Raw genomic sequence first — 60,948 nt, 5'->3', positions numbered from 1 at the left:
GTCTATGCGTGTGCAGGAAGCACACAGAGATGCTCCTGGACTGGCAGTGGGGTGCCCCCATGGCAGGTCCCTGACCTGCCCACCACCTGGCTTGGCCTTGCCTGCCTTCAATGCGCTCAGAACACTTTTGTGCCTACAGCTGGCCACCATCACGTGACCCAGAGCCTGTTTCTAATAAAGCATTGAATACCCTGTGGATTTTATTGAACCCTGAGAAGGGAACAATAGATGGTGCACAGTTGACCTTCCCACTGGAGGCTGAGGCAGGAGGATCCCAAGTTCAAAGCCAGCCTCAGCAATGGCTAGGTGCTAAGTAACTCAGACCCTGTCTCTAAATAAAACACAAAATAGGGCTGGGGATGGGGCTCAGTGGTCGAGTGAGTTCAATGCCTGGTACCCCCACCCCCAGAAAAAAGAAAAACTAAGTGGGACCATCCTAGGTCACTAATGTTTATACCTAAAACCATTGCCAAAAGCTTGGTGGGTCCTTGTTCCTGATGCCAATCCAGTAATGAGGACACGGTTTTGAGAAACAGGGAAAAGAAGTGTTTTGCTTTGCTGCCAAGTTCTTCTTTCAGATGGGCCGGTTCTTTCTCCCCTCTGTCCAGCTCCTCCCTGGACTCCTGACCCAGGGCTGGGATTCTGCCCCTCAGCAGGAGCAGGGGGCTGCTCAAGAGGTGATTCAAAGGCTCCTTCCATGCCTCTCTGTTGGAGTGTGATTCACTTGTTAATTTGGGAGATACTCCTGTGTGTGTGTGTGTGTGTGTGTGTGTGTGTGTGTGTATGTGTGTGTTGCTGGGGATGGAACCCAGGGCCTTGTGCGTGCGAGGCGAGCACTCTACCAACGGAAATACTCTGGTTTCTCTTCAGATCGTGTGAATCTCTTGCCTTTTACTAAAGATTTCCGTGGAGATGATCATTTCCGAGATCTTCTGTGCCATCCCCAAAGTCTGGATTACTTTGTTCCTATGGAGGGTGTAGGCCGGGGACAGATAACGCTGCCTGGGATGGGGAGGAAAGGTGACCCCATTTCCCCTGAGATTAGGAGGGGGAGATAGGGAGGAGCAGGGAGAGAGGGAGAGAAAGAAACAGGTGCATTTTAAAAATCAGTTGCAGTGGCTGAGCAGCAAGGGCCAAGTCCAAGCCTAAAGTGGACCCTGTTACAGAAGGACGTGCAGCCAGAGATTCTGGGAAGCCCTGGAAGCTGGGAGGGGCAAGGAGAATCCCCGACAAGTCTCTGAGGGCAAGTCTCTGAGGGTGTAGGACCCTGCAGAGCTGGACTTGGGACTTCCTGGGCAGCCCTGTGGGAGAGCGCATTTCCGTTGTTGAGCCAAGGTTTGGGTGCTAAGAAGGCGCGTTAGTGGTCGAGAGCTGTGCCAAGGGGCCAGGACCTTCCCTGTGTCCAAACAAGACTGAGCCAAGGCCTTCACCCCAGACCCTGGTCAAGTCCAGCAATGTTATTCATAGGAGCAAAGGGGGCAACCCCGACCTCCAGGGGCGGTGAGTGGACAAGGAGACCAGGGTGGAGCTGCCCGCTGCAGCGGGCCCGTCAGCTTGCGGGGGCTGTGGGTAACACGTGTGTCACCCGGCTGGGCCACAGGGCGCTTAGTCAAGCACAACACTGGGCGTGTCTTTGACAGTAACACCCAGATCACCAGACTGAGTAAAGTGGTTCCCACGCGGGAGGGGGCAGTGGAAGGCAGAAAGGACGGCGGCCTCCTCCCCAGGTGGCCTCTCCTGGGTCCCGCGGCTGGTCTTCACACTAAACAGCAGCATCCTCTGAGGTCAGACCTCTGTGCCTTTGTCTCCAGGGCTCAGTGCTGACCCCTGCAGCTCCCGGGTCTCCTCCACCTCCTGTGAGTCGGTCTTGAGACAGGGTCCACTTTATGCTCCGACTTGGCCCTTGCTGCTCTGCCACCGCAACTGGTTTTAAAATGGTCCTGTTTCTTTCCCTCTCTCCCTGCTCCTCCCTAATCTCCCTCTCCCTAATCTCAGGGTTAACAGGGTCACCTCCCCATCCCAGGCAGGGTTATCTGTCCCTGAGCCCACACCCTCCATAGGAACAAAGTAATCCAGATTTGGGGGATGGACCAGAAGATCTCAGAAATGACTATCTCCAAATTAACCTGTGAATCACCCTCCAACGGAGAGCACGCACGGAGAGCACGTGGAATGTAGCCTTTGAGTCACCTCTTTAACAGCCCCTGCTCCTGCTGAGGGGCAGATTCATAGCCTCTGGGGTAGGAGTCTCCCTGTTTCTCCTCTGCTAGCAAAACAATAAACCTTCTTCTTCCTTTTCCTCAAAACCGTGTCCTCTTGATTGGGTTGGCACTGGGGACAAGGACCGAACTTGAAGCAACACCTCAGGTAGTTCAGGTGGCCTCTCCCTGAGTTGGGCATCTTCTGCCCTCTGTGTGGGCTGTGCCTGAATCTCCCCTTTGATCAGGGCACCAGCTGCAGTGGATCGGGGCCACGGACTCCAGTGTGGCCTCATCTGAAGTCCATCACCCTGTTTCCAATAAGGGTGACCTGAGGAACTGGGGGTTAGGATTTCAGCTCTTTTGGGGAACACCATTTGACCCATAAGGGGGTCTTGCCAGCTCCCCTTGGCCACCCAGCCCTAAGTTCCCCCAACACTTGGGGACACAGGTGTCTCCCACTTTTTGGCTGCCCACTGAGATGGTCATTGTCCTCTTTCCTCTGATCCCTGCAGAACTGTCTGATGGCTGGATTGTCAAGAACCTGCAAACCCCAGCCAAGACCCACAGCCCCTGCCGCCTCAAGCAGTCCCTTGACAATGTTGATGGTCCCCCAGGCTGTGTGTGAGAGACAGAGGGATCAAGCTCTGCCCTGTGTGAGCACCTTCTCCATGGGCCCCGGAGGGAGCCGAGGCTGAGCCGTCCAGCACTGCCGTGTGCCGACTCTGTGCTCCGGGCCTGGAGGGCTGCGGCTCTGTTCCTCTCTCTCCTCAGTGTGCCTGGATCATCCTCAGAGCTGCTGCGTGCCCTGTCAGGGCCTGGACCACTGTCCCCAGCGGGCACTTAACCTGGTCAGGCCACCTTTCCACATCTACTGGAAATGAACCAGGGGCTGCAGGTCACTTTCTGGTTCCCTGGCCCCTGCGTGGTTGGGCCCTGCGGACCTGCTCTTTGTGTCCAGCAGGGCCTCGGGAACCTCCTGGAGTGGGTGTCCAGCTGCCCATGGGCACTGCTTGGCTGGGTTCCTGGACCCTGCTCTGGGCCTCACCCCTTGGCCACAGAGCATCTGTCCTCACAAGATCAGCTCCCGATTCCGACCCAGAGTGACAGCTTCATCTGGCTTGGGCACAGGGTGGAGGCCCAGCCTGAGGAAGTCCTAGGGTTTCTCTGGACAGATGTGGCCTGGAAGGGAAGCTGGGCCCTTTTCAAGCCTCAGGCGCTGTTCCCTGCCCTCCTCTCCACTCCCTCCCTAAACTCAGAGTCCTTTCCTGCTGGGAGCCCCTGCTCCCCTTCTCCCCAGGGTTCCCTTCTCCCCAGCAGACCTTGGCATCCTAATGCCCGGGTCAGGAAGCCTCAGGTATCCAAGAGATCTCAGGTTTTCCGCCCAGCTCTGCGACATCTTCAAGGACCAGGCCTGGACTTGGCCTGTTTGTCTTCAGAGAGACACGGGCAGGTCACGGTTTGCTAAGTGCCTTGTGGTGCCAAGGGCAGGTGGCATGTGTCTGAGTGCAGCCCGCCTCTGCTGAGAGAAGGTGTCAGGGAGAACCCTTCTCCAGAATGTGTAATGGTCCCCCAGTGGGTATTTTGGGGACTAATTGGCCTGCTATTTGCAAGCTTCTTTGCGAGGAGCAGGGAGGGAGAACATGGGGGTGTTTTAAGTGCATGAAGTATTGACTCAGTTAATTAACTCAGCATGAACTGCGATCACAGCTCCCAGACCTGGCTGTGGTACTTGGTACTCGGTACTCGGTACTCGTGCAGCACCAAGAACTCAGGTGAGGACAGCAGGATCTTTTAAATTTTGGCATGAACCTTGAAGTCTGTCTAAAACCATGTGAACTGCGGGCTTGAGGGAGCTCACACTTTCAACATTAGATTGCACTACATTCCTTTTGATGAGATCATATCTTTGCAAAGTTGGATTTCTGGAGATTGTTGTGATAAAACCCAGTCAGTGAGCCACCAGTGTGGGGTGGGAAGCCAGCACAGAGGCTGCAGAGTGATTCCCACAATGGAGAAAATTGTGCAGTGCCAAACATGTAAACCATCCCATAAGTATTTGAGTGTGATAGTTTTCCTTTAGCTTATGTGTGCCATTTTTTAAAGCTACTAAGTTATGGAGATATAATCTTTTTAATTGAGGGGAGGTTCACTTACTGTAAAATCAACCATTTAAAAATGTACAATTCGGAAAAAAAAATGTACAATTCGGGCTGGGATTGTAGCTCAGCGGTAGAGCGCTTACCTAGCACAGGCGGGACCGGGGTTCGATCCTCAGCACCACATAAAAATAAAGGCATTGTGTTGTGCCCATCTACACCTAAAATATATATATATATCAGATTCTGTTTTTTTAAAAAAATTAAAATGTACAATTCGTTGAGTGTTTTCACTACTCCCCAAACATTGTCTTCAACCTAAAAGGGAACCCCACACCCATTAAGAAGTCACCCCACTCCCTGCCCACTGGCCCCTGGACAGTCCCCAGCAGGCTCTCTGTCTCCGTGACTCACTGTTCTGGAGAGTTCATGTAAAGGGTCACATGATGCGTGCTCTCTGGCACCGACTTCTGTGACTTTCCAGTTTTTTCCAGGTCTGTCCCTTGGCTGTGTCAGAGCTCCACCCTGCTGGAGTGACTGATGGCAGACCCCGGCCTGTGGGGCCACACGTCCATCAGGGAAACCCCAAGGTCCGCTGCCTGCTATGGTGGAAGAGGCTCCTGTGAACTTGGTTATTATTTGAATAGCTGTTTTCTATTACTTTGGTTATACACCTAAGAGCAGAATTGCTGGATCACATCATAATTCTATGTTTAATTTTTTTTTTTTTGAGGAGGAATTGCGAGACTATGCAGACTATTCCCCCACACACACTTTTTTTTTTTTTTTTGCAGTGCTGGGGATGGACCCGGGGGCCTCAGACATGCCAGGAAAGTGCTCTACCACTGAGCCAGACCCCAGCCCTCTCATAAGTCTTTAAAAAATTGTTTGGTGGTAACAACTTGATGACCAGCCTATGCAACGTCCCAGTGGGCACTTCTTTTGGCTGAGGAATGCTATAACAAGATGTTGGGGCCTTAGGGGTGCAGCATACAGGGCAGGTTTGGAGACCTCTGGTTTTTGGAGCATTGGCAGTGTCTCCAGGCACTAGGGGATGCTCTGGAGGTGACCCATGCAGGACTGCCTGCCCTGGAGGGACCAGGTGGAGGAGCCCAGGTGCCAAGGGCTTTAGGGTGGCAGCAAAGAGGTACCGACCCTGAACACTGCGTGGCTCCCAGGAAGAGTGGCATCTGTTTAATGAGGTCACCTGGGAAGGCCTCTGTCATAAAGTGGCCAAAAACAGGAAGAGGAGAAGCCAGAGGGGAGGCAGATCAAAGCTTAGGGACCCAGGAAGAGGCGACCCAGTGCAGAAGGTCTGGGAAGAAGGCGCTAGGTTATTGAAGAACAGAAAGAAGGCCAGGTGGCTGGACCTGGGGGCAGAGAGGCCAGGGGACTAGCAGGGGCCAGGCAGGGGCACAGTGTCCATGTGTTTCTGTTAGTAGGGAGAAGAGGCTGCCCCCACCGCCGAGAACCTCGGTGGAGGAGCCAGGGATTAATCAGTCCATCCTCCAGTAAACGCAGTGACACAGCAAGCCACATGCCTGTGATGTGATAACAGGAGTGTGATGAAGGCTGGGGTTCAGAGACACCAGGGACTGGCTGAGTGGGAGGAAACCAGGCATCACTCCGAGTGAGAAGAGAGGAGAGAGCTCTGAAGCAGACCCGACTGCCTGTGCAAATGTCCTGCTGGGCCTAGTGAGGGAGTGGGAGGGAGCAGTCTGGGAGGCGTGGCTGGAGGACGGAGAGCAGCAGAGACCACTGATCGAAGCCCTTCCCAGTCTAAAAACAGAGGAAAGAGGGTGCAGAGGAGATGCAGAAGGTGGTTAGGTCTGCTTCGAGAACAATTCTATGTCCAAAGAATGGACCAGGCAGAGGCCAGCATGGTCTGTCATGACCACATGGGAGAGACTGTGCTTGCCCAGAATCAGGCACCACCATCCAGAGGCATCAGGAAGGACCAGACCTGCTGACATTAAGGGCCTGGGGAGGGTACAAACTGGGGTCTCTGTGCCACAGCCAGGGGTGGGGGTGGGTCGAGGGCGGCAGAGTGCTGAATCTAGCTACGGAAGCAGCAGGCGAAGTACCTCCCTCCTCCTCCCTTGACAGCTGGTGGGCACATCCTTAGAGCCCAGGGTCTCAAACTCCTCTTGCTGCCTTTTTCTTCCTGCCTCTGCCTCTACCTCTGTCCAAACCAGGGGGCTGCCGGCCCTGCACGGACATCCTTAGGACATATGCTCAGGACATACCTCTGCAAACAGCTTCCCCTTGGCCTTGGCTCAAGGATTCGGGCTCACTCCAGCAGTGTGGTCATCCTCTATTGGCAGAGGCAGGAAATGGGCTCAGGGACTTTGGAGAGGTGTCTGTGGCCCACTCCCTCCTGGCCCTGTGCAGATGGAGGGTGCAAAGGGGACCTCTCATGGAGGGCACAGGCCTTAGCATATGAGCTGGGGGCCACTTGGGTCTGGGTGGAGGTACTGCAGCTGTGGGCTGCATCTTGTGGGTCCTCCACAGGCTGATGGAGTGTGTGGGGGAGGTAGGGGGCAGCTACTGGGTTCGGACCTTCAGACCAAAGGCGGCTCATTCCCAGAGATGGGGACTCTGATTGGAACCAGGTTGGGGTGAAATCAGACTATGTCAATGTGCCCAGGTGCCTCTGAGACATCCTAGAGTGAATGCAGGGTTGGATTTGGAGAGTGATGCTCAGAGAAGTCTGAACTGGCCAGAGACCCCAGAGGTCTTTGTTGAACAGATGAAAGCTTAGGGTGGGGCCTGGACAAGAGGGAGGTGGGGGGGGGTGTTTGCTGGATTGAGGCTTTAAAGAGCACCACAGAGGAAGGAAGGTGCAGAGGAGATGCAGAAGGTGGGCTTGCTACAATTACAGGAACCTCTCAGCCCTGCTCAGTGCCCTCCACAGTCCACTACCATCCCCCATGCTGGGTGCCCGCCCCTCCGTGCGACTCACTCCCGGGCATGGAATGAGTGAATGGGCCTCCAGAAGACCGTGGGAAAGACAGCTGGAGCTGCTGGGCCAAAGGGGAGGTGTCTCGGAAAGGGGAGTGTTTATGTAAACAGAAGTCATTTGCTTGAGAAAGAGCTAGAAGTTGGGAGTCTGTGGGGGAGGGGGCTCCCCTTCTCCCCCCCTGCCCCAGCATGGGGCCTAGGAACCACGTTCTGACGCCTCTCCCAAATCGCACTTCCTTGGAATTAGGCAAAATCTCTGCAGTGAACGAGTTATGTTCTTTAGAAATAACACTCAGAACATGCAGGGGATTCTCAAAAACAGCCGTGCAAGTTGTGGCAGGAATTGCAGGTAAGGGGAGGGAGGCAGACAGGAGGCCGTGGCTCGGAGGTCCCCAGGCCAGCTCGGCGCCACTCCAGGCTCCACCCTCCTGCGGGCAGGGCCAGGCAGGCACCCCGGGGTGCTGCTTCCTGCTGTGGCTGGGAGAATGTAGCCAGCACCTGCGTGCTCCCGGAGTCCTCGACAACGCCTGTGATTGCTCCAGAGAACGTGAGGAGGACAAAGAATAAAATAACTCAGTTTAAAACCACATGGAGCAGTTGGACACCAGTAGGAAATGACCATCACTATTTGTCCGGCAGTTGGTACCACTGCACACATTATCCATCTCACTGGAGCCACGGCCCTCCTGAAGCAGGTGCCACTATCCTGCAATCAGGGATGGGCATGCTCATTGGCAGGCAGGACCCCATCTCAGGCAGGACGACTGTAGAATCCTCTTACTCCTGCACTCTCGACCTGCGAAGTCCCTACAGCTGGATGCTCCCAGCCCTTCCCAGGTGCCGGTCCTTTGCCTGCCTGGCTGCATCCAGGTGTAGAGGTAAATGGGCCCAAGGAGAAGGGTGCATCCAGAAGACCTGGGTGGGTCACCTTCTCAGATGTGCCCTCAGGGGGTCTGTTGCAGGAGGAAACTGACTTTGGAATTCTTAAAGAAAAAGAAAAGGTAAAGGAGAAGCCTCGGGAGGGGGCGGTTGGCAGCCCTGCTCCCTGCTCCCTGGCAGTGTCCGCTCCTCTGGCCAGGGAGCAGCCTCTCCTCTCCTGAAACCTTCACCTCCTGCACACGGGACCACATCTGGGCTGAGTGACTTCTTCCTGACCACACGGAGCAAGTGACCATGCAGTTACTGTTATTCTGAAGTCCCAGATGCCAAACTTGCACTGCTATTACTCCTTATTTTTCTCAAATTGGCCCACTTTTCTTTTGACTTTCAACGTAGTGACACTTTACTTTTGTGCTTAGAAATATCAACTGCATCTGCCAGTGACCACTGCCCATTTATATAAGTAGGAAGTGCCTAGAGAATCCAGAATTTACCTTCGCAATTCCTTTTAGGGATTAAGAACTGCCTCTGGAGAGGGCCAGGCAGAGCGAGGTGTGTGGAGCAGCAGGGGTTGGAGCTAGGTCGGCTGTGATCTTTGCCTGCCTGCTGTGCCGGCCGCTGTTTTGGTCTTCCTAGGCTCAGGTTCCGGGCCCAAGCCCCATGCTGAGCCTGCAGCACGCACTCCATAAATATTTGTCAAGTGAAGCACACAGATGATTAAATAAATGAAATTGGAGTGTTTTATTACTTGACGGCTGTGGGCTGTTAGTCACCTACAGCTAGCTGCTGGGCTGGCGCAGGCGAGACTGGAAGTTTGAGGGAGAAAGGTACCTTGGGCTGAACCCCGGAAACAGGGCACATGACTCATTTTCTAGTCAATTTTTTTTCTCCACCAAAATAATGGCTACGTTTACTTTTCAACTTATATGTATATCGTCAAAGCTCCAATCATTCTTAAAGTGTTAGTTTCAACATTAGCTACATTTGCTGCAAACAGGCTTAAAATTACCCTTTGTCACCCTAGCCTCAGGGAGAACAATTCTCATTTAAAGATTATGTGAAAAAGGACAGAGCTCTGGTCCCCTAGGAGGTCCCCAAGCAAGCACTATCAAGTCAGGATCCTGAATCCCTGAACTCCAAAGTGAAGCCCTGGAGAGGCAGGGGGAAGGCAGTGGGGGATGGAGCTCCTCTGCAGGCATGGGGGTGTGGTGATGGTGTCCCCAGGGGAAAAGGTTCCAGTGCAGTTAATGTCAATAAGATGCTTGCTGCCCATGTCCCCCATCTTGCCCCATTATTCACCTCCTTTGGTGAGGAGTAAACCTGCACTCACTGCACAGGGCCTGAATGAGTGTCCTAGGTGTGGAGGTTGACATGACACTCCGCCTCTCTGATCCAGTTGTCTTTCTAGGGCTGGGAATCCCCCTGCTCTACCCCCCAAGGTGGAAGACACATCTTTTCTTTTCCAGCCATCTGCTCTACCTATAAAAAGCCACTGTTGTATAGGAAAGGATGAGGGAACCCGGGGGTCATACTTGAAATGGACTTTGGCTTTGCTGTTGGGGTAATTAAAATAAAACAAAAGTTACTTCTTCCTAACGGAGCGCTGTGACACAGCCAGATGGTAATCTGCAGGGAATGAGCCGGAGTGAAAGAGCCAATTACAAAAAGGTGACGTGCTGTACAGCTCCTGAATGTAAATATGACAATTGTGAAATAAGATTTTAGGAATAGAGGAAGAATTGGCAATGCCAGGGAAGCACGGGTGGGTTGCAGGAGGGCGCAGGACGGAGGTTTTGTTTCTGGACTGTGCTGGGTGGGGTACACGAACCTCCTTCGCAGGCCTCAGCGCGGTGTAGAAGTTAGCACACGGAAACGCGGGCCAGCAATACCTGGGAATTTGGATAAGATCGGCAATGGTATCGAAGTCAACATCATGGTTGTAATATCGTACTTTTTTCCTTTGCAAAGTTTTGCCAAGTAGCACGAGGGAAACGGGGTAAAGTGAGTTATTTCTTACAATTTCGGGTGACTCGACAGTTACTCAAAATATACAAAGGAAAGCAGGCCAGTTGTCCTCGAGCCGCGCGCACCTGGGGAGCGCCCAGAGTCTGGATGAGTCCACCTGTCTGTCCGCACTGCCCAGGGGCCTGCCCAGGGGCGGGGCCCGCGAAGCCGGCGGGGCGGGGCGTGCTGCGGAAATGACGTATTCGGGGCGGGGCGCGCACCTGGGCACCTGGGCGGCCGCTGCGGCGCCGGGCGGCGGCGAGACGCGCGATGGAGGGCGACGGCGCTGGCCCGTGGGCCCTGGGGCTGCTGCGCACCTTCGACGCGGGCGAGTTCGCCGGCTGGGAGAAGGTCGGCTCGGGCGGTTTCGGGCAGGTGTACAAGGTGCGCCACGTCCACTGGAAGACGTGGCTCGCCATCAAGTGCTCCCCGAGCCTGCACGTCGACGACAGGTCAGCGGCCGGGCGGGGCTCTGGGGCGGGCGGCGGACCGCGCCGTTCGGTGGCGCACGGCGACGGCCAGGGCCGAGGGACTGGAACTCGGGGGGTCTCTCCAGTCTATCGGGGACTCCTCCGGAGCAGCCTCGGGGGGAACCCGAACGCGGGCGAGGCCCAGAGGCGTGGGACGGGAGGACGCGGGGGTGCTTTGTGGAGCTCCGGGTCTGGCTGCGCTCGTCCAGGTGCCGGGCTGCGGCCCCGCGGGGGACCTCGGGGGCCGCGTTTGCCGGAGAAGTACACTGCCTATTCGCTCTGCTTGACCCATCCCGGTTCCTGGCCCGAGCGGCCCCGTAATTTGGGGGTCCCGAGTTCGCCTTGCGCCTTAGATCAGCGCCCCCGGGACGTGCCCCCCCCTCCTGGGATCTATCTGGGCGCTGCGGTCTGCTCCGGGCTTAGAAAAATTGCCGTGTGGGCATCTGGGCTTTGTGAGTGTAGGTAGGCTCCGTTCGACTTACTCAGTAATTTACATAGGAGCACAAATTGGTGTAAGACGGTAATTATTTCGGTCGGAAGCACGGATTTGGCCCGGGCGAAGCGTCCTCAGCGCCCGGCACTTGGGCACTTGGCGTCGTGCCCCGAGGGTCCGGGCTTGGCCAGAGTCGTCGGGGCCGGGGCCTTGTTCTGCCCAGCACTTCCTCGACGCACGCATTAGTTTTCGGGGACTTCACTTCGAAGGCGAGCCTTGGCGGAAGGGCCTTGCATTAACCGGCTCTGCGTCCTTGCCATGGGCCTCTGGCACCCGTGTCCCTGTGTAAAAGCCTGCCTGCCCGCCCCTCCCTGGCAGGACTGCTCGAAGGAATGAGGGCGAATGGAAAGGACAGAGAACCCCACCACTCCGGAGGATCCAGTGGGTCGGACTGTGGTCTGTGGGGGTAGGATGGGGGGAAGATTCTTGAAAACGAACCCCCTCATTCATCCTCTGCAGTTGAGTTTATAAGCTTCACTATAGCATATTTTTCAAGCGTTCCATGTGGAAGCCTTTTCCCGTGTTTCCATCCAGCCTCCTGGGACAGATCCGGCAGGCAGCTTTTTCTAGACTCCACCTGGCTGCCTCAGACCTGGGTTCCCCTGCTGGGACATTGTGATGGGCTCACCTCTCGGCTTTCCTGTAGGTGGTGGTGTGTGTGGTCCCAGCCTCCAGTAGCTATGGCTGGCTGGTGAGAGGCCCTGTCCCCTCCCTGTGCACCCTCATCCTTGGCCAGGGAAATCCACCTAGAGCAAATTTCATAAGTCAACGCAGTTCAAGGGAGATGGCTTGCCGAGGCTGTGCAGAGCTCAGGCCTCCACTCTCCCACCTTGGGAACCTCTCAGGCTGGGAGGGGCGCTGTGGTTATTTTGAGGAAATTCAACCACTCTGAATACCACCCAGCAGCTAGTTCTGGAATATGCCTCTTCATGGGGGCACTTTATACCCTTGGGCATGTTAGTTTGACGGAGTTTTCAAGCCAAAATGGGCTTTATTCACCAGCCAAGATTGAATACCAGTTTCTGTTTTGGGAGGGCAAAGTGAACAAGCACAGGCCCAGGTGATGTCCCAGCCCATGTCCTGGGAGCAACCCCTTGTTCCTAGGGTGGCTTGAAGATGAAGCTGGGTTTCTCCCCTGGAGATGGGTCACTTAGGATCTTGTGGTTGAAAAGTGTTTTGTCCTTTAACTGGAAGCCTTTCCTGCCCTGCCCAAAGCAGGCAGGTGCTGGCATGTTGGCTGCTAGGTGGAGGTCAGAGGCCCCATTGGGAGGCATTTCACCTGCTGCCCTTGGCCTGGGGTGGTGCAGGTTGCAGTGTGCATCTGCCACCGGGCCTCTCTGCTAGAGAGGAGGTGGACAGGCCCTGCAGGGTGTCAGCTTAGTCCTTAGGGTTGTCACCAACTTGGGTGATGGGGATGTATAGCCCTCCTGTGGTGCGGGGGGGCTGATTGTGGTGCAGTCTTGCCAGTTGCTGCTTCTTATTTTTTTTGTACCAGGGATTGAACCCAGGGGTACTTAGCCACTAAGCTGCGTCCCAGCCCTTTTTATTTTGAGACAGTCTCCTAGCTTGCTTACAGCCTCACTACTTGCTAAGGCTGGCTTTGAACCTGTGATCCTCGTGCCTCAGCCTCAGGTTGCCAGTTGCTTCCAAATCTTGAAATAGCTGTTGTGCTGTCTGTCCGGCGATGTCCCCCCCCCCCCCCCCCGTGCTCTTTTGGTGCCCACCCTGCACTGCATTTGCAAGGTGTGACCTGGAGGAAGGGGATTTCCTGGGGTCTATGTGCAGGCCCCATCCATCCCCTCACCTCCCATCTTGTCTGCTTGAGGATGGAACCTCTCACTTCTGCCAGTGGTCTGGGCCTCTTCCAGGGTGACTGGACCGAATGACCAACTCCACTGTTGCTTAGGGTCCCACCACAGGTACAGTTGTGGGCCAGGCTGATTTCCATTGGCCAGGGCTGCTTACCCCTCAAGGCACATGCTGCCCCTGGCTCCAATCTTTATCTACCCTTGGCCTTGGCCAGCCCTGATGGTCACACCTGCAGGCCGCCCCAGGCCTTGTGCCCAGGCATGTCTATGCAGAGAGGGTCAGTGCTTGTTAGATGCACCCCGTACCCATTTCAAGGCTTCCTGGGGGCCAGGATATTTTTGCCAAGGGGTCCCTGTTCCTGAGCTTCTCTTTACCTGGCTTGGTGCTTTGGGAAATCACGCCTGTCAGCTCTGGGTATGTGCCTGGCCTCCTCACCCGACTCTAAATGGGGGGTTCCTGGGTACATGTAGGGTGGAGTGCAGGGCCTGTTCAGAGAGAGCAAGTGACTCCAAGGACCCCATTCCTCCCTGCCCTGCCCCCAGCTCTGGGGAGGCTCACAGTAAGGGAGCACAGGCAGCGGCTGTGCGCTGGGCCTGGCTGGTCGGGCGAGCCTGAGCAAACCCGGGGTTTGTAACTACAGAGCCCACAGTCGGACAAGCCCAATTCCTGTCAGTTTTAAAAATAGCAGTGTGGGAACCCCTCAGAGGCTCCCTGGGAAGGTAATTGGACTGCCCTGCAGCAGCCCTGGCAGAGAGGCTGCTCCCGACTCACAGGAGGGGCCAGGCTGCGCTCTGCCCAGGGGGTTCCCAGGCTGCTGGAGCCCTGTGCGGCTGCGCACCCTCTCTCCCTCCCCCTTCTCCAGCTCTCCCCCCTCCCCCTTCTCTAGCTCTACTGTGACCTCTGTCTCCTTCACCTCCAGCTGGTCTTTTTGTCTTTGGAGTTTCTGACTGAGCTGTGGGAACCCTGTGGCTTTTCTGCCAATGTGTCAGCCAGCTCTGGAGGGCTGGCAGGGGCCTGCTGGAGAAATGACTGGCCCGACACCATTTCTGAGGTTCTTTTAAAGTGTCTTTAAAAGTCTTTAAAAGAAACTTGGTCCTGTCAATGCTGAGATCTTTCCATCTGGAGCCATAGGGTGTCGGGCCGCGGTGGGGTATTTTCTGCTGGGAAGCCCAGAATCGGCAGCCCTTTCCCCAGCAGGGAAGCGGGAGGCAGGACGAGGACCCGCCTCCCTGCTCCTCACAGCTTTGAGGCCCTGTTTTAATTAAACTGATGTCTGTCCACTTTTCTGTGAACCGTGGTGCCCTGAACTGGGCACCTGGACGTCTGGGCTCCACCCCTGCCCCAGCACTGAGGCTTGAGCTCTGGGGACTGGTCTAAAATCCCTCCAATATTTAAAGTGTTAGTAATAATTATAAACCTATGCTTCCTTTTGTGTGGTCGCCAGACACTGGATACACTGCTTAGGGGGAAAATGTCTAATAATAATTGCTATGGACAAAAATGATGGTGGGTCTGCCAGGACCTCAGCTCTCCTGGGGAGTGCCCTCCCGGCCTCCAGCAGGCCCTGCCAGGCCTCCAGAGCTGCAAATGCACCCAAGGAGGGCAGGAGCCGAGGAGCCTGTGGGCTGTGGTGTGCATCCTGGGGCTCTGTAGAGAGGCTGCTGGGTGGGGACCTTGGGACTTTGCCTCAGGGGCCAGTAGATAAGAAATGGTATAAAAAGTTCCAGTGAAGTGCTGACCCTTCTGAGCAGAGCCAGAGCCTCTGCCACCTTGTGCTTGCTCAGCCCTGTCTGCACCTGAGGGTGGTTTTGTCACCGGAGATGGCGGCTTGTTTTGCAGGGTAGCTGATCTCCTCCCTGAAATGCCCTGAACCTCGGCTCCTGAGAGGAGAGGCAGTACGGACGGGCTCCCTCAGGCCAAGCGCCCAAGCTGGTGCTGGCTCCCCTGGGGACCCAGCCTAGGATCAGCTTTCTGGAGTAAACCTACCTTGGGTGCTGTTTTTAGGTTCTACAGAGAGGAGGTGGGTGGGAGGGGTTGGGTGAGTGGGAGGCGTGGTCTGCCCGGGCTGCGTGTGTTAAGCTTGGTGGGCAAACAGATCAAAAGTTTGCAGAGGGCCTCAGAGCTTCCTTTTTATAGGATAGTCTCAACTGAACAACTTGGTTCTCTGTTCGTTATCACCAGGTTGGCGTCTAGGGGCCCTACTTGGAATGTATGTGGCAGGTGGGAAAGTGGCTGACCAGCCTATAAATACCTGAACTGTCCATTCAAGACCTCAGGACAGTTCCTTGCTCAATTTACCCTGGAAGTTCTGCAGAAGGACTTGTGCCAAAGCCATCTGGCACCATGGGACAATAGGGAGACGTACGAAGGGGCCACTTTTTAAGAGAAAATAAGAGCAGTAGGAAAAAGACATATGATAATAACTTTGATACTTGCGAGGCAAGTGCTTTACCACTGAGCCCCAGCCTAATAATTTTGATTCTCAACAAGATGCAAAACTGAAGCAGAGCAAGTAGCAGGTCCCAGTTGGTGATCCTTGGGACCTGGTGACACCAGGACCTGTGGAGTTGGTGACTGGTGAGGGTGGTCCTCATGCTGGGGCCTGCTTCAGTGAGTGATACTTCCCGGGAGAGAAAGGGACCCAGCAGAGGGGACACGTTCTCCCCGCTCAGTGCCTGTGGAGTCTGGGATTAAGGTCAGAAGTGCCACTGGCGGGCTGGGGATGTGGCTCAGGCGGTAGCGCGCTCGCCTGGCATGCGTGCGGCCCGGGTTCGATCCTCAGCACCACATACCAACAAAGATGTTGTGTCCGCTGAGAACTAAAAAATAAATATTAAAAATAAAAAAAAAAAAAAAAAAAAAAAAAGAAGTGCCACTGGCCAGGTCTGGACTGTTGGTCTCCGAGTCAGGTTCAGCCCATGGTGCTCCGGGATCTGCCCCTGTTGGGTCCCTGAGCCTGGCCAGGCCCCGGGGCTGTGAGGACCCTAGTGTGGACAGCGCCTCACCCGCACAGGGGCTCACAGCACAAGGGGCCTGCCCCCTCTCGCTGCTGTAGTCACTTAGCCAGAGTGCTAGGAAAGCCAGCTGCGCTGAGCTCCTTGCTTTGTGGTCACTTGACCGTGCACGTTCAGTATGCTAACCTCTTCTCCAGCTCCCGACACGGCTGGGCTCGCCCCTCTGAGCCCCTCTGGTGCTTTATGGGAGCTGCCTGTGGGTACGTACAAGAGAGCTCAATGCTGGTAAGCATCCAGGGGTTCCTCTTGCCCACCTGCCATCCTTCCCGCATGGGGCGTCTTTACAGCTGTCAGGAAGCCCGGGAGATGGCTGCTGTCTCAACAAGAAGGTCAGATGGTCAAGGAATGGCTCTCTTTTGTTGGCACAATTTGGAATTCTCCATCAGGCTCCAGGTGGGAGCAGGCACAGGAGTGTCCCCACAGCTGCTCTGGGGTTGGACCAGGAGGAGCAGGCTGTGCCAAGCCCCAGGAGAGCCCCAGGGTGGAGCTCTGGTGATGGGCCCTGAGTTATGGGCAGGAGCTTGTGCTGGACCCTGCAGTCCCGAGAGTTACCTCAAGGCTGCTCCAGTCTGCACGGGATGTGGGTAGACACCGAGTGGCCCTGTTCTCAGCTCGGTATTTGAGGGCGCTGCAGGCATGTTCTGGACTTTCCCTGTGGGGAACTTGTTGTGACTGGAAAGTGGCTGTCCCAGCCCCCACCTGTTCTCAAGGGGCGAGGCCTGGGCGCCTGGATCCACCAGCCTCCAGGGTGCCTCCTGGGGTCCATGTTGTAGAGCACTGGCCCAGATCCTGCATGGCCAGGTCATGTCCTTCTGGATCTGGCCTTTTCCCCTCAATGTGTATGCGCCAAGACTTTTGACCCCTGACCCTGGCACGGCCCGCTGCTTTGCACTCTCCTCTGAGTGACCTTTGGCCAGGGGCTGGCAAGCGCCCATCGGGGCTGGAGAACGGAGGTTCCTGGCTTCGCCGGCTGCGGGTCTGTTGCAAGTGCTCATCGCACAGCCGGTGTGTACAGAGGCTGGAGCTGGTGAAAGTCCACGCAGAAGCAGGTGGCAGGCAGGACAGCCACTCAGTGGCTTCTCCACAGGTGGGACACACAGCCAGCGCAGCTCCCAGGGAATGAAAGTGGGTCTCAGGCTCATTGGTACCCCAGCTGTGTTCACAGGTTGGCATCATTCACAAAAGCCAAGAGGTGGGAACCGTCTGGGTCGTACACAGTGTAGGGTGTTCCTACCACGGCGTATTATTCAACCATGAAAATGAGGGACATTTTGATAAGTGGTATAACAAATTAGGCCTTGAAAACCTACTTAGTGAAATAACCAAACCCTGAAGAACAGATACTTTGTGATTCCACGCACATGAGGTGCCTGGGTGCAAAGTCGTAGGGACTGAGAATAGGGTGGGGGCTGGGGAGGCTTTACTGTCTAACAGGTGCAGATTTTGTTGGGGAGATAAGTTCTGGGCGTAGGAGGCAGTGATGGTCATGCAGCTTTAGGAAGTGTGTGGTGCCGCTGGCCGGGGGTTTGAAGCAGTTAGGAGGGCATGTGCCGTGTTGGTGTCTGTATCTCACCACAGCAGTGAGGGCCCGGCCCTGCTTGGATCTGCTGCTCCCTAGTGTGCGGGTGGGTTCGGCCTTCACAGGGCAAGTGGGCCCCTCTGCTAGAGGGTTGGTCTCAACTTTCAGCCCACACTGTCCTCCCTGCCCAAGAGAAGGCAGTGTCCGCTGCCAGGCTCTAACCCGGGGTGCCCAGGTGGCCTGCGGGTATCCAGATAATTGCTGGAGCTCCTCTCCTGTGTACTTGGAGCAGCCCGGGGGCTCCAGTGTTAGGGCTGTGGCACTGGTGGGCTCCGTGAGTGCCCTGACCGTGGCTGGCTGGGCAGGGCCTGCCGCCCCCCTTCACTCCTTTGAACTTTTGCAGGGAGCGCCTGGAGCTTCTGGAGGAAGCCAAGAAGATGGAGATGGCCAAGTTCCGCTACGTCCTGCCTGTGTATGGCATCTGCCGGGAGCCCGTGGGCCTGGTCATGGAGTACATGGAGACGGGCTCTCTGGAGAAGCTGCTGGCCTCGGAGCCGCTGCCCTGGGACCTGCGCTTTCGGATTGTTCATGAGACAGCCGTGGGCATGAACTTCCTGCACTGCATGACCCCGCCACTCCTGCACTTGGACTTGAAGCCTGCAAACATCCTGCTGGATGCCCACTACCACGTCAAGGTGGGCAGCACCGTGCCCTGGGAAGTGGGCGGCTGGTCTGTGGCCAGGGAATTGGGGTGCAGCTGTAGGCTATGGCGAGGTTGGGGAAGGAGGTATTCTGTGGGAAAGAACTTGGTGCCCTGGGAGGCCAGTTTTTACTTTTTTTTCCCCCTTTGATAAGTTTATAAAACCCGGAAGATGTGAGAGCCTCTGACCGGCCTCATGCGGCGGCCTGGACTTGGTTCTAGCATGTCCAGTTTGTGTCAGGCTTTACGTCTTGAATGTTGTTCCTTTGGATGGCCTTTGAGTCCAGGCTGGGTCACCACTGGCCCTGGGTGGCACTGTCCTGGGCTCTTGCCCTGTGGTGGTGGTGTCACTCTCAGGAGGCCTGAGTCACACGTGGGCCCCTCTGTCCTCTTCCATGCAGGAAAACAGATCCATGAGGGAGAGAAGGAGCCGAGAGCCAGGGCCGGAGTGGTCCTGAGGGGCAGGGCACAGCAGGGGCACGGCCGTGGCTTGGTCTCTTTGTTGTTCCTGTCTACACAGCGCTGCTGGCCCTTCCTGTTGACCCGGCCTTTAGGAGACACCTGAACCCAGGGCCCGCCCTGCCCCTGGGCTCTGGGGTGGGCCTGGTGTGCGATGGCCCATGTGGCATTCACAGAGCCCCTCCTGCAGGGGCTCAGTCAGGTGGAGAAGCAGATTTTCATTCTGGACAGTGAATATAAGCTATTCCTTGGGTGGGCCTTACTCCACCGTAGGTTTTAACTAAAAATGCACCTGCCGTGACGTGAAGCAGGGAGTCGGGGCGGTGAAGACTCAGGCACAGGACCAGGTGTGAGGGAATGAGCTCTGTAGGCTCCAGCAGCTGCCGTCCCAGCTCCTGTCCCCTGTGGTTGGCAGGGGAGTGCAGGTCCTGAGGGCCCAGTTCTTTGTTCTCAAACATGCATTCTGCACCAGAAAGAGAAGGACAACAGGCCCCTGCTCCACAGCAGGGCTTATGCAGGACTGACGGCTCCACAGTAGAGGTACAGTGTGGATGGTGACCACTTGCTAAGCTGGGGCCCACAGGGGTTAGATGAGTGACCAGAATGACCAGCCGCAAGGTGTGGAGCATGAGCTGGAACCCGTTCTGTGGGGCTGCAGAGCCTTGATTTCCTGCCTGTCCCGCTGCCGTCTGGCATGACCAGGAAGATGCGTGAGTGGCACGAGGCAATCCCTCAGGATGGAGTGAGGCAGAGGGCAGGGTGTGCAGGTGCCCGGCCAGGCCTCCGTCGGGGGCAGGCTGAACTGTGTCTGAGGTGGGGAGAAGACCCTGGGTGTGGAGGAAACAGCCCCAGCAACCTCAGGAAGGTTCTGGGCCTAATGGCGTGTGGGCAGGGAATCCGCAGGCATCCTTGGGTTAACGTAGAGGGTGCCTGAAGGTGACCTGGTCTTTACGGACTGCTGGGTGGGTTTTCGCAAGCCCCCGGGCTGTCCGTGGCCTAGCTGGGCACCTGTGCCCCTCGCTCCTTTCCACACTCTCCTGCCTCTCTAACAGGGGTGTGGAATGCACACGGGGTGGGGGGTAGGCATTCCTTGGAGGACACAGTGACGTCCCTCTTCTGGGTGTGGGCCTGGGGTGCAGCCCCCGGTCCTGTCAGCTGGGTGGGGAGTGGAGCGGCAAGATCATTCCTTCTCTAGGTGGTCATCAGGGGTCAGTGACTGGTGAGTGCTCAGCTTGATGCCCACCCAGAGTGCTTAGCAGGTTCTGCTGCTGGCTGGTGGCTGGTCACCAGCGGGTCATCGCCTCAGGTCAGGCACAGATGCTCACTCAGGCGTCTTCCCCAGCTGCAGTCGCACCGCAGAGACCCAGCGCTTGCCCAGTGAGCCGAGAGTGGGGTCTAGTCCTTGTGTCCCTGGACACACTGGGCTTGTCTTCCCTGCAGGCCATTTTGGTGTGGACTCTGTGGACTCGAGGGCCTTTGGTTTGTGCCTCCCCTCCCTTTCTTACAGACCTTGGTTTTGAAGGGCTGGACCTGATGGGGTGTTCATTCCTAATGCAGATTTTTTGAAGAAGCTGCTAGAATGAGGGGCAGGTCCTCCGAGAGGACATGACCCCATGCTTCTCTGCTGGCACAGGACAGCTGTCTTCCTTGCCTGAGTGCACCCTGAAAGGCCCCAGGAAAGGTTTGGTGGCCTCTGAGAAGCCCCAAACAGAGTCTTAGAAACAGCTGCCTGGGGCCTGGGGTGCGGCTCCGTGGCAGAGCACTGGCCTAGCACGCACCCGGCCCTGGATTTGATCCCCAGCACCGAAACGGGAGGAAAAAACAAAGCAACAACCAGCAGGTGTGAGGAGGCTCTGGGTCGGGAGTGCTGCTCCGGGGCCTGAGGCAGGCTCTGAGGCTCTGAGGCTGGGGTGCGTTGGCCCCGGGTTTCCAGGCGGTTTTGGTGGGTGGACATCTCTACTGTGGACCGGGATGAGCCGCAGGCTGCCGTCCACCGCTTCCTGTGGCTCAGACGCGTGCTGCCTCTCTGTACCCAGGGGGATTAGAGCCAGATCCTCACGGCAGCCATCTGTTCTGCCGAGTGTGTGAAATACAGTACGTTTTAAGTTGTCGCCTCATTTTGCTCTGTGTTGGGTACAACAGCTCTCCATGTTGAGATGATGCTGGGTAATACGGTGGGGTCACAGGCTGCGCGCTCACCCCTCCGCCCAGGCCAGACTATTCGGAGCGTCATGGCATGGGGGCAGGATCCGCTGTGTTTGAAGTGCCCTTCCTGTTCAGCAGCAACGGGCCACTTTATTACTCGGGTCCAGCTGGGCCTGAGGTTGAAGGGCCACATTCTTGGGGGCCCCTGTGAGCCCTGAGCTCTCGGGACACTGAGTCAGATGCCAATGCGAGAGTGTTCGTGGGCCAGGAGGCCTTTGCTGCTCATGGTCTGTGGGGAGAGCCAGGGTGAGGGGCAGCCCAGGGCCCGGCCAGGCGAAGGTGCCCCTGGGAGTTCCGCATCCCCAGTCTGCGTCTGATGCCAGGCTTTGGGCAGAGAATGTGTGCTGCTCTCTGTCACCAAGTGTACCTCGAAGTGGCTGGTCTGTTGGGTCAGTGGCAGAGAGGAGGAGAAATGTCTGTGTTCAGAGAGAAGCATGGAGCACCAGGCTCCCCAAATCCCAGCCTGTCTTCATTTCTGAATTTAAGGCGTGGCAGGCCACCAGTGGTCATCGAACAGACGTTTTCTCTGTCGCTAAACCTGTTCTGAGAGCTGAAGTGCTTTTCCCTGCCTCCCAGCGCTGGGCTTCTCAGGACGGAACTGCGGGACAGGGTGATGGTTTTGTCTGGGGAAGTGGCAATTTCTTCCTGGACGTCTCAGGATTTCTCTTGAGGCCTGAGGCTGGTTGAGCCCACAAAACCTGGGGGACCCAGAATGGGCGCTTGGGCATGGTGAGCTCCAGCCTGGGCGCCGCTCAGCTGGGCTGCAGGGGTGAGGACTGACCTGGCCCCACCAGTGTCTTCCTACTGTGCAGGGTGAAGACTGGCCTGGCTCCCTGTGGTCATGGTCAGCCTGGGTGATGGGTGTGTCTTAGGAGGAGCCCAAGGTTAATTTAAAAGGCTTAAAAATGCTCCACTTGAAGAAGAGGAGACAGGGAACTTCTCCCTGAGGATTGGGTGTCCATTGAGAGTTATGGCTTGGTTCCAGCAGCGTTTCATGGGGCCTGGAGGAGAGGGGCCACTCCCAGAGGCCTGTGTGGTCCTCAGTGGGTGTAAGCGAGCCATAAGAGTGTCTCTGCCAAGGGAGTCAGGGGTGGGGGTCCCTGAGTGGCGGGGGCTGGGGGCTCACCACTGAGCGTCTGCTGATAACAGACGTTCTGGGCAGAAACGGCATGCCCCGTGGGGTCGAGGCGAGGTGCGTGCTGTGCTTGCTAATTTAAAGGGCCTCTGGAGGTGTGTTGCCTTTTAAAGGACTTGTTGCCACTTGCCAGCCCAGCTGGAGGGTTGCACAACCAGCTGGCCCAGCCCGTCACGTGTGTTCCTTCACCTGTAAACCCTGGGCGCTGCTCTTCCCTTGGTGCCACTGGGGAGTGTCAGCCACAGGGCAGACCTGCTGCCTTGCGATGTGGGGCTGTGGTTCTTGAGTTCCTTGCCCAGGGAATTCTCTCCTTAAACCCTGATCTCTTCCCATCCATCAGGTGGTGGCTCTTCAGCCTGCAGACGCTCTGTCTGAGCTGCCTTGCCTCCCGCCTACCTGGGCTGGGCTACCTGCAGGAGTGAGCTGGGGGCACGGCGTCTGGCTCGGGGGCGCTGCCAGCTCGCTGCCCCGTGGAGGGCTGACCTGCTCCCCACTGCTCTGTTTCAGATTTCCGATTTTGGGCTGGCCAAGTGCAGCGGGCTGTCCCACTCTCACGACCTGAGCATGGATGGCCTGTTCGGCACCATCGCCTACCTCCCTCCAGAGCGCATCCGGGAGAAGAGCCGGCTCTTTGACACCAAGCACGATGTGTACAGGTGCGTGATGCCCTGCCCCATCACTGTGAGCCCCTCTGGGGACCCTGAGCCCGTGTCTTCCTGTCCTGAACAGGGGCTTTCAGAACGACTCTGGGTGCGCATCAGCAGTGGGTTCAGTCCAGGTGAAAGGGGTGTGTATCTTTTGGGCTGGGGATGTTAGCCTGGGGGCAGGTTCCCCGGGGTACAAGAGACCCCTCTTCCCAGTGGGTGCTGCTGGCTGTAGATGAGCCGCTCCTGGCGGCAGGGTGAGGACCGGCCTGGCTCCCTGTGGAGCAGGCAGCCGTGCTGTGCTGGGTCTCCTGTGGCATTTTTATGACACATGCATTTTATTGTCAGAAAAACCTGTTGCTTTAAGTGGTCTCCGTGCCCATGTGCCCGTGGGTTTGGGCTCTTCACAGTTCATTTTTCTCTGAACTTTGAGGAGGGAGCTGCTGACACTTGTGGGGTCACCTGGCTGCGATGGAGGAGCATGGGCAGGACCTGTGAACCTGGTTGCCAGGTTACCAGGTTCCTTTCATTTTCAAGTTGTGAGAGTTAATCTCACGGAGAAAACGGAGGCAGGGAGGGTGCAGCCGCGCACCAGGAACTGCTCGGGCTCTGCCCTCGTGCCACCGCCACTGGGGTCCTGGCTGACTGGTTCGACAGTTGCCCTGGTACGTGAGCTTGCCCTACCTGGAGCTGCGGCTCCTGGCCCTTCGGGGACCATCATGGCTTGCAGAGTCGAGGAGAGTAGGTAGAATGCTCTGTTTAGAGCGGAGTTTTCAGTTAGTGTGAGTTCTTTCTCAGTAACCGTTATCAAACTCCGCGCTTCGTGGGGTGAGTCTTTGGACTCCTTTTTTTAATTTTAATTTTTTAAATGCACTGGATTGGGCCCCTTTTTTGGTGTATCTAGAGTAATTTACATGTGAGTGTGCGTCCCGAGTGGCCAGCAAAGGGCTTCGGGACAGAGGGCCACCTCGGATGTTCTCCGTGCCCTTTCCTTAGCCATCCTCTGACATCTCAGAGACCACTGGGAGTATTTGCCCAGTGCTCCACGACTGTCCTTAGAGTCAGAACCCTAGAGAGCAGGGGCCATGAGGACACCAGCAAACGCCTGGTCACCTGCTCTGTGCCCGGCGGGCGAGAAGGTGGTAACGTCTGCTCCCCCTGAGAGCCCTCCAGGGTCCTGCCTGCCGCCTGAAGACTGCGGCTCAGCCACGAGGTCTTCTGTTCCCACCTGAGCCCATGTGGGGGGTGTTATCCAACATGGCTTCCCCTTTTAGAAATGCAGGAGAAATGTCCCGGGGCCTCCTTGGGAGCCTTGGAGGGGCTTCTCCAGCTCGTGGCAGGGTGACCGCGCCCCAGACCTGAGCTGAGGGTCCTGAGCCCACGCTGACGCTCCTGGCTTCTCTTCCAGCTTTGCCATCGTGATCTGGGGCGTGCTCACACAGAAGAAGCCCTTCGCAGGTGAGTGGCGCTGCCCACGAGGTGCCAAGCAACGTCTCCTGGGACTGTGGGGCATCTTCCTGGTCCCTTCTCAGCCCTGGGGGGGGTGCCTGTGACCCAGCAAGGCCACCCCACTATCGGCTTTTCTATACGCTGACAAAGTGCTTGGGCAGAGTTGTTTGCAGGCAGGAAATGACATATAGGACACACACAGGGAAAGAGATTCAAAGGGGTCTATTTTTAGGGGCCATTTAATTTTTTTGTGTGGAATACGTAACAAAATCTGTCATTTTCACCATTTAAAATGTGTGATTCTGTGACATCGAAGACGTTCACAGTTAGACAGCATCATGGTCTGGTTCCAGATACCCTTGCCACCCCAGCAGGAGCCCGTGCCCATCTGTGGTCACTCCGGCTCATCCCGGCCACCATCCCCTCCCAGCCTCTGGCAACCCCCATCTGCTTTCTGTCGGCGGATTTGCCTTTTTTCAGCGGATTCTCTTTCTTTCTTTTTTAGAGGAAAAAAAGACAGGAATTGTGAATACACATGACAGATTTGCTCTCCGCACTGCCTGTGAACATGTGGTCAGTAGTAGTTAGGGTGTCCACACGCTGGACCATCCTCCTAGACCAGAGAATGCTCCCCCACCTGCCCCAACTAGGCAATCCCTATCGTGACCTCTTTCCTCGGAATTTCAGACCCGGGTTAATTACTGTAAAGTCTGGGTAGCTTTTACTGCATCGGAGAGGAGAGCCTGTTTCTCTGCATTACTCATGATATGTGTGGCGTGACCAAGATGCTAAAAAAAATACACATCTCGCTACCCTGTGCCAGGCTCAGGTCTGGGAAGGAGAAAGGGTCTCTGGATGACCCTCAGGCCTGGGAGTCCGTCGAGGCAGACTCGGGCAGTGTGTGGAAAAGGGGCCAGGCAGGGGCGATCCCGAGTGTGGCAGGACTGAGTCATCCTGGAGCCTTGTGGAAGTCCCAGACCCCTCTCGAGGTCCTGCCTGTCCTCTGGCTACCACTGCACTTTGTTCCCGGCTGCCCTTCCCGAGGCCCACGCTGAATGCACTGTAACACGCAGCCTGCCAGTCGGACATGAAGTTGTCTGTCAGGTTGACACCTGAAGCCAGGTGTGCGGGGCCAGTGGGAGGATCGCGCTCTTGCTGCTTTATAGCCTCCTAGGCGGGCGAGCAAGGTGCAGCACCGCGTGAGGTGCCAGGGCGTTTTCTGTCCTGTTTGGCAGTAGGAAGTCTCCCCGAGGTGGACTTGACTTTCATTTCATTAGAGGGTTTGGAAGTCTGCGTTGTCATGGAAATACCCGCAGACACTGAAGACAGTGGTGTGGGACAGACCGCGTGGAGTCCTGGCAGCTGTCAGTGTGGGCCAGCTCTCTGCCCCTGCTGATGGCACCTGCCTCTGTGGAGGGCTTGTTGGAAACACGGGGGCAGGAACACTGTGGGGAACCAGAAGCCGGGAGGCCAGCCTGAGCAGAACCCGGCCCTAGGGCTGCCTCAGGCCCTCCCCTCAGGGCAGAGGAGAATGGCGGTGGAGCATGGTGGCTTCTGGTGCCCTGACGGCTGCACTTGTCCCCTAGATGAGAAGAACATCCTGCACATCATGGTGAAGGTGGTGAAGGGCCACCGCCCGGAGCTGCCCCCCATCTGTAGGCCCCGGCCGCGCGCCTGCGGGAACCTACTGCGCCTCATGCAGAGGTGCTGGCGCGAGGACCCGCGGGAACGGCCCACCTTCCAGGGTGAGTGTTGGGTCTCCCTGGGGCGAGGCTCTGGATGGCTTTGCTGTTGCCACAGAGGTGATGACCAGGCTCCTGGTGGGAACAAGGTGCACAAGGACGTGGGGCCCAGACGAGTCCTGCAGGGGCAGGTCACCTGGCCCTGCCTCAGACCTGCAGCAGTCAGGGCCAAGGGGGGGCTGCTGGACCCAGTGGCTGCCTTCACCACCCCCACCCCTGCTCCTGGCCAGGACGGGGCTTGCTGCCCAGGGGAGCCCATGATTTCAGTTCAGACACAGCAGGGTGTCTTCAGGAGACTCCCCGACTGGGCCTCTTGGCACCGTTCTCCTGGGGTCCTGCCCTCCTGGCACAGAGAAGTGGGCCTTGGGTAGTCAGCCCTGGTGGATCCAAGGCAGTCCCTGCTCTCACAGCATGCAGGGGGACAACCTGGGGACAACAAGGGCAGGGCTCACCGCTACTGCTGTTGGCAGGGCATCGAGGCGGCCTTGCCCTGTGTCTGGTGAGCCCTCCAGATGGTGTGGCACGAGGCAGGCCAGGCCTGGTGGGTGGGTTGCCCCGTGGGGGTCCTGGGTTCTGCTGACTGATCTCAGTGCTGATGGCATCTGGCTCAGCCTGCTACTTGGAGACTTTAGGGTGTCTGTGTCCCTTCGGAATTGTGTAGAAACTGTTAATCAAATGACATGCTCCTTTTTGTCTTTTTCCCCTCAAAGAAATTACTTCTGAAACCGAGATCCTCTGTGAAAAACCTGACGAGGAGGTGAGAGAGCCAACTCCAGACCCAGCAGGGAAGAGCCCGCCGGGGCCCAAGAGCGAGGTGAGGGGCCTTCCAGCCCACCCCTGCCTCTGCAGACCCTGGCCAGCCACCTCCTCCCTGAGCCGGCCTTGTGCCCGCCTTGTGCCCAGTTCTGTGGCAGTGTAGGTCCCTGGGCATCCCCAAGCTCATCTGCCCTCCTGCTGCCCTTCCTTCCCTGTGTCCTGCCAGGGGCTGTGTGAACAGTGTGGGCGCCCACTTGAACTGCTGGGTCTCACTGGACACCTGAACCACCGGGCTCAGAAGGCCCAGCCTCTGCTAGGCAGGGCAGGCGGGAGGTGCCTGCTCTGGGTCCTGTGACCCCTGCTTCCTCACTGTGCAGAGCTGGTTGTTCTGTGAGTGTGACAGGTTATCTCAGAGGAGAAGGAAGTTCCAAGGCCTGGAGGGCAGTAAGAAGGAAGCACCTTGCAGAGTGAAGCCTGGTACATAGCCTGTGGCACGTCATCAGTGCAGGGCAGTCTCCCAGGGAGATAGGCACACAGAATGGAGAAGGGGCTGTGGACGCGTGAGCGCCTGGGGCAAAGGCACTGGGAGGCTTGGAAAAGAAGTAGGCTGGGTCCCCAATAAGGAGAGAGAGAGGCAGCCAGCAGGTGGATGTGGCTCAGTCTGCCAGGAGACCAAGTCAGAGTGAATCCAAGGGTCAGCGGGCGGGGGAGGGGGGTTTGGAACAAACGGTCATGGTCAGGGGGGAATTGTGAGTCCCTCCAGGAATCTCCCATCTCATGCAGAAAGACCCTTTAAAGGGCCTCTTGCTGTGCGCTGGATTGGATCACCATGTTGTCCCCAAGCCGGACCCACCCTGGCCTACCCACAGACATCTCCAAAGCCTGACTTAGCTCCAAGGGCAGGCTGGACGCGCAGGGCCAGCCCCGCTCTCCCCTCCGCATTCCTGCTGTGCCTCCCCTCAGCCCGGGCCTCTGGAGCACACTGTGCTGGATTTGACATTTTTCTCACAGTGTCCATGCTGGGCACCAGGGGGTCTGTGCAGCTCCGAGTCTCTGGGCTCCCTCGTGCCGTGGTCACGTCACCCACATCACTTCCTGGAACCTGATGGCGTCCTCCTCCTTGCCTTGGTGGAGGACCGGGGCCCTTACCTCCTTCCTCCTCGTTGCAGGCTGTGCCCGGGTCCTCGCATCTCAAGCGCGCCTCTGCCCCAGCCTTCGATAACGACTGCAGCCTCTCCGAGCTGCTCTCGCAGCTGGACTCTGGGATTTCTCAGACCATCGAGGGCCCCGAGGAGCTCAGCCGCAGCTCCTCCGAGTGCAAGCTTCCGTCGTCCAGCAGCGGCAAGAGGCTCTCGGGAGTGTCCTCCGTGGACTCTGCCTTCTCATCCAGAGGATCCCTGTCGCTGTCTTTTGAGCGGGAACCTTCCACAGGCGGTGAGCAGCGGCTCTGTCCTGAGAAGGGACGAGCCTGATGACGGGGCTCTGTGGGCTGGTGTCCATTGCAGTCAGTGGACAACTGCAAAACCAGGTGTCCACTTCCTGGCCCTGATGATGGTCCTGTGTCCTTTCTTGGTTAACTAGGCAGCTTGGGGTGTCGGCATAGCTGGTGCATTGAGCACAGATCCGGAGTCGCACACAGCGGCAGAGCAGCCCCGTCCAGCGTCACTTAGGGCATGAGGGGAACAGGCCACACCACCTGCCCATGCAGTGACGTCTTGCCTGGCCAGCCCTGGGGCAGAGGCTGACTTTTCAGGCCTGCAGGTCGGAAACTTGAATTCCACCCAGTGATCCTAGCGGCCACTTGCATCCCTTTCCATGGGTGCCGGCCCTGCACTGTGTCTCAGTGCTGCAGACCCGTCCCCCTTTCTGATACTTGGGCCTGCTGCTGACCATGCATTTTACTGGGTTGGTTGTCCTTGTGGGCGCCAACACTCTGGTGTTTTGTAGACTGCCTGTTAGGAGGAGTCCTCCTTAGCCACCTGCTGTGTGTGTTGGGCTATGTGTGCTGCTGGGGATCAAACCCCACACATCACACATGCAAGGCATGTGCTCTGCCACTGAGCTACACCTCCAGTACTGTTTATTTAGAGAAGGGGTCTTAAAAAGTTGCTGAGGCTGGCCTCAAACTTGGGATCCTCCTACCCCAGCCTCCTGAGTCGCTAGGATTTCAGGTGTGCACCACTAGGCCTGGCTCTGTTAATTTTAATGGGCCTTGTTTTCAGAAGATGGTTTTTCCCTGTTCCTGCCCCAGATGCTCTCATCCTTTTTGGGGGTGGGATGGTGTTTCGTGGTGGACTGGGGACATCTCCCTGGAGGAGGGGATTCTGGGTCTTACCAGCCTCCTGGGTAGAACGTTGGGGGAGAAAAAAGGCTTTGCAGGTTTGGAAACACCTGGCAGACAGGTGAGGTGGACCCAGTGACTAGAGGCAAGTGATGGTCAGTAGAGCTGAAAAGGGCGGTCAGGGCCAGGTTCAAGGTAGCCAGAAAGAAACATCAGTACCTCCCATGGAGAAGGGTGCTCCCGGGCCTTGGTTCAGATCTGGCATTGCTGACACCTCGCCCTGGTGCCTGAGAGGGTTTCCTCCTGGCTCCTCAGAACGTGTGTCAAAACCCAAGTCCATCTGGGCAGGTCCCCTTCTTGTAGAACTGCCCCACACCCCACCTCTCTTTCTACATCCCTGGAGGATCTTCTTTCATGTGAATCAGAAGAGTCTTAATTTCATGTGAATCTGGATTTCAAACCATGGAGTTGAATTTTTGTGTTAAATAGCAGGCTTTTATCCTAACACTGGGCCAGGAGTCCTGAAATATGAGGCCCAGAAACATCCTGTGATGTCCCCCGTGCAGGAGGTGCCGTTCAGAGGTCAGGCTGGGAGCTGGAGGGTGTCCCGGGAGGCTGGCCAAGTTTCCGAGCTCCTGCCCGGGGTTTTCCTTCTGCCTCTTACTTCCCTTTCTGAATGAGGGAAATGAGCCGTCTTGCCATTCCTAAGCACCAGGCTCCTCCGAGTTTTACTCCCTTCATCCAAACACAAGGCACTGGAATCACTAGTGATTTTAATTTGCAAATTGACAAAGGAGGACCTCAGACGTGGCTTCTGGCTAGATCTCAAAGTGGGATGCTTGCTCAGTCCCTGCAGGTGAAGTGTGACCTGGAGGCTATGCACATCCTGAGGTGCTGGCCCGGAGTCCAGGTTAGGTTCCCTGATCCCCAGCCAGGCCTTGAGGAGCCGGGTCCTGGCTGAACTCGCCTCTCCTCTCCCTGCAGACCTGGGCACCACAGACATCCAGAAGAGAAAGCTGGTGGACGCTATTGTGTCTGGGGATACCAGCAAGCTGATGAAGATCCTGCAGCCCCAGGACGTGAACCTGGTGCTAGACGGCAGTGCCAGCCTGCTGCACCTGGCCGTGGAGGCCGGGCAGGAGGAGTGCGTCAAGTGGCTGCTGCTCAACAACGCGGACCCCAGCCTGACCAACAGCAAGGGCTCCACGCCGCTGCACCTGGCCGTGGAGCGCAGGGCGCGTGGCGTTGTGGAGCTGCTGCTGGCCCGGAAGATCAGCGTCAACGCCAAGGACGAGGACCAGTGGACAGCCCTGCACTTCGCGGCCCAGAACGGGGACGAGGCCAGCACGCGGCTGCTGCTGGAGAAGAATGCCTCCATCAACGAGGTGGACTTTGAGGGCCGGACGCCCATGCACGTGGCCTGCCAGCATGGGCAGGAGAATATCGTGCGCATCCTGCTGCGCCGCGGTGTGGACGTGGGTCTGCAGGGGAAGGACGCCTGGCTGCCCCTGCACTATGCTGCCTGGCAGGGCCACCTGCCCATCGTCAAGCTGCTGGCCAAGCAGCCAGGGGTGAGCGTGAACGCCCAGACGCTGGACGGCAGGACGCCCCTGCACCTGGCCGCTCAGCGCGGGCACTACCGCGTGGCCCGCATCCTCATTGACCTGGGCTCCGATGTCAACGTCCGCAGCCTGCTGGCCCAGACACCCCTGCATGTGGCCGCGGAGACGGGGCACACGAGCACCACCAGGCTGCTCCTGCATCGTGGTGCCGGCAGGGAGGCTGTGACCGCAGAGGGGCTGCACTGCCCTGCACCTGGCGGCTCGGAATGGACACCTGGCCACTGTCAAGCTGCTTGTGGAGGAGAAGGCGGATGTGCTGGCCCGGGGGCCCCTGAAACCAAACTGCACTGCACCTGGCCGCTGCCCACGGGCACTCGGAAGTGGTGGAGGAACTGGTCAGCGCAGATCTCATTGATCTGTCTGATGAGCAGGGACTCAGTGCGCTGCACCTGGCCGCCCAGGGCAGGCATGCACAGACCGTGGAGACGCTGCTCAAGCATGGGGCCCACATCAACCTGCAGAGCCTCAAGTTCCAGGGTGGCCAGGGCCCTGCAGCCACGCTCCTCCGGCGAAGTAAGACCTAGCCTCCTGCCTCAGAACCAGAGGTCTGTGGGCTTCGTGTCCATCTGTGTCCGTGTGGGACAGGAGGATGCTCTGCCGGGACACTCCACTCACCCTGCTGTGGCTGCCAGAACTGACCCGGCAGAGGCCAAGGGATGAGGCCATCCCCGTGGGGGGTGCTTCTCGTGTGTGCTGCCCTCCAAATGGGCTTGGCTGGAAAGACTCTGCAGCCGACCACCACCAGCCTGGGCACCTGGCGTCATAAGGGACAAAGGGTCGGGATCATTTCGTTGTACTCCTAACGGGTCCTTTGGTGACAAGGCCTGGGCAAGGACGGCTGCTTTGTCCCACAGCGAGCCCCTGTCACTGCTTGAGCATGTCCGTCACAGGTGAGTCACAGGAGGATGTGTCCTCTGTCCTCACACCCGTGGTGGCAGAGGTGCCTGCCTGACCAAGTGCAGCGCGTTTTGTGTGGGAAGCACCTTGGCAGATGGTGTTAGGAGCGAAGCCGAGGTGGGACTGTCTGGTCTAAGGACTGGCCATGACAACACAGGGAGGGCTTTAAAAGCCGTCAGTCATACCCACCTTGGTGTCCTGCCCGTTTGTCCCGCGAGCAGTGAGGGCACCCTGCTCAGCCCCCTGCACTGACCCTGGCCGCCCGACATTTCTTGTTGCATAAAATGTTTTCTGAACTCCAGAGGCACGTGTGTAGAGTCCTTGGAAAATCCTCCAGCTTCGCTTTGGACTGAGGAGTGTTACCGTGTGGAGAAGCCGCTTGTCTGGCTGCTTTCTGGGTCTTGTTTTGGTGGCCGTTGGCACCGAGGGGGCACTTGGGATGTGTGGGGTTTTCTGACCTCTCTGCATTGGCACCCTGGGTACTAGGCCTTGGCAGTTGGGGTGTAGCCCCAAGGTGGCTGCAGGAGTTGGTTGTACTCAGACACGTAAAGGATTTGGTCACTGATAGTATCACTGCAACATTGTCACACGAATCCTGCAGTTGCCCTCCAAACACTGTTATTAGAATTAGTTTGTTTCAGACGTGACCTTGATACAAACGTGCTATGGCTGGGGCGGTGATATGGACGGAGATTGATGTTAATGTACCATGTATGTCGATGTGACCTGTGGGCAGGATGCGGACTCTGCGGCAGGAGTGCCCACCTGTGACGTGGGCTGTGCTGTAAGACGCCTCGATGTGCTTGCGTTGCGGGGCTACTTTTGTGTAGGACATGTGGACTGTGTGAGGTCTGTTGACATCAATAAAGTGAAGTACTCTCCTACTCCTTGGAGGTCGAGTGGCTACTTTTACTTAGAAGTAAGCTTTAATTACCTGGTTCCTGAAAACAGAGCCCAGGGCGGTGGTACGCGGTCTGGAGACACACCGAATTCACCTGTGACCGGGGTCGAAGGGAGCAGAAGGGCTTGGGCGTCCCTCCTCCTGGCCCAGTCCTACACATGGAATGCAGCAGGACAGAAGTCCATGTTGTTAAACGAAGCTCCCAGCACCTCAGTTTGTATTCTGTTTTAAGTGCTACTCATTTTAATTTGTTTTATATTTTGAAATAACTTCAAATATAGAAAAGTTAAGAGAATTGTTTATACCAGTGTACCTTTCCCAATTTCTACATTTGATCTCATCCTGATCATTCTTTTCTCTCTCATCCATATACCCAGTCCCCTTCCAATCCACCTGACATCTAAAGGTTCCACCTGCCTATCCATCCATCCATCACCCACCCGTCCACCTACTCACCTGTTCACAGCCACCCACCATCTGCCTCTGCCCAGCACCACCCACCTGAGATGAGGCTGCAGACGGTGTGCGCCATCCTTAAATCTTCATGTGTATGTCCTAAAAACAAGAACTTAGGACTGAAGGGAGAGTAGTAGCTCCGTGGTAGAGGCTTGCCTAGCAGGCACAGGGTCCTAGGTGGGGTCCCCAGCTGCAAAAAACAACAACAAAAAAAACCCTTTCTGATATCTGCAGTCTACCCATCAAAAATCAGGAAATAAACCCTGGGTGCATACCACCACCCAATCTATAAATCCTTTCCAAATTCTACTGACCGTCTCAAAAATGTCCTTTATAGGACAAAAAAGGAATCATGCTGATGGCAAGAGGCAGCTCTTCCTCTCCCTGGTCCTGCGCAGGGACAACTCTTAAGCAACACCTGTGCAGGACCCCAGCCTGCATCCCCTTGCTCACGCTCTGGCCAGCGCTCCAGCCCCTGTCCCCTGGCAGGTAGGTCAGTGTTCCCCACCATCTTAGAACCCTGTCCCCTGGCAGGTAGGTCAGTGTCCCCCCTGTCTTGGAACCGAGAGGGTGTGATTCACAGGTCCCTCCTTGGGAAGGAGGGAGATTTTCTCACTTCACCCTCTGACCCCAGTCCAGGCTCTGGCTCAGCACCAGCTCCCTGGGCTGAAGATTCAAGACCCCTTCACTGGCCCCTGAGAACAGCGCCCCCTCTCCTGGGAGGCAGAGGGTCCCAGAAACCCCAGGCAGCCCTTCCAGGACCCCCACCCCAAGCAGCCAGAGAGGGGTGCCAGCCCACCCTCTGCAGCCCCAAGACACGGGCATGGCAGGTTCTCAACAGGTTGTCCCTGGCTGGAGCAGGACAGGAGCCCTCCTGGAGGCCAGGCCTTTCCTTGTACCCAGTAGGACATTGGCTTGGGGACCACCCAGCAGAGGCCCTGCCCAGCCCCCGACCCAGGTCCTCTAGTCCCACCACATGCTGCTGGGCCCTGGGAGGGCTGGGGACACTCTCTTTCTCCTGGGCCAGCCTGCCAGGGGCCATGGGTCAGGTGCACAGAGACTGCGTCCTCAGCACCCTAGCCAGAGGCCTGAAGCAGTGCCCCCAGGGCGGAGGAGAAACACTGACCCATGTCAGCTGTCCCTTGTGGTTCCAGGTGCCAGGCAGGACTGTCCTGAAGGTATTAGGAGGATGTAGCTCCTGTGTGGGGTCCTTCTGGGGTGAGGCTGGGAAGAGTGTGTCAGCTGGCAGTGACAGTGACACGCGTCCAGCACCTGCTACCTTAGGGACTGCCAGCTCCACTGTCCAGCTGCAGGGCCCACAGTCCTTCCAGGTCATGGCACCTGTCCTCAATGCCAGAGGCATTCTGAGCTCCAGACGCTGGCTCTTTACTTCTAAAATGTGATTGTGCTGGGGCCTCCTGTGGGTGCTGCAGAGCAGAGGAGGAGAGGGAGGAGGGGGAGGAGGAGGAGGAGGGGGAGTGGAAGGAGGAGGAAGAGGGAGGAGGGGGAGGAGGAGGCAGAGGGGGAGGAGGAGGAGGAAGGGGAGGGGAGGAGGAGGGGAGGAGGAGGGGGAGGGGGAGGGGAAGGAGGAGGAAGAGGGGGAGGAGGAGGAAGAGGGCAGGAGGAGGGGGAGAAGGGGGAGGAGGGAGAGGAGGAAGAGGGGGGAGGGGGAGGAAGGGGGAGGGAGGGGGGAGGGGGAGGAGGAGGAGGTAGGGGAGGAAGGAGAATCCCTGTCCTGAGCCAAGGGCTTGAAATCTAGCCTAGTGATTGGGCAAGTTTGTGTTAAACCGGACAAACCTCCCTCCCTCCCTCCCTCCCTTCCTTTGTAATTACCTGTCACTGTGTGGTCAGGAGTTTAGCACTCCGCATGGCCCCGCCCCCTTGCCCTCCTCAGCTGGTGAGGGCCGCAGGCTTCCTTCACATCTGTCCATCCATAAGGTTCATATTCGGAACAGGGAGATGGTGTCTGCTACAGAGAGGCCAGAAGCGCTGGGTGAGCAGCCCACCCACCTCGTGTGCTGCTGACCACTGTTTAGGCCCCATCCATGAGAAAGCCTTATGTCCTGTGCCAGCCCGAGTCGGTGGCTGGGTCCAGGCTCCCAGCACTGCCCTTTCTCCAAGCTGGCATCACTGACGGGGAGAAAATCGTCTCTCTCGATGCTCTCCGAGCTTACATCTCTGCTTGAGGACCCGGTAGAAGGACAGCTCCTTCCTCTCCATGGTCCACCCCCAAGACCCCAGCCATACGCAGCTCACAGGTCCTCAGACACACTTCCCACAGTCGGACAGTATGGAGAGCTGGCGGCCTCCCACCTTTAGGTGGGCAGCATTTCCCCCTTTTTGGAGGGGATTGTGATCAAGGCACATGGAGGGACCCATGGCCTCTCAGAGCTGATGAGGTGTCCTGGCCCCTCTGCCTGCAGTGCAGGGCCCAACCAAAGTCACCGTGGAGGCCAGGGAGGAGGCGCTAACTGGTCAGGTTGAATCAGGCTGGCAGACACCACCCCCAGTGTCCCAAGGACAGTCAGGGACACCTTTCTGGAAAGGTGGCCTGCCAACTGCAGTCACAGTCACAGGGGTCCCCCAAGGGGTTCCCTCTAAGGGACCCTCTATAGAGAGCCACAAACAGCCTTGAACACCCAGAAGTCGTGCATGGAGCGTGTCTGTGCATGTTCTTAGGAAAACAGGTCGTAGGGCCCCACCTTGGAATCCCAGGAGATTCTGGAAGGTGCCAGGAGGACGACCATCCGTCTGCCTGGAGACTGGACAGAGGTGGTGAAGCTGTAGTGGTGGGTCAGAGTGAGACCCTGGGGCCATCGGAGGGGAAGAGCCGGGTCCCATCTTCAGTGGTGGCCCTGTGCTTTTGGATGCTGGGTGGGGAGGGGGGCGTGGGCAGGCAGGACATTGGGGACGCACCCTCCGCTCACCCTCACCAAAGGACCCGCACCCAGTTAGGTAGAAATCCACAGTGACTGGTCAGCAGCCACCCCCAGAGCGAGTGGGCTACTCCAGAGCGGGACTCGGGTGCTGGGAGGACCCCCTCGTACGTCACCCCATCAGGGCCAGATGTGGGCACCTGGAACGGGGCCTGGAGGTTACAGTAAGCCACGTCCTCTGCGGCAACCAAGAAGTACAGGCGTCTCCGAGCCGCCTCTGTCCCCTCCCGTTGCTGCCTGCACCAGCTGTGCTACTGGAAAAACGAGACCCAGGTGAGGTGGCAGCTGGTGGAGGCAGGGTGGGGATGGCGGGGAGGTGGCCTTCACTCAGGAGTGGAGGCCGCTGAGAACTCCCACCCGATCCTTTCCTCATTTTCTTTCCATCTCTCTGGGTGGCCATGGGAGGGACTCAGCAGGACGCCCCCCTTGGCCTTCAGAGAGCAGCTGAAGTGGAAAAGAGGGAGATCCAGAGCTGTCGAGGACAGGTGGCCACGCGCTGGCTGCATGCCACCCACACTGTCTCTGAGAGCTCCGAGGAGCCAGACGGGCCTGCGGGAGGGTCTGCTGAGGGGTCTCTTCAGAATGGAAGGAAGGCGGATGGAAGTGTAGGGAGAGTCGGGGAGGGAGGGGGAGGGCCAGCAGAGGTGGGCACAGCGCACCTGAAAGCACCCTCCCTCGCCATGGCAGGAGGAGGGTAGCTGCAGTCTCCCTTCTGGTGATGGGCAGAGGTGTGAGCTGGCAGGCTCACGGCCCCTCTGAGGAGATGTCTTCTGACAGGGTCTGGCTTGGTAGTCCCCCCGTGGACCGCCATGGGCCTGACGGGGACCACGTGGTGCCTGCAGCCGTGAGGCTCTGCAAACTGTTTATTCTTGGTTCTCAACAGGGGATATGCCCAAGCTGAGAACAAGCATCTAGAAATGTGTAGCAATTAGAGTCACCTTACAGCTGTTGAATCCAACACTAGTTATGCAGCCTCCCAGACTCAGGGAGACAATGAGGGGGACAGAAAAGAAGACCAGCAGCAGCTCACACCAGAGCTCTGCTGCCCCCCGCCTCCAACAGCACACAGGACAAGTTTGGATGCAGTGTGCTTGGACCCAGGACCCCAGGACTCCCAGGCGTACCTGGAGTGGTGTTTGGGGAAGGAAGTTAAGTTAGGCCATCCACGTTGGTGTAAGCTGCCCCACCCCACCCCTCTGTCTCCTCCCTTCTCTCAGCACTGCCCCACTGAAGATGAACCACAGATCTGCCATTTAGAGCCCGTCACCCTGCATTGACACTCTCCCACTGATAAGCCCCCCTGGGCCCACAGAGCTTCCAATTATCTACTCCTCACTCACACCTGGAGAGTGAACAGGAGCCACCGGACACAGAGTGCTCCTGTCGTGGAAGACCAAGATGCACAGCACCCCAACCAAGCCAACAAGCAGGTCTTAAAATCAGAGAAAACAGGCAAAGTATGATCAGGAGAGAACTTTCAAAGCTGTACAATCGTATCTTAAGTAAAGGAAAACCAGCCCAGGAGGGTAGCTGTGTGTGATCCTTTAGAGAAAAGTTGAAAAAATGCTAAATGCGATGAGAGAATTAAAACTCTCAAAAGAAGAAACTAGAGCCTGGAAGTTAAGGATGAGAAATGTTCCCAGAACAACAAGTGGACAAAAGGTGGGACACGGGAGAGGGGAGATGAAGTTAGAGACTCAGCCCAGGAGCTGCAGCAAGAGAAAGAAGAGGTGTCACCTAGCTAAGGAGGGGTCTCTGGACAGAGCAGGAGCGTGCAGCGCCGTGGCTGGGAGGTAGCTCTTCCAAGCACAGCTCTGGGGGCCGAGAGCTAGCCCTCGGGCTTTCAGGAAGGGCTGGGGTGCCAAACCAGAGTCCCAGACAGCAAAAGGAGAAGACCGAGAACAATAGTCTTCAGTCCAGAACTCCTTAATTCTCTCCAAATCGCAGCTTCCTGTTGGTAGCTCACCTTTTGTCTCCTGGGCTCTGTATAGTTTACCTCAAATAACAACTGTCCCTTCCAATTACTGTCCCTTCCAATAATGAGGTCGTGTCTAGTCTCTAAGTTAACCTATCCACTGAGGCCTTTATTTCACTCACTGTATTTCTCATTTCCAAAAGTTCCCCATTCTTTCCAAATTTGACCCCCCCCCATTTTTTGTAGTGTCTTGTGCTGATTTTTTTGTTTATGATCACCCTAAATATACCTGCTTAAAACAGTCACCTGGTAATCCTGTTGCCCAAGGTTCTTAGGGATCTAATTCCTCTGTTTATTGGGTCTGTTGGTGGATTGCTTCCTTGAGTGTCATATAGTTTCGGGTTGTGAGTTCATTTTGTAGTAGTGGTCTATCTGGGAATCTTTTGTGCTTGGGCTGAGAATGTCTTTGCTGAGAGATTTTGTGCTTGTAAGACTCTCAGTCATATTGCCAACCTGATCATTTTCATGCTTTTTTTGTGGGTCCTGGGCTGTGTAGGTAGCATACATTCAAATTCCAGACCTGAGGAAGACAGGCTAAGATTTTTCTCTTTGTCCCCAGCATAGGGCGGGACAGATATGCTTTGGGGCCATCTCCTTTGCTGTGGGGAGGTGTTCTCCTTCAAGGATTTACCTGCTTCCCAGGGCTCCCGTCTTACTTCCCCCTCTGGGCCGTTCACACCTAGCCCTTTGGGTTCTGAGACTGTGCAGCCCCGCAGCAGATGAGGGCTAGCTGTAGCCCACCATTCTTTGCTTCTCTTTTGGTCCCTGGAGATCTCATCCCCTTTCCTCCCTGTATGTTGAGCTAGGTATTAAAAGGATTTTCAGATTTGATTAACATTCTAACCATGCAGTGGGATCACTTTCATGTCTAGTCTATGCAATTGCCAAAAAAGAAAGCCTCCTCAAGCTACGACTCGTCATTCTGCCCAACCAGCCGGCCAGGGGTGGGCCCAGGGACGTGGACCTGCTCACCATGTATCAGCAGCAAATTTGGGTTTGGTGGCCACACAGCCCGTCCATGTGGGTGGGGCTTTGTGAAAGAGCTAAACCTTCTTCTTCCAGGTCAGGATTAACTCTAGGATCCTCAACAACAGGGGCAAGGAACAGATGTGACAAGAAAGTCCTCCAGGCAGCACCCTGGCGCCCTGCTGGGGGACGGCTGGACCGGGGGCTGCTGCTCTTTTCTCGAGGATCTCCCACTTTCTACTGTGGTTGGGGAAAAACAGCAACACGGGAGAGACTGACGCTTGCTGTGGGGGCTCAGGGAGGAGTGAGAAGGGCGTGCTGGGGGCCTCCTGGGTCGGAGCCTGGGCCGAGGCCTGCTCTGGCTTTACGGCAGCAGCCTTGGTTCCAACGCCAGTTCCCGCCACCTCAGAGTCTTCAGCATCACTAAGTGCCTGTGGCCAGGCCCATGTGGCCCCTGTGAGGAGGAGCAGAAGGAAGCCAGCCGGTGATGTCCAGTGGACAGTGACGTCCAGCGGACAGTGAAGCTAGGGCTGCTAATGACCGACTCCGCAGAGTCAGGATGATCGCTGGCTTTGCAAGTCACACACGTAAAACAAGAACAGCAAAGCCCGGAAGGCCACTCTGTCCTCGGGAGTGCGTGCAGGGAACTTTCCTTCCCATTCCTCCCGCTGAGTGGGAGGGCCTGGGGTTTCCTTCCTGCTGCTGAGGACCTGGGTGGAGCTGGGCCCTTCTGCTGTCCTCCTCCCAGCCTTGAATCAGCCTGGGAAGGGAGCAGACGCCCTGGGCCGGAACCCTCACCTGGCCCTGGGGCCCTGACCAGCTTCCCTCTAGCTGCCCACTCTGGCACTCTCACAACTGGTGGCCCCTGGAAGGCAGCGACTGGGCCCTGCCTTGATAGCACTGCCCTACCTGGTGGGCGTGGCCCAACCTGCGGAGGCCACTGGGATATGCCTCGTCTCCATCACCAGGGCGGGGTGGCCTCTGCAGAATGTCCCCATGGCCACAGTGCCTGTCCAGGCAGCCGCTGAGAAAGATGGGGGGGGGGCTCTGTGTGGGTGTCCCTAGGGGGACAGACCCTGGGGCTATGGAGACTTGTCCCTGGGGAGGCTCTGGTGGGAACCATGGCCTCTGGCTTCACAGCAGCACCCTGGTTCCGACGTCACTCCCCATCACCTGCATGTCTTGTCAAAGGTCCCCCAGACTGTCCTCCTGCAGGTTTCATCCCCCTGGCAAGACCCCCTTGAGCTCCCCACGTGACAGAGTCTTGGCTCCTGGGAACTGTGTCCTGAAGGCCCTGCCACCTGGGGGACATTTCTACAGTCGTCCCTGGACATGTCAGGTATCAGTTCCCAGACCTGTGCAGACGCTCAGGACCCTTGGGTGACAGGTGCTGTTTTCCATTGTCCTCCGTGGACTTGAAAGCGCCTCCAGATGACAACACCAAGCACCAGGTGAACGCCAGGCCAACAGCTGTCATGCCGTGTGGCTTAGGGAGTAATTTACAGAACAGTTGCAATTAAAATAGATTGAATTAGACATTAGAAGATGGAAAGATCTTGGATAGGCAGAATTAATGTTGTCAAAATGACCACACTACAAAGAGTTATATAGATTTAATGCAATTCCAGTAAATTCCCAACAACATTCTTCATAGAACTAGAAAAAGCAATCATGAAATTCCTTTGGAAAAATAAGAGACCCAGAATAGCCAAAGCAATCCTTAGTGAGAAGAGTGAAGCAGGATATATCACATTACCAGACCTTAAACTACACTACTGAGCAATAGTACAAAAACGGCATGGCACTGGCACCAAAATAGACCTGTAGACCAATGGTACAGAGTAGAGGACACAGAGACAAACCCACGTAAATACAGGTATCTCATACTAGACCCAGGTGCCAGAAACATTCACTGGAGAAAAGAGAGCCTCTTCAACAAACGGTGCTGGGAAAATTAGAATCCACATGTAACAAAGTAGGCTAAAATCCTATCTCTCACCCTGCACGAAACTCAAAGTGGGTCAAAGACTTGGGCACTAAAACAGAGATCCTGTGCCTGCTAGAAGAAAAAGTCGGCCCAGACCGTCACCATGTCAACCTAGGACCTACTTCCTTAACAAGACTCCTCACATGCAAGAAGTAAAACCAAGAATCCATAGTGGGATGGAATCAAACTAAAAAGCTTCTTCTCAGCAAAGAATAACGTGCAGAGAGAGCCCACAGAATGGGGAAATCGGTACCAGAACCAGGTGTGCAGGGACAACCCGGCCTGGCCCTCCATGGGGCCGGGGCAGGGCTGGAAAGACCAGCTGGAGGTCAGAGAGGCAGGAGGCTCTGAGACTTGGCCTCTGCCTGTGGCTGAGGAGGGTGGGACAGCCATGCCCCTTCTCACCATCGGTGCTGGCACGGGCTCCTGTAGGGTCACCACCTCTCAGCATGAGGGGACTCAGGGGACGGATGGGATGGGGTTCCTGGGATGCAGGGAGGCCTGGAGGCCCCGCGTGGAGGCTGGGCCGCCCTCCAGGAGGGAAGGGGTTAACACAGACACGGTGAGGCCCTGGAGCTGCCAAGTCACCAGAAACCGCTTTGACTTCTCTGGGCACATTTTCCCCTCCTTTCTCAGAGCCAGCTGCCGCCTGTTGTGACCTGCCACCGGAAGCCATCACGTGGCTGCCCGAGCTTGGCCTTCCTGGGTGGGGGCCTTGCGGGCAGCCTTCTCCATTGTCCTCCCTGAGGATGGAGAGCTTGGGCAGGGCCCGTGCTGTCCCAGGGCTGGCTGGGGGGACCGCAGGCTGGAGTCTGAAGTGTGGGGCGAGGGGGGCGTCCGCCTGGCCTCATCTGCTAGAACCCCCAGGGACAGGCTAGTTCAGTCCTGAGAAGGCCGAGTCCAGCACCTGCCTTCACTGCCCAGGGCCCCCGTGAGCTGAGGGGACCAGGGCGGCCATGGCAGGCGGGCCTGAGCGGCCCAGGGGCCCCAGCTCGGCCTCTTCCCACTCTTGTACCTGAGGCCCAGGTGGCGGGGCGGACCCAGGTCCTGGCTGTGTGTGGGGTGAGGGGCGAGCTTGAGTCTGCAGCACCTGGCGCTCGGGACCCTCTTCAGTGTCCACTGTGCGTGTGGAGGTCTGCCCCACCCCCACACCTGCCTGGGCTTCCTGCTGCTCCTGGTGGCTCTGTGACAGCCCCTGGGCTCCCCCTGCGCCCAGGGTGGCCTTGCTGCCCCCAGCCATCCCACCGTCCCGGCCTGCCGTCCACCTCTGCCAGAGCGTGTCCTGGGGCCCACGGTTACCTTCCTGCGGCTCTGTCCTCCAGCTGCTGTCAAGGCCCAGCTGGTCTTTCTGGCCCTGCCCTGGCCCCTTGGAGGGGCAGGCTGGGCTGTCCCTGCACACCTGGTTCTGGGGGTCTGTCGTCCTTCCTGCCCCCCACCCTTGCCCTTGAGATTCCCTCTTGGGACCCTCTGCTTCCTCTTGGCCATAAACAAAACAAGCGCCACCCATTCCCCGGGCCACCTGCCCTCTCCCCTGCGAGCCACGGCCTGGCTCTCCACTTGGGAGGTCATGGTCCCCTCTCTCTTGGTCTAGTAGCATTTTTCGAGGGCTTCCCTATGGTGGGGACTTCACTCTGTTGGGTGGTCACATTGACAACAAAGAAGAAAAGCAAAGACGGGGCAGGAGGTGGACGTGAAGGGCGGGCGGTGGGCAGACCCTGGAATGCCCGTGGGCACCGCGCCAGCATTGCACAGACTCCCTGTATGTGTCTCTGCGGCCTCCACAGAGGGCTGGGCGTCTCTGCTCCAGGGCATTTGTCCTGGGCCTCTGGGACAGGGGCCTGCTGCCACTGCCTCTGTTGAGAAGGTGTTGGCAAGGCCGGGGGGGACCAGGCTAAGGCCAGGGGAGACCAGGCTGAAGGCCGGGGGAGACCAGGCTGAAGGCCAGGGAGAGACCAGGCTAAGGCCAGGGGAGACCAGGCTAAGGCCAGGGGAGACCAGGCTGAGGCCGGGGGGGACCAGGCTGAGGCCAGGGTGGGGTACCAGGCTGAAGGCTGGAGGGACAAGGCTAAGGCCAGGGAGGACCAGGCTAAGGCCGGAGGGGACCAGGCTAAGGCTGGGGGGGACTAGGCTGAAGGCTGGGGGAGACCAGGCTAAGGCTGGGGGGGACTAGGCTGAAGGCTGGGGGAGACCAGTCTAATGCCGGGGGGGATCAGGCTAAGGCCGAGGGGGATCAGGCTAAGGCTGGGGAGACCAGGCTGAAGGCCAGGGGGAGACCAGGCTGAGGCCGGGGGGGACCAGGCTGATGCCAGGGGGAGACCAGGCTAAGGCCAGGGGAGACCAGGCTGAGGCCGGGGGGGACCAGGCTGAGGCCAGGGTGGGGTACCAGGCTGAAGGCTGGAGGGACAAGGCTAAGGCCAGGGAGGACCAGGCTAAGGCCGGAGGGGACCAGGCTAAGGCTGCGAGAGACCAGTCTAAGGCTGGGGGACTAGGCTGAAGGCTGGGGGGGATCAGGCTAAGGCCGAGGGGGATCAGGCTAAGGCTGGGGGGACCAGGCTGAAGGCTGGGGGAGACCAGGCTGAAGGCCGGGGGGAGACCAGGCTGACCTGCTGCTCACTGGCTGCCCGCTCATGTTATGGAGATGCGAGGTGGGGGCAAACCCTGGTTGCCTTCGGTAGCACTGGCCTGCAGACTGTCCACAAGATGCCCGTGACTTGGCCATGAGCTCTTAAGGAACAGAAAAAAGCGGTGCTAAGCTCCGGGTACCCCTCAAAAGAGAGCAGAGGGCGCCTGGTCAGAAAACAGTCCAGACTGGCTGTGAGCCAGTCCCCAGAGCTATGTGTGCACACCAAGGAACAATATGCATCTGGGCCAGCAGAGCCCTGAGTGCCTGCTGGCCTGGTGTCCATCTTGTCCCCACCCACCAAGGGGAGCATGCTGCTCCTGCTGCCCTGTGGCAGAGGAACTAGGACTAACCCTGGGGGCAGACTGAGGCCATGGGCAATAGCTGGCTGTGCAGAGCTCGGCCTGGGGCTCTTGGTGAGGGCCGCTGCCACCATCACTCTCAGGCTGTGTCCGGGCCTGTCCTGTCCTGTCCTGCGTACTCTGCGTGCACCTGTGAGCAGGGGACGGCAGGCCAGAACTGGCCCTCACACACAGGGCAACCACTCACCAGTGTCGTGGGGTTGTGAAAGCTGCTGGCCAGACTCAGCAAGTCCAAGTACAGAAGCCCCACCCTCCAGCCGGACGGTGGCCCTCGGCTGAGTTAGCCACCTGCAGTGCGGCCCAGAACACCCGATGTCAGAGGGGCCCAGACGTGAGGCAGAAGGCCTCCACAGTGCTTCTCACCTGACTGAGAGCTCCAAGGACAGCCTTGGGCCGCCTGGTGTCCCTTCCTGTGCACCACAGGGGTCCCCAGGAGAGCCCATCTCCTCTGCAGGGGAGTCTGTGGAAACCCGGGGCCTGGTGGGAAGGGTTGAGACCAGGCTGCAGAAGGAGAGGTGGGTTGTATTCTGATCAAGGATGATTCAATCTTTCACTCAAAAAAAGTACAGAACAAATAAAAACCCAAGGTATATTTGAATTTCAGGTCAACAATGAATAATTTTTTAGTGCATGTCCCAAACATCAAGGAGTTCATTAAACTTTTAAGCTACAATAAACCCTTTTTAAAAATTTTAATAAAATTATACTTTGAATTTTAATTTAATATAATTTTTCACCATGAGTTTATCCCAATTCTGGCAAAGGACATATGCTAATGTAAGTTCCAAACACTGAAAGAGACCTCCTTACACTGAAAAGTTTATGAATAACTTATGAGCATTCACATTTATAATTATGAAAATGTATATTAAGATTTCTTGTGTTACTTGAAATTCCAAGTTAGCAGGGTGCCTTGAATTCTACCTGGTGATGCTGCTCATTCATGTGTTTTCCTAGAAATGTGTGGTCATTTGAAAATTATTTTTCAATGGCCCAGAATTTGGCGCTCCCCACCTAAGTTTATTGCCTGGGTATGACTGTACCCACGATGTCACAGCTAGGCTTGCACAGAGGTCCTGACCTGCGCTTGCAAAGCAAGGCCTGAGCGAGGGCCGCAGCGACTCTCCCCAAGTGGAGAATCGCCTTGGCCACCACGGGTCAAGGCCTTGGGGGGACCTGGCCCAGATGGACAGTGAGCCAATCAGCTGGGTGAAGCCCGCCCCACCCAGGGCTGTTGGCCGGGAGCCCGGGCAGGCGGCCAGACCCCTCCCATGCTGGCCTTGCTCCCACAGGGCGGGTGCCAGGGCAGTGCTGACCACACAAGTGTGTCTGCAGGCTTGTGTGAATCTTGGGGTGGGCAGCGAAGCCAAGCATCTGCACGCAGGCTCGGTCCTCTCCTGTTAGCCACTGGTCACGGGCGGCTCCTGCCTTGCGGGAACTACCACCTCTTCCTATTAGTCTGGATTAACTGGTGAGGTCAGTGGCAGCCAGGCCCATGGGGCGTGGTCAACTCAGGGATTTTCCGCTGATGGTGGAGGAAACATTGAAGGGGGGTGCCCAGAAGGGAGCCTGACCTTCCCCTGGGTTCCCAAGCCCGTCCCCAGCACACTTGGGAGAGGGAGCAGGGTACTGAGGCTGGATGGGGTTTGCAAGCCTGCCATTCGAAAGCTCGGGTTTCAGGGAGGTTGGGCAGCACCTGCCTTCTGCCGCCTGGTCCTCAGGATCCTACCTGTGCTGTTACCCTGCCCTTCAAGGCAAGTCCAGGGCGTAGGAAGTTGCACTCCCGCGTTCCCACAGAGAGGCTCAAGCTAGAGGGCTCTGGCAGAGACAGGACCCTGCCTGGATGTCAGAGCCCGGCCCAGGAGCTCCGAATCTCAGATCCTGCCTGTGGACTTGGTGGGCGCCCTCTCACAGGAGGTGGGGGTGGTCCTGTGGTTGAAACAGTGTCAGCAGGCACTCATTGCATTCCTGCCGCACAGTGACCCCCTCCTCAGAAAAGGCTGAATCCAGTCGTGGACATCTGTCCACCACATCCGCTCCCTGGAGGCCTCGGAGGACCCCGAAGGCAGAAGGAAGATTGAGGACTCTGGTCCCCAGGCCCTGGAAGTTCCCAAGCCCTGCGCCCGGGCAGCCTTCCTTTCCTTTACCTCTCCACCTCCAACCAAGTCCCCCTCACCCAGCACCCTCACCCAGCACCCCTCACCCAGCACCCTCACCCTGCACCCCTCACCCTGCACCCTCACCCTGCACCCTCACCCTGCACCCTCACCCTGCACCCCTCACCCTGTACCGCTCACCCTGCACCCCTCACCCAGCACCCTCACCCAGCACCCTCACCCAGCACCCTCACCCTGTACCTCTCACCCAGCACCCCTCACCCTGCACCCCTCACCCAGCACCCTCACCCAGCACCCTCACACTGCACCCCTCACCCTGCACCCCTCACCCTGCACCCTCACCCTGCACCCCTCACCCTGCACCCCTCACCCAGCACCCTCACCCTGCACCCCTCACCCAGCACCCCTCACCCTGCACCCCTCACCCTGCACCCCTCACCCAGCACCCTCACCCTGTACCGCTCACCCTGCACCCCTCACCCTGCACCCTCACACTGCACCCCTCACCCTGCACCCTCACCCTGCACCCTCACCCAGCACCCTCACCCAGCACCCTCACCCAGCACCCCTCACCCTGCACCCCTTACCCTGCACCCCTCACCCTGCACCCTCACCCTGTACCTCTCACCCAGCACCCTCACCCAGCACCCTCACCCTGTACCTCTCACCCAGCACCCTCACCCTGCACCCTCACACTGCACCCCTCACCCTGCACCCTCACCCTGCACCCTCACCCAGCACCCTCACCCAGCACCCTCACCCAGCACCCCTCACCCTGCACCCCTTACCCTGCACCCCTCACCCTGCACCCTCACCCTGCACCCCTCACCCAGCACCCTCACCCAGCACCCTCACCCTGTACCTCTCACCCAGCACCCCTCACCCTGCACCCCTCACCCTGCACCCCTCACCCTGCACCCCTCACCCTGCACCCCTCACCCTGCACCCCTCACCCAGCACCCTCACCCAGCACCCTCACCCTGTACCTCTCACCCAGCACCCCTCACCCTGCACCCCTCACCCAGCACCCTCACCCAGCACCCTCACCCTGTACCGCTCACCCTGCACCCCTCACCCTGCACCCCTCACCCAGCACCCTCACCCAGCACCCTCACCCTGTACCTCTCACCCAGCACCCCTCACCCTGCACCCCTCTCTGGGGAGGGGCTCCCTCCCTGGGCCCCTCTCAGCCCACCCTGCACCGCCCTGTGGACTCAGTGGCTCTCCCACTCTGCAGGCCCTTGCTTGGTCTGTTTTCCCTTGGGGACAGCCCCGCCCCCATGGCTGGCCTGCACGCTCACCCCCTCCTCCTGGGGCCCCACCAGTCACTTCCACCTTCTCCCGGAAGCCCGTGGGCCAGGTCCCAGCTGTGACCCTCCCCTGGGACTCCCAGGCTGCTGCACCACCGGGTTGTGCCTGCTGCCCCTTCTCTCTGGCCGGTTCAGGCAGGTGGGTATAATAGGTGGTGGTGGCACTGGGGGTGTCAGGGGAGAGGAGAAGGGAGCAGGGTGGGGCCGAGGCGGACCTGGGGCAGGTGTTAGGACAGGTGCCTAGAGCCAGGGATCCACCCAGATGGTTTGGACAGGCATGTCACTGCGCTTTCCCTCTGTCCAGGGAGAGTACCCGTTAACTCTGGTTCATCACCCACTACCTGTGGGTGACAGATCTTTCTCCCTCCTTATCTTCTGGACACGCTCACTGACTTGGCACTTAGCAAGAAGCGGATCCTTTGTGTTTGCTTACAAACTGAGAAGGGAGGGCACACGTGCATGCGGTCACTTCCTGAAATCCTAACCCTCCCCAATGCCAAGAGCAAATGGCCCGGTTTGGAGTCTTTTTCACCCCGATGGTGGACTGGAGGTTGGGGCAGGAGGAATGGGTGTGGCAGTGCCCGTCCTCCCTCTTGCACAAGCTCTGTAGTGATCTGTTGGACCATGAGAGCAGGGTGACAAAGCTGTGATAGGCAGGGTGACGAGGTGGCCCAGGACTTGTGGCACTGACTGCACACACCTTCAGCCAGCTATTCAAACAAAGGCCAGCCGGAGTGCTGTCCTGAGGGTTTCTGTAGTGTGCTCCAGTCCCAAATCCCTTGGCCTGCAGACAAGGAGATCACGGGCTGTCCGAGTCACAGTAGCCTTTGTTTCTGGGTCCACCCATCACAGGACGAGGAGGACGTCGACCTGGGAAAGGTGTTAGAGGCCACCCAGAGGCGTCATGTCCAGCCGCTCTGCTGTCTGCCTTCCTGCAGGGCAGCTGGCTGGGTGGGCAGCGGGCTGGGTGGGCAGTGGGGATGTGGTGGAAGGTGGGAGACGCTGCTGGTCGGCACCCTGCCTGCCCCCTCCACAGGGAGTGGACGGGTTCCTATGGGCTTTGCCTCCAGAGTCCTGGGAAAGAACCGTCACTGGACTCTGGTGTCAGTCACTCCCACTCCCTGACCCTGGGGACTGAGCCTTGGACCCCACCTTTGTTCCCCCCTCCACTGCAGGAGTCGGTCTCCATGACAACTGGAAATCACTTCACAAACAGAAGATTAGGGCTCCAGGGGGAGGGGGATGAGGAAAGATCAGGGAGCAAGGTTCTCCTTTATGGCACCTTGATGGGAAGGTGTCGGGCCAGATCTTGGAGCCAAATCTACCTGAGGGCAGAGAGCAGGCCTCCTGGCCCTTCGCCTGTGAGCAGATGGCTCTGGTTATAGAAAGCAGTGTGGGGAGGCATTGAGCATAACTCTCAGAATTTCTAAGACTCAGAGGCAGAAGCAACGCCTCACCAAGTTTAGAGGGAGCCCTGGACTTGATAAGATCTTCTTGACTTTCCCTCCCATGGCAAGATGGCTGCAGAGGCTCCAGGCATCATGTCCTCCCAGGAAGGAAGGAGGAAAAGGTGGCCAAGCAGCTTCTGTTTAATCAGCAGAATCCTGCCTGGTCCAAATGCTTTTAGCAACTTCCCCTCTGCTGGGCTCTTGGGAAAGTGCATTTGTTTGGCTTCCCACTTGGGGCCATTAGGAGCCAAGACGCCTGCCTGTGGGCAGCTCCAGAAGGGAGCCCAGGCCCAAGGCTGGCCCCAGTGCAGACCACCAGTGGCACAGCGGGGAGGATGGTCACAGCCTGCAGTCCCTCTTGCTGACCCCTTGGGCAGGCCTGGGTCTGTCTGTGTCCCACTCTGGAGGTGGTGAGCTGCTGGTGGGCATGCTGACACACCACCTGGTGGCAAGGTGGTCAAGATGCCCTCTGGGAAGCCAGGGTGCCTAGCTAGGCTTTCGTCCCTGACCATGTGGGGCTGGGGGTGGAGCCTCCTGCTGAGGCTGGGTGGCCCCACTCTCCTGGGGATGCCCTGGAGGGGACCATGGAGCAGCCAGGGCTCAGTTCTTACCATGGAAATGAGGGGGCCCTGCCCGTGTGCAGACGCCCGGGTGCCTCTTTACTCACACAGTGCAGGGGCCGGGTCAGGGCCCTCCCACCAGGGGACCATTTCCCAGACCAGGCACAAGCCCCAGCACCCTGACCCCTGCAGGCCCTGCTGCCCTCCTCCTGGGCGCCTGGGCAGACCCACGCCCCGGCTCCCTAGATGAGGGCTAATCGTTCTCATGAGCCTGGAACCCACAGGCAACAAGTGCTCTCCTGGTGCTCCCAGACCTCCAGAGTGGCCTCATGGACGTGGGGGCGGCCGGGGGAGGAACCACTGTCTGCTTCAATCATTAAACTGTTTTCTGTAAAAAGTTAGAAAATGTGTCGGGTGAGCGGTGCCGTTCACCTAGACCATGTGTGTGCCTCCACGGCAGCAGGATGTGTGGACGGAAGTCGGCAGCCTTCAGCAGGGGTGTCACACTGAGCAGAGTTCAGGGACAGAGCAGGGAGCTTGTCACCTGGAGATCCCCTGGGCAGAGGCGTGGTGCGTGCACAGGTGGCCCCTGGCACTTGGATCCAGAATGCAGCACCCAGGACAGGCTGCAGGCGGAGCTGCCCTTTGTACCCTTCAACCCAGAAGAGGGTGAACAGGACCAGAGGGGTGGGCAGCCGAGCAGGGATAAGCCCCGCCGGTCAGGGGCTTCCCGGGTCTCTCCCTCTGCGCTTCCCCACTGAGGCAGGGCACCCTGGGAGGGCCAGGGCAGGACTGGTGAGGCGGCGTGGGCTTGGGGATGTCACCTCACCCCTCCGAGCCCTGGAGTCTTCCTCTGGAGGTGGCGAACGGGCTTGGCTGGGGGGAGGGAGGGCTTGGGTCCAGGGAGGGAGGGCAGGCAGGGGAGGAGGACAGGCAGGGGAGGGCAGAGGACGCGTGGGCCTGCAGGCTTGGCCATGGCGGCCCCCAAGCACACACGTTGGGCAGCTGCTGGGATTCGGCCCTGGCACATCCGTCAGGGACCAGAGGAGCTCCCAGGGCCTCCACGACGCTCCTGCCAACCTCAGCTTCCCTTCCCCTCTCGGCCTCGGGGCCTGCTCAGCCACCCTCCCAGGTGCCACCTGGGGCCCCATCACGGCAGTGGGCGGCCCTCGCTGCTCATTCCCACCGTGGCCCCCCTGTCCCCGGGGGGCTGTTAGGGGCTGTGTCTGAGAGCCACTTGCCTGGGAAGGACCATCCCATCCTGGTCAGTCGAGTGCCTCCCACTCTCTGTGTAGCTCCCGCTCACCGTGCCGCAGCCGCCGGTCACCTCTACCAGGGCTTCTCGGCAGGAGCCCACGAGTGGGTGCTCAGGCACCACTGGGAAGGTGGGGACCAGCCCTCAACTTGCAGGACTGTGCCTCGTCCACCCCACCTGGGGCCAGGCGACCCCTCCACCACAGCCTCCAGTCAGCGGCCCCTCCCTGTCCCCCTCTGTACCCCAACTCGGCTCCCTGGGTCACCTCCTACCACCCCTTCTGCAGGCCCTCCTTCCAGGCTCTGCTGGGCCCTGAGCCTGGGCCAGCCACGTGTGGCCAGCCCAAGGGGCTGGTTCCAGGAGGAAGCAGGGGCCCGAGGAGGCAAGAAGGCCCCATCCTCCCAGGGGCCAGGGGAGGTGACGGGGCTGGGGTGACCGGAATGGGGACAGACCCTCAGAGACAAATGCAGCAGGAGGGAGGTCATGGCGTGGCGGAGCACCCTCTGGGGAGGGCGGGCATCACCACAGCACAGCCCTGAGGCTCAGATGCCATGGCTTCCCACGGGGCCGAGTGTCCAGTGGGCCATGGGCGGGACCTCGCCGTCCCCAGGCTGCCCGTGGACAGAGCTCCAGACGTGCTCCTGCCAGGATTCTGACCCTGTCTCTGCGGCCTTGAGAGACTCGCTGGCTGGTCGCCCACGTCGGGGTAAGGGGGCCGGTGCGTGACGCGGTCCCCCCTCCCGCCCAGCTGCCTGTCGGGTTTTCAGGACTCGAAGGACGTGCCTTCAGGACTTGTCTCACTAAAGCAGGGACACCTCCGTGGTCCCAGTCACGGACTTGTTTTTATCCATACCGACCTCCATCTGTCTTGCTCTTGTCCCCTGGGATCTCCTGGGCAGAGGCGTGGTGCGTGCACAGGTGGCCCTGTGCAGGAGGCCTGGGGGAGCCTGGGTGGAGCCTTGAGATTCGTCTCCTTGATGTTCGAAGGAAAGAGCCCCCGTACTGCTGACCGCCTTCCTTTTTGGCTTTTGACAGAGTACTCCATGGGAAGGTCTTTATGGATCCAGTTTCTCCATTGGAAAGGGGAATAGGAATGTCAGAACCAGAGAGGTTGTGTGACTTACCCGAGGCTACACAGCCAACAGCACAGTGGGAAGAAGGTCTTCCGCTTTGCTCTGCTGGGTGATTGTCTCTTTGTATAGAAATGTACAGGGAGGAAAAATAAAATCCAAGGTGACTGGGCAAGAGCCATCTTTCTTCTCAGCTCCAACTATGGAGTGTCCCGTTCAAAAGGAAAGAAGCTGGCTCAGTGGCCCTTGATCTTTTGTGGGGGTTCCTGGAGGGACCTCAAGTTGAACATGGTACATTGGACATATATGGAGTCACTTCTCCTTTGAGAAACCTTCTCAGCTGGGTGCGGTGGTGCACGCCTGTAATCCCAGAGGCTCGGGAGGCTGAGGCAGGAGGATCACAAGTTCAAAGCCAGCCTCAGCAAATTAGCAGGCAAGGGCGTCCACGGGACCTCCACGGGCCGCCTGCTGGCTGACCGGCAGTCAGCGGCCCTGGATCCAACCTCACTCTGTCCCGGCTGGCAGAACCCCAGCTATGGCAGGGCTGAGTTCCTGACTCATTTGTTTCCCAGCCCCCTGTCCCTGCTCATGCGATGACATCCTGCTGGAGAGCCTGGGAAGGTGCTTCCCCTGACCTGGGACGGCTCCTTCCTCCCGCCGTCTCTTCTTCCATCCACCTGGGATGTGGGCGTGAGGCTGGAGGTTCAGTGGCTATATTGTGATATGAGGTTACCGTGAAGAAGAAGCCCCATGGCTACGCAGAGCCACGGAGCAGCTGGGCTGGCCAGCACTGGCATCATCCACCTGGGCTGCTCGCTCAGCCAGCAGAAGGGCAGCACTGGTTGGTAGCCGCTTGAATGGCTCTGGTCTCTGCAGCCAATGACACTCCACAGGTGACATCCTGATGCCGCTCTCCAGTGACAGTGGAAGCAAACTCCTTCCTAAATGGTTGTGAACTTCTGCAGCTGCAGAACGGCTGAGGGGCTGTGGGCACAGGAGGGGCAGGCTGGACATGGCAGAAACGGCTGACAAAGGTGAAAAGAAACACGGAGTCCTGACCCCCTCCTGTCCCCCGAGCAGGCAGCTGCAGCCCCGCCCCACCAAAGGGAACTCAGGCTGCACCGCTGCAGAGAAATGGACCAGGCGGACACGGACTCCGAAAACCCCGCAGAGTGGGAAGAGAGTCGGCAAGACCAGCTTCCAGTTAAATCTGGAAAACCAAGAAGCAAGAGTGTGATCATGTTCCTGAGCAGAACTCACCGGAGCACTCCCCAGCGCTCTGCAAGGGCGAGCCACCTTCCCAAACCCCAGGCACATCCCCTGAACTTCAAAACGCTGGGGCTTCGGGAAAGATTGTGAATGTTCATAGGAGAGAAGTCATGGGATGCAAAAGAAAAACTGCGAAGATCAGCGTTTCTCAACGGTGACCCGGAAAGTGATGGTAACAGAGCGGTGGCCTCGGAGTTCTTTAAAAAGGTTCTCCCCTGAGATTCTTCATCCATACAACCATCAGTCAAATGTGAGAATCAAACAAAGATGTTTGAAGATAGGCAAGATATAGAGACTGTCCCTCCTGCGCACCCTTTCTCAGGAAGTTTCTGGAATATGCGCTCCACTTGAGCAAGGATGTGAAAAGGATGTGGGGCAAAGGGCACAGGGAAGTCTCCCAGGTAAAAACAACACGAAGCAAAACCAAAGAAAAGTGAGGGATGGTCCCACGTATCTGACTTTCTTGAGAGGAGTTTCACAGCTCCATCAGGAAACTTGAGGGAATAATTGGGGAGAAGTATTATAAGAAATCATGTATATGGGGAAAAAATGAGGCAATCGTTAACTCCAGGAGAAACAAAAAGCTGCACAGAAAAGGAGACGATCTTCCCAGTGTCCTCCGTGTTTTAGTTGCGACCTGTAGGGGGTCATAGGAACAGTCAGATGGATGTACTGACCTGGCCAAAGCTTGTGACCTGTGTAAGTGAATCGTGAAGGTGGTGTAGGGTGGAATGCAGTGGGCATGGGTGGAGGGTGCTTGTGTGAGTGAGTTAAAACTGGAAAACCAAGAAGCAGGAGTGTAATCATGTTCCTGAGCAGTGTGGAGGTCAAGATCAAAAGAAACAGCCGGGAAGAGACTTGAAAGCAGGTGACTCACAGGAGGGGAATTGGAGGTGGGAGGGGCGTGCTCACCGCCGGTGTTTATTATGACAAGCCTTGCAACACTTGGACTTTCTAAATAATGTTATAGAATCACATTTAAAAAGGAAGGAACAATCACCTGGCAAAGTCACACCCGTCTTCTCAGGAGGCAGTCGGCAAGGCCCAGCGGCACTCTGCCTGCCTCGTCTTAGAAATCCAAACCCGCTGGTGTGGACCTCGAGTGGCACCAGAGTCTCCCCCTGCTGTGTGCGGGGGCTGGTGTGGTGGCTGCTGAGCCGGCTGACCTCTGCAACCCTGCCCTGGCAGCTTTGACCCTTGGTACACATGAATTCTAGAGACGCAACCAGCCACCCATCAAGAGGGGCCAAGTTGCCTGCGGAGAGAGGGGTCCGGCCACCTGTGTGGGTGTGCGTCCCCAGCTGTCGTCCCCGGGCTTCTCATCTTGCCCCTGGTGGAACCCAGCGCCGGTGTGAGGATGGCGAGTGGCCTGAGGCGCTCTGTCCCCATGGTGTCCTCCCCGCTCCTTGGTTCTGTCCTGTCCGGACCCCGGGTGCCTCCTGTCATTCCTCCAGTCCCTGCGGCCCCAGAGCAGGGTGCAGGGGAAGGGATGTGGGAATGCCTCTGCTCAGAGCAGTCGCCCCACCACCAGGCCACTCTGGTTTGTGCCTGCTCACGCCCGCCCGGGGCTGCCCTCACAGTGGCACCAACTGGGCCGCTCACACAGTAGGGGGGAGAGGGAGGGAGGCAGGGGTGGCCCTCCTGCCAGGGTGCAGTGCCCTCGCTCAAAGCCACCTCCTGGGGCTGACCCATGGCCGATGCAACAAGCCCTTGCCGACGGGGGATCTGGGGAGAAAAGAGAGATCTCATTTTTGAAAAGCCCCCTAGCCAGTGTTGGGATTCCTGGTGCGGCTCGGTGGTGCAGGGCTCGCCCAGCAGGCGGGAGGCGGTGGGAGGGTCCAAACCCCCCACCACACACAGAAAACAGAGCGTCTGTCCTGCACGAATGATGGGCCTGGGGGTGACTCACTCCTGTGGGGGCCTTATCTCCACTCATCTTCCAGAATCCTCTCGCTGGGAATTTCAATGGCCCCAATTTAGCCAAGAGGAAGCAGAGGAGAGAGAAGAAGCTGGTCCAGTCCTACAGATGGCTGCAGTAAGGCAGCACCTCCCGCTGACCCCAGGCCTGCTGTGCGTGCTAAAGGGAGAGTCCAGATGTGGGCAACTCCTAGTTGGCTTTGGATCCTGAGCCCTGGCTTCTGTGGCTCCAGGAGGTTACACTGTGAGCGGGGTCACTGCTGCGGGGTTGGGGAGACCGGCCCAGCCCTCGCTATCCAGGCCTGAGTCTCAGACAGGGGACCTGTGGCTCTGAGGAGGTGCAGAGCGGGCACTGGTGCTGCAGTCTCACTGTTGCTGACTGACCTGGCTGCGCCCACCTTTCACAGGGCTGGGTGCCCCTGATGGCGCCTGGGAGGAAGCCTGACCCGTGCCCTCGGTGGCTTAGAGAACACGCTAACTGGGAAGTGACCGGGACCCCCAGGTGTGGCTCAGCCAGCGGTGGGCTCCTCAGAAGCAGGCAGCATGGGAGAGAAGAGGAGGGGCCTGCTTCCTCGGGTCACCGCAGCGCCCTGTGCTGTGTGCCTGGGGAGGCGGAGCTGCTGGGCTCCCCTCTGCACAGCCCCAGGCACCAGGACCAGGAAGCAGAGGAAGGTGGCGTCTCACAGGAGCCTGAGTCTCCTTCGAGGGCCGACCTGCTGCATGTGAGGTGGCTCTTCTGCTGTCCCTACAGGAGCCCAACACACGGTTGATGGCAGACCCCCATGCCTCCCTGGAGCATGGCACCACCTGTCCCCGCATCCTTTCCCGCTCTGCCTCGTGGGTGATGCCCTGAGTAGCTTCATCTCCTGGTCTCCAACTGCTCCATTGTCTCTCCAGGCCCCTACCTGCCTCCCTCCCTGGCTCAGCCACACTCCACTCCAGCCCCAGTGATGCCTGCATTGCATCCTGGGTGGGCTCAAGGCCGAGTGCCCTAGTACCTGTGCAGGGTGTCGAGCGGGGCCCCGCCACGCAGCACACATGCTGGCTCTTGGTACCTGCCTTTGCTGCTGCTTTCCACACTGTGCTGGGCCAGCAAGCTACCTAAAAACACCAATCCTGTCACGTTCTGCTTCTCAATCCCTGCTGGAGAAGGGTCAGGGCAGATGCCTTTGCCAACTTACACGGAGCCGTAAGCCTGGGAATTTCAGAGGTGGGTGTGAGAAGCATCCAGGAGGAAGACATGTAATGGATCTGGGTTCTGGGAGGAATTGTTGGCATAGGAGGGGTGGAAGGGATCCCAACGAGGACATGAGTACGGGAGTCTACGGCACGTGAAGACGAGAGGCCCCTGGGGGACCCCTTGGCACACACACGGCAAGCCAGGGCTGACCTGCAGAAGAAACTCCAGACCAGGCGAACACCACAGGTCTCAGAGCGTATGGCCAGCGGTCCCTGGACGGCCAGCCAGTCAGTGCTCACTGGGCACTGGGGAGGCTCAGCATCCGAGGTGCACACCAGGTCCTCGCTTTGCCAGGAGTGGCCGCCTGCTGAAGAGGCCCTGGCCCAGGAAGTACCCCCAACTTGCTAGAGAGCCGAGGCTCCGCCCCTCCCTTCTAGGCCCATGACCTCAGCAGGGTGCTGAAAGCTCAGCCTTAGCAGGCACCAGGCACCGGGACTGGAAAGACATGCCAAAGGAAAAAAAACAGAAAACAAAACAAAAAACCAATGAGGGGAAGCCTCTGCTTTTCAGCTGACGGGTGTTAGTTTAGATTTTATTTTATTTGTATTATTATTATTATTTTTGGTACTGAGGATTGAACCCAGGGGCACTTAACCATTGAGCCACATCCCAGCCCTTTTTAAAATATTTTATTTAGAGACAGGGTCTCGCTGAGTTGCTAAGGGCCTGGCAAAGTTGCTGAGGCTGGCATTGAACTCGTGATCCTCCTGCCTCAGCCTCCTGAGCTGCTGGGATTACAGGTGTGCATCCCCAGGCCTGGCCTAGATTTTATTTTTGATTGACACATGATTGTGCATATCTATGGGGTACAATGTAATGTTCTGACACATGGTGTTGTGTTATGATGAAATCAGGTTAACACCCTGCTGTGCCAATCTGCATTCCCACGGTCCCTGTGCAGGGTCCTGCTCTTCACATCCTGGCCAGCATAGACCACAGTTCCCCTTTGTGACAATAGCTGTTGTGGTGGCTGTGAGTGCTATCTCTTCCTGTTTTATTTTGCAGTTTCTGGATTATTAGAGATGTTGTGCATTTACCTGTTGGCCGTTTCTATGTCTTCTTTTAAGAAGAGCCTATTTGGGTCCATCACCCATTTTTAAATAGATCAGGTCATTTGTTGTCTACAATGAGTTGTTTGAGCTCTTCATGCAGTTTGGTGTTAGCCCTATCAGATGTCTGGTTTGCAAACATCTCCTCCCGTCTGTACCTCGACTCTTCCCCGCTGTTGGTTCCTTGGCTGCGCAGGTTTTTATTTTGATGTAATCCTATCTGCCTACTTTTGCTTCCTTGCCTGTGCTTTTGGGATCATATGTTAAAAAAAAAAATCATTGCTAAAGTTGGTGTCATGGACCCTTCCCCAGGTGTTTTCTTCTGGTAGTCAGACAGTTTCAGGTCTGTGTTTAAGTCTTAATTTATTTGGGGTTCAATTTTGCATATGGTGTGAGATGAGTCTGACTTCCTTGTTCTTCATGTGAACACCCAGTTTTCCCAACATCATGTATATTTACGTTGTTTCCAGCCACGACTTTGTGGTGATTTATTAGAGCATCCTCGGGAACTAACTCTGAGAACCTGCGTCCTAACCAGGCTCCTAGGGAAGCTCTCACTCCCTGGCAAGTGTGGCCTCACGGCACAACACTGGATCCTCTCCATCTGGGTTGGGAGCCGACTTCCCCCTCAGTTTGGGAAGGCTGTGGACAGGTAGCTGACCCCAGGCCTGGGTTCCCTCCCCGTGAGGTGGCGTCGGGCGCTGCTGTTGGGAGGCTGTGGGGCAGGCCTGCCATCCAGGGTGGGCGGAGGCCCCGGGCTGGTGCCAAGCAGCTACCTCTCCCCAGAGTTCTGCTCTTTGCAAGGGGAATGCAGGAGGGATGGAGCCTGGGAGAGCCCCCCAGGCCCACAGCAGAAAGCCCTGGGCCCTTCCTCCTGAGGAGCAAAGAGGCCACCTGGCCTTTAACGAGAGTGTCCACGCCACAGCTTTCTGTTGCTCCACTCTCACGGGCTCTTTGGAGGGAGTCAGGGCATGGCCTGCCCCCCATCCCACGGAAGGCCAGATGCCGAGTCCTGCATCCTGCCAGGGCACAAGCGTGTCCGAACCGCAACTTTCTGGGCCAAGCTGCAAAACCCCAGGGAATAGCCTACTCTCAGGGAGTAGCCCAGCCCCTGCCAGCAGGTCCAGGCAGAGGCTGGACACATCCCTGTCCTGAATGTCCTGAGGGCAGAGTGTCGGCAGCCTTCCCCTCCTCCTGCTGATGTGGCCTCAGGGGGGCTATCTGCTGCCCCTGAGCTTTGGGACACAGCTTTCCAAATGCCATTCCCAGCCTGGCCCTCACTGGAGCTCTGGCTTTACCTGAGGAGGAGGATGGAGGAGGGACTGTCCCCAAGCCACCCTGCCCTCATCCAAGCCTCCTCTCTGCTGGGCCAAGGCTGCCTGTGCTGTCCTTTGAGTCCCACGAGGCCGTTCCAATGACAGAGACACAGCTGGGAGCGGTTATGGGTCAGCTCGCTGGGGTGCGAATGCAGCTCCGAGTCCATCACTCAGGCTGACCGAAGCCGTCCCCTGCTGGACTGTGGAGCCACTGGCTTCCATCAGCTCCCAATGCACCATTTTCACATCCTGTCTCCCCGTCTCTCTGCTGAGCAGCTGCGGGGGGCAGTTTCAGACGTGAGGCTGGAGGGGACGCCTCGCCAAGCCCCCTTGCTCGGGCGGTACTTAGCAGGACAGTACTTAGCATCACGAGCCTGACATGCACGAGCCCCTGTGGTCCTCCTGTGGAAACGTGCGAAGACCACCCAGTGAAGACAAGAGGGACCCTTGCTGTGGCAGGGGTCGGCCACCCCTGCTCACACTTGGCAGAGACTCGGAGGCCGACGGGGGTGGGGTGGTGAAAGATTTGTAGTGGACCAAGGCTCCGGGTGGGTCCTAATGAAGCCGTCATCACGGGGAAGCTGGGCAGACTCACCTGAGGTGGGCATCTCATGCGATGGATCAGAGAGCACATTTGACCTTTACCGGTTGACTCCACATTAAATGCAGGGGCAAAATTTAGGGAAGCTGTCAGTTGTCAAAGTCTTGATCATTCTGGGCCCATTGCTGCAGAGCTTCCGAGTCAGATTTCTGACACCTATGGTCTGCGCCTCGTCTCGGAAGAAGAAACTTTCCTTCTACCCTTTTGGCTCAGTGATGTGGACCTGCAAATTAAGTTGCCAAGAGTCAGATTGACAAGAGAAAAGGACTTGATTCACGGCAAGAGGGAGCCAGCCAAAGAAGCAGCCGCCTCACTAAATGGTCAAAGGCTTAGGGACCCACTGAGCTGAGCGGGAAGAGGGCAAGAGAAGAGGGAGCAGCGATTTTCATGGGAGTTTCCAACAGGTCTCCACAGGAAAGACGAGCTCTTAGGAGAAGGGATGTTGGTCTACGAGATGCGAGTGGGCTTTCCTTCCTCTTTAGGGCCATACATTTTCCCCAGGGAGGGGATTTGCGGAAGCCACATTTCCTGAACCTTGTCATTTTTACTTGAATAAAGTAAGGTCTGAGCAGGCTGCTTTGGCATCTGCTGGATCTTGGATTCTTCTGCTAAAGTCTTCCTGTCACTGGATGTGGTCTACAGAGGCCCCAGGAGAGAGGGACCTCAACTGGGAACTGTCTAGATCCTTGACATTTGTCGCAGGAAGGAGTGCAGGACGAGTTGAAGGAAGACCCAGGCAGAGGTTCACATAAGGACAGCAAGGACCTCGGAGGGAGAGGTGCCCCTGCCCCTCAGAGGAGAGGACAGGGACGTGTCCAGGTCTGAGCTCTCTGGCGTCAGGGGTGGGTGGAATCCTACGCAGGCAGCCGGCATTACAACCTTCTTGGAGCTTGAGTCGCAGGGCCACCGCTGTCTTCGGAGCTCCTGTTGTCGTTCTTTGCTAAACAACACACCACTGGCCGAGGTGGGCGCTGCGTGAGTCCCTCAGGTGAGTGGCATTTTACCTAACGGCATGTCTACTCTCTTACAAGCGTCCCTCTGGGAACTGTCCACCTGAAGGAGCAAGCCCCACAGACCTAGCCATGTTTTCGGGGTCTGTCCTGACTCAGGCTCTCTCCCGTGGGCCTGTTTTAGTGCACCTCAGTCTGCTTGCTGGCTCTGGGGTTCCAGGGTGGCCCCTCACCTGCCTGTGTGCCAGCCTCTCCCCATTGGCAGGACAATACCCTTAGGCTGGGGAGGGGAAAAGCCTTAGGCAGCTGCCCAGGGGTGAGGTCAGAGCTGACCTGCTCTTGGGTCCTTCCCCGAGTCACCTCCTGCACACAGGGACACCAGATTGTGTAAAGGTGACTTCACAGGAGAAAATCCCCCCACCCCAGCATGGATTTATCCAGGAATCATGCTGGACACTTGAGAAGGAAGTCCACCAGGACATGGCCCCTCATTTTGAGGCGTCCACACTGGTTGATGCTGAAGTTATGATGTCATCCTATATTGAGGGGCTTCTCTTGTACAACACCCGCCCACCCGTGTGTATGGGGCACAGAATGTGGCCGGTCCCTTCGTGCCATGGCGATACGGGCCTTGACCACACTGGTGAGGTGGTGGCCATCTGAGCTTCCCATTTACGACGTTTTGTGTTTTCCAAACCAGTCTACCCTCAGCCTCGGCACTTCCTCCCGGGCAGGGGATGCTTCAGATCCTGCAGTGCATCCTCATTGTCAACACTGACGGCAGCTGCCCACCCCTTCCCAGACCCTCGGAGTCCCCGGGCTCCCTGTCCATCTGCTCTGGGGCTTCTTCCCTCCACTGCTGCCTGGACACCTCCCCCTTCTCCTTAAAGTTCAGTTTAAGTGCCGCTTCCTTTTCCCCCGAGCGGCCCGCCTGCCTGAGGTGTGGCCAGCGCTCCCGTGGGGTCAGGTGCTTTCCCATCTGTGGTGTCCCTCCCATGGACGCCCACCCCTGCTGGACAGCATTTAGGTGGCTTCCAACATTTGCTAAGGTAATCACCCTGCAGTAGCCTCTGCATCTAGAAATGGAGTCTGTGTCAGGAGGGAGCACTCTTTAAGGCTCCTGAGAGGGAGTGTGAACTGTCTTCTAAGCAGGTTGGAGGATCTGCGCCGCAGTCCTGTGTGGCTGGACCCGCTCACCCCCTCACACCAGAATGGAGCATCATCATTTCAAAAATGTGCACTGGGGCTGGGGACTCAGGGGTTGACCTCCCGCCTGGTGTGCACGAAGCCCTGGCTCCATCCCAGCA

The 60,948-nt window shown here is 57.8% G+C and overlaps 1 protein-coding gene and 1 pseudogene across 1 annotated transcript; both read left to right on the top strand.

The window, feature by feature from the left end:
• The first annotated feature begins 850 nt into the window (after positions 1-850).
• LOC113175202 (U5 spliceosomal RNA) lies at positions 851-977 on the top strand (annotated as a pseudogene).
• A 9,434-nt stretch (positions 978-10,411) lies between these two features.
• Ripk4 (receptor interacting serine/threonine kinase 4) lies at positions 10,412-30,963 on the top strand. Its single transcript, XM_026379433.2, is given in 10 exon segments — positions 10,412-10,593; positions 17,850-18,141; positions 22,453-22,601; positions 23,998-24,047; positions 25,625-25,783; positions 26,491-26,594; positions 27,706-27,970; positions 29,802-30,619; positions 30,621-30,713; positions 30,715-30,963. Coding segments are annotated over 10 exon segments (2,361 nt in total).
• Positions 30,964-60,948: the final 29,985 nt, after the last annotated feature.

Source organism: Urocitellus parryii, chromosome 2 (genome assembly GCF_045843805.1).
Source record: "Urocitellus parryii isolate mUroPar1 chromosome 2, mUroPar1.hap1, whole genome shotgun sequence".
Lineage (NCBI taxonomy): Eukaryota > Metazoa > Chordata > Mammalia > Rodentia > Sciuridae > Urocitellus > Urocitellus parryii.
This window is presented reverse-complemented; position numbering and strand designations above follow the sequence as displayed.